At 34.2% G+C, this 70,170-nt stretch overlaps 4 protein-coding genes and 2 pseudogenes across 5 annotated transcripts; 5 read left to right on the plus strand and 1 right to left on the minus strand.

Annotated features, from left to right (window-relative positions):
- Positions 1–17,758: 17,758 nt before the first annotated feature.
- LOC143569141 (putative F-box protein At5g47300) lies at positions 17,759–18,538 on the plus strand. The gene has a single exon (XM_077055126.1). The coding sequence runs from the start codon at positions 17,759–17,761 to the stop codon at positions 18,536–18,538; it is 780 nt and encodes a 259-aa protein (XP_076911241.1).
- A 4,713-nt stretch (positions 18,539–23,251) lies between these two features.
- LOC143569126 (metallothionein-like protein type 2) lies at positions 23,252–24,428 on the plus strand. Its single transcript, XM_077055112.1, has 3 exons — positions 23,252–23,421; positions 23,505–23,579; positions 24,167–24,428. The coding sequence occupies exons 1-3, from the start codon at positions 23,357–23,359 to the stop codon at positions 24,255–24,257; spliced, it is 231 nt and encodes a 76-aa protein (XP_076911227.1). The 5' UTR covers positions 23,252–23,356; the 3' UTR covers positions 24,258–24,428.
- A 1,651-nt stretch (positions 24,429–26,079) lies between these two features.
- On the plus strand, positions 26,080–28,874 carry LOC143569133 (pentatricopeptide repeat-containing protein At1g07590, mitochondrial-like; annotated as a pseudogene). Its single transcript, XR_013141684.1, has 2 exons — positions 26,080–26,525; positions 27,553–28,874. The product of XR_013141684.1 is annotated as a pentatricopeptide repeat-containing protein At1g07590, mitochondrial-like (transcript).
- An 11,745-nt stretch (positions 28,875–40,619) lies between these two features.
- LOC143569135 (putative serine/threonine-protein kinase PBL10) lies at positions 40,620–43,005 on the plus strand. The gene is made up of 6 exons (XM_077055119.1): positions 40,620–40,958; positions 41,311–41,636; positions 41,779–41,914; positions 42,009–42,151; positions 42,242–42,365; positions 42,460–43,005. Exons 1-6 carry the CDS (start codon positions 40,907–40,909, stop codon positions 42,894–42,896), a joined length of 1,218 nt encoding a protein of 405 aa, XP_076911234.1. The 5' UTR covers positions 40,620–40,906; the 3' UTR covers positions 42,897–43,005.
- A 3,754-nt stretch (positions 43,006–46,759) lies between these two features.
- Positions 46,760–49,549, minus strand: LOC143569136 (serine/threonine-protein kinase PCRK1-like). Its single transcript, XM_077055120.1, has 4 exons — positions 49,135–49,549; positions 47,835–48,105; positions 47,571–47,693; positions 46,760–47,500 (listed from the first exon to the last, which is right to left on the minus strand). The coding sequence occupies exons 1-4, from the start codon at positions 49,506–49,508 to the stop codon at positions 46,928–46,930; spliced, it is 1,341 nt and encodes a 446-aa protein (XP_076911235.1). The 5' UTR covers positions 49,509–49,549; the 3' UTR covers positions 46,760–46,927.
- An 18,984-nt stretch (positions 49,550–68,533) lies between these two features.
- LOC143569143 (pentatricopeptide repeat-containing protein At2g22410, mitochondrial-like) lies at positions 68,534–69,607 on the plus strand (annotated as a pseudogene).
- Positions 69,608–70,170: the final 563 nt, after the last annotated feature.

The following is a 70,170-nucleotide window of genomic DNA, read 5'->3' on the forward strand; positions in this document are numbered from 1 at the left end:
CTTATTAAGGAAAGTTTTAATTACGGATTTGTAAATTTGTAAATTTGATATTCCCCCTTCCTATTTGAATTAATTATTGTCTAAATTATGGTCTAAATTTGAATGTAAATTTTATTTAATTAACAATCATTAAGTTTTACTATAATTACGTTAGTTGACCCATTGACCCATTGACCCACTGATTTAATTACAGTCATTTACTTTTAAGAATTAAAATACAAATCCATTGACTTATTATTGTTTAACAATAACAATGAGTTACAAATCCATTGTTGACCCATTCACCCATTCACTTATTATTGTCAACATTGACTCGGAATTACGATTTACTAATTAACAATTAAGTTACATATATATAACTAAATTAGTAACTACTTATTTTCACACCTTATATGAATTACAATACATACTATATAATTAGTAACTTACATTTTTACATTATGTAACATTGCATTTTACAGAACTACCATTACATAAAATTCAAAAATTTAGAAATATATAATTTGTATTTCGAATCTAATTATGTAAGATTGCATATTATTTGAAAATCCATTAATTACGATATCAGTTCTATTCCTGCTTACTATAATTTTTTTGAAAGTTTTTGAAATTTCTTAAATTTATGTTTCTAATCAATTACATTTATACCTTCCTTCTATAATTTTCTCTACCCTAATTCGTTTCATATAAATATGTACATTTGATAGGCTAATTCTTACACCATCAAAGCCTCTTTAGTAAAAACGAGTAGCTTTGTGCCAAGGTTTTTAGTTTTTGTTGTTTATATATCTTCCATTTTCATATTTTATTTTTGAGGCTTAAAAGTGTTATTGTTATTTAATTTTATTTTTTTGTGTTTTTGTTAAATTTTTCTAGCAAGATGGAGCCAACAAATATCACAATGTTGAACCAACTTGATGTTCTTAACAGTGAGTGTATCCTAAAGGTCCGTATTTTGAAAATTTGGCGGCTGAAGGACAACTAAAAGCTCGGGCAAGATTGGTCCATCGAAATGATTGTTTAAGACGAAATGGTATTGTTAACACATTCATTAATTTACTACATTATTCATACAACTTTTTACTAATCTTAATAATAATTAGCAGGGCAACAGAATGAAAGCCTATGTAAGGAAGCCTTGCATTCCTAAACTGATTTAGGTGTTATTTACAATTATTCTCTTAGATATGGTTGATTTAGGTGGTCGTTAGAATTATTGTCTTACATGTTCCGGTTAAATCCACTGTTAGTTCTTGCTAAACCAAAATATGTGTTTTTAATTTTTAATTTAGTATATATAAATTATAAAATTATTATGTAACATTAATTTAATTTTATTCATTTTAGCTTCTGGTGGTCCAAGATTGTGAATTAGCAAATTGTCTCAAATGAGTGTGGATGTTATTGAAAATTTCTACTAATTGTAAACATGTTTTGATTGTTAATATGCGTGGATGTTATAGAAAATTTCTATCAATTTTAAACATGTTTGTCATTATTTTTTTAATGTGCTTTTTACATAAAACCTTTTCCAGCTTTATTACAGAATTACCTTTTAAAATACAAATTAATGACCTCAATTGAAATTTAAATTTCAAATGAAGATAGTCATTTGACTTTTCTTTAAAATCTTACTTAAAATACAAGTCTTTGTTTCTTAAATTTTGCTTAATATTCATGACATAATTAATCAAGATTAAGTACGTATAAAATTAAAGCATTTTTGATGCCTAAAATATGTTCCAGCATTATTACCGAATTCCAGCATTAATGATTTTAAATACATAGCTTGACCAAAATATAAATATTATCTTTGTTGCTTAATTTATTCTTAACTAATAAATAATTAATATTCATAACATATATATTTCCAATTAAATACGGAATTTTACTGATTACGTACTAACAAACTTTTAAAGCTTTCCATATTCTTCAATGTCAACATACTTTCCATTGTTTATATTTGCCCATTTTTAATTACGCATAAATGTTAAAATTAATGTCTAAAAATAAACCCCCAAATTATTAATTTCAATTTTCTATTTGAAATTCAAATTAGAATCATTATTATAACTTACTTTTAATTTTAATGTTACTGAAAATTTAGTAAGCGTTGCTTAAATACGGAATTTGAGATAAATCATTTCGAATTTATATTTAAATTTCAACTTTTAAATAGCCACTATAATTGCTTAATTTATGGTTAATAGTCATAACATATTTAAACCCGATTAAATACGAAATTTTAAAAATTAAATACAAGCTTTTAAAACTTTCCATAGTCTTCAATCTCAACAAACTTTCCATTCTTTTATATTTGACCATTTTTATTATGCCTAAATGTAAAAAATAATGTCTAAACTAACCCCCGATTATAATGCTTCAAAAATAAAAAACCTTTCCATAATATTTTGAAGTTGACTAATTAACCATTTTTTTATATTTTGTAATTATTTTGAAACATGTTGTTTTAATTTTAAAATAATATCAAATTTGTTCGGTATGAATTCGTGTCATCACAAGTTATTTTTAAGATATACTATTTTTTTAACTAAAAAGACATATTCATTTTTCATATACAAATCATTTCGTAACCAAATTTGACAAAATATGAATATTTAAATTAAACCGAAAATGACACACGTTAATATTCAAATTTAATATTCAGATTTAGACAAAAACCGACATCATAATTAATTATATCACATCCTTACAAAGTTTATCTAAATCATCTATAAATAAAAACCGTGTAATAATTTTGTCAAACAACTTCTATTAAAGCGTATGATATGATGACTATCTCTATATAATTCTTATCATAAAATTCATTCTTTCATCCAAGGATGTATATAAAGATTTATGATTTGTTTATAAGCTTGTGAATTGTATTTGTACCTTTATTTCTCTTATTAACAATACACGGAATTTGATTTTGTGGTGATTTTAGTTTTCTTCTTTGCAAGTATAAAAATTACAACACATTTCTTTCTATTTCGATGATTGATTAATAAATAAGACTTTATGACTTCATATATCATGATGTAGTATTTATTGATATATCTTTTTGGCATCATGGTTTAAGTTAGAAAGATGTTTTAAGTTGGCAATTTACTTTGTATGTTATTTTGTTTTACTAAAAACAACATTGTAATACATTCTAATGAATGTAAAATTATTTGTTCTTATAAATATTACACTATCAATTTTTTATTATTATTATTATTATTATCATCATCATCATCAATGTCGCTATATATATTTATATACAATTTTCACGCGTATGATACACTTGTTACTAGCCATTGAAAGATATTGAAATTGTTTATTATTGTTTGAGTCTTCATCTCCAATTCTTCCAACATCATAGAAAGACATTTTTCAATATGTGACAACATTTTTTTTCTAAAAATCATTTTTATACACATAAAATGTATAATAATATCGGTATGAATGTTTTGTTTTAAAATAAATCAAACACCAAGGTTTGGTTTGCAAATTATAATTTATAATTAATAGTATATAAATATATCAAAAACTTATTATAAAAGTCATAAATAAAACTAATTATATAATATAACTCAATTTACATATTACATGTAATATTTTTTACTTTTATTATAACTTTCATCCGTGTGTAACACGAGATTTCATTATTAAACATGTTATTATATTTATTGTATATTTAATTTGGATGATATTGGTTTTTTAAAGTTTCAGGTGATGAAGCAAAATGAGTTTCTTTTGTTAGAATATTTAAAGAAGTTGATGGTGGTTTAATATGAAAGAACATGTTTAGGTCTTTTGCTGATTTTTTTGGGTGGTTTAGTGCACACTAACTTATTGTAACTTTAAACTTTTAATATCTAGACATTGTAAATGGTTAACGTTTTGGTCTGAAAGTTGAAGAAATTTTGTGTTGCTTAATTTGTTGTTTAAATTTATTATGTTTGTTGACATGTTTTTCCACCTGTGTGTAACACGGGTCTACACCCAAACTGGCCCGAAATCAAACGATTTTTACAAAAGAAAAATCGCAAGTCCAAAGACAGGCCAGATATATTGTGTAGGTTTTTCAAATTGAAGCTTGATTCGTTAATGAAAGACTTGAAGGACAGAGCTTTGTTTGGAAAGCTTCAAACAGGTAATTGTGTGGTTTTAGTTCGTTATCATAATTTTTAAAATGTTAATATTCATTACCATTGTCAAAATTATAATGTTAGTATACCATATATCGTTAACATATATTATATTGGTATTCAATAACTTATATAATCTACTACTACTTGTCATGTGCAGTTGTTTACACAACTGAATTTCAGAAACGCGGATTGCCCCACATATATGCCTGTTTTTGCATTCCGATCACAAAATTTATAATCCGCAGAATATATAAAAATTTATCTCAGCCAAAATTCTAGATAAGAATGAAGACCTGGAGTTTTATTCGATTGTAAGCGACCACATGATGCATGGTCCTTGTGGTGTTGCTAACCCTAAATGCTCTTGCATGATCGATAACTCATGTTCTAAAAAATTCCCCAAAAATTTCAGAATGAGACGTCAATTGATTATAATGGGTTTCCTATTTATCGAAGAAGAGATTTGGGTAATGTTGTTGTGAAGTCTGCGGTCAATTTAGACAACAGACATGTTGTTCTATATAACAAGAAATTGTTAAAAAAATATCAGGCCCATATCAATGTTGAATGGTGTAATCAAGAGGGTTCTATAAAGTGTTTGTTTAAGTACATTAATAAAGGCCCGGATCGTGCTACTATATCACTTGTATAAGAAAAGACTGACAATCAAAATGAAGTGGTAGACGAAGCTAAGGCGTTTTATAATTACAGATATCTATCTGCATGTGAGGCTGCATGAAGAATTTTTTCTTTTGACGTCCGTTATAGAGTTCCTTCTGTTACCCGGCTTCCGTTTTATTTACCTGGACAACAAACAGTTGTGTTCGTAGATGATGATGTGGAAGATGTTTTAAACAAGCCGACTGTTGGTTCTTCAAGATTCACTGCTTGGACAGAGTGTAATGAGAAATATGGTCTTGCTCGAACGCTAACTTACATTGAGTTTCCAAAAAAATTTGTTTGTGTAAGGCCCCGTTACCGATAGCCCTACTTTCGTGTTGGATTTACTCATAAACGCAGTTCTAAATATCAGAGTTAATTAAAACATTCGCGGAACATTAAAAACATTCAAACCATTACATTCCATAACCATAATTCTTGTCTTATCGAGCATTCATAGTCATTTAAAAACAAAACATAGTCTTTTAAAATAAAACATCATAGCAAAATCTTCAGATGCCAGCTTCGTCCAACTCTGCCATGTGTCCTCCTCAAGCTACCTGCCTCATTCTACTCACCTGCGTGCATACTAAAAGTCAGCTACGCTGAGTGAGTTCTAGTTAATCACATAATCATACAATACCTTCTTACATTTCATACTTAACCTCTTAACTTTCTTTCGTACACACATAAGTGCATATACTTTCATTCTTACCTTCATACTTTCTTTACATACATAATCATACGTTTTAAAGAGCCTTTCGCCCTATAACCTCACAGATATTATAAGGGCCTGGTCCCTAACATAACAGATATTATAAGGGTCTGGTCCCTAACATCACAGATATTATAAGGGTCTGGTCCCTAACATCACAGATATTATTAGGGTCTGGTCCCTAACATCACAGATATTATTAGGGTCTGGTCCCTAACATCACAGATATTATTAGGGTCTGGTCCCTCTTCGTTACCATACAACCATGCCTTTCCTTCGTTTGTTAACTCTATCGCATTCATACACATAAGCAAATACATTATACTTACCTTATATGTAACACTACAACCTGACAGTACGTGCAATATCCGAAGATCGTTCACGTACTAACAAGCAATCATTCATACATTTCACATCATTCATATAAGGCATACACTTATCACTTAGGATAAGTGTATTAACAAACATATCGAGTATGCACACAGCCCCGAAAACATAACACAGAAGTGGGGCTAGAAACTCACCTCAATGCGGTTGCGTTCACCGTTTACGGTTATTCCCTTCTTGAGCTGTGCACGACTAACTGTATAATAATTACAGTATTAAGTACCGCTCTAGTCATCTCATTGCTACTTAATTAGTCTTACACGTCTAAGCTGTTTTACTTCATTAAATCATTACCTGGTTAGTTAATCGTTACTCATTTACCTTTAAAGGTATCTTTCATAAATTGCCAAACTCCAAGGGCTGTTATGTAATTATATAATTCTTTTCTAAGTCCAGGGACCATTCTGTCTTTATATTAAACTCCTAGTTCGTTACTTTTCCCTTAACGAATTGGGTAGAGAATCACCCTCTGATTCGCTAAGCTCCCATAACGAACTAGCTAACGAATCACCCTCTGATTCGCTAAGCTCTCATAACGAACTAGCTAACGAATCACCCTCTGATTCGCTAAGCTCCCATAACAAACTAGCTAACGAATCACCCTCTGATTCGCTAAGCTCCCATAACGAACTAGCTAACATCACCATCTGCTTCGCTAAGCTCCCATAACGAATTAGCTAACGAATCACCCTATGATTCGCTAAGCTCCCATAACGAACTAGCTAAAGAATCACCCCCTAGTTCTTTAAGTTTCCTTAGCGAACTAGCTAACGAATCACCCTCTAGTTCTCTAAGTTTCCTTAGCGAACTAGCTAACGAATCACCCTCTAGTTCTCTAAGTTTCCTTAGCGAACTAGCTAAAGAATCACCCTCTAGTTCTCTAAGTTTCCTTAGCGAACTAGGGTTAGGTCAGGGAACATTCCTTGACACCTTTATCTTTTCCGGCGCCGCCTTTCCAGCGCCGTCATCGCCGGAAAACCGCGTTTTCGCCTGAAAAACGAGATCTCACTCGTTCTTCCACCGTTTTCATCGTTTTTCGTCCCGTTTGATCCAGATTTGAGCTAGGGTGATCCCTAAACTCATCTTAGGTCCGGTTTATACCCGATTCCACCCGAATCTTGTGATTTAAACGGTTTAACGGTGTCGGCTCGTCGTTACGCGACTATAACTAACGGTTTAGGCTCGTACAATATTAAGCTATCATTACCTCGGGTCGGTGCTCGGTTTCCTTCTTGATTTCGGCTAGAGATAAGGAAGAACTAGAGAGAAATCTTAAGTGTGTGTTTTGGGTGGTGTATGGAATATGTGTGAATGAGGATTAAATGGATATTAAGGGTTTATATATTTATGGATCATGGGCTTAAGCCCATGGTCTTTCCTTCTTTCTTTCCTAACCCAAGTCCATAACCCATATTCATTTACCCAACACTAGCCCAACTCGTATTCTATTTATCTAAACCGGTAACGACCCACTATGAAATAACGAAATTTATTTTTATTATAATAACCGAAAGTAGGATGTTACAGTTTGGAAACAAAATGAACGACATTGGGACCTACATAAACGAGGTTTCTCTATTGGTCGTGTTCATCATGTTCCTCCAGCTTTCAATGAAGCATACTATCTAAGAATTTTGTTAAACAAAGTTAGAGACCCTATGTGCTTTGAAGATGTTCGTACCGTTGATGGTGAAGTGTGTGCTACTTATAGAGATGCTTGTTATAAAAGAGACCTTTTAGACAATGACAACGAGTATATAGAAGCTATCGAAGAAGCAAGTCATACTGCAAGTGGTTATTATTTACGAAGTTTATTTGCTACAATGTTAATCACATATAGTTTATCTAGACCGGATGATGTATGGGAAAAGACTTGGTCGTATTTAATTGATGGCATTCTTTATAAACAACAAAATGAGCAAAAAAATCCAGTTATCAAACAATTAGAATTTCTTATCTTTTTAAATACTTTAAGACATTACCAAATATGTTTAGTTAAAAACTCAGTTTTATTTCGTTGTGATTCGTTATAGATTTGGTGCTTTTAGAGGCACAACTAAAGAACCTCGCGTTACTTGAAATTCAAAACTTCCTACTCCGAAATAATTATACTCTGCGTTATTTTCCTACAATGCCTTTACCTTATGAGGATTCTATCGTTGCATCAACAAATCGTTTTATGAACGAGGAGCTAGCTTATGATACACAAGTCATGACTGATGAGTTTCAACGACTTCTTATTTCATTAACGGCTGAGCAACGAGATGTGTATAATGAAATGATGAAAGCAAATGATCCAAAGAAGGGGGTATTTTCTTTGTGTACGGTTATGGAGGGACGGGGAAAACTTTTTATTTGGAAGACATTATCGGTTTTCATAAGATCTAAAGCTAAAATAGTTTTAAACGCTGCCTCCAGCGGTATATCTTTGTTACTTGAGGGAGGTAGAACCGCTCACTCTAGATTTTTAATTCCTATAAATCTAATTGAGGATTCTACCTGTTCAATAACAAGGAATCCAGATATTTGCAACATAATGAGTAAAACGGATCTGATTATTTAGGACAAGGCTCCTATGATACATAAACATGCTTTTGAAGCCTTGGATAGGACTTTAAAAGATGTTTTAAAAAGTGGTAACCGTAACACTTATGAACATCCATTTATGGGGAAAGGTATTGTTTTTGAGGTGAATTTAGACAAATCCTACTAGTAGTACCAAACGGATCACGTAGTGACATTGTTAATGCTTCACTTAGTTCATCCCACATTTGGTCCAAATGCAAGGTTCTTAGGTTAACAAAAAACATGAGGTTAATGGTCGGATGTCAGGCATCAGATTTGGAAGAGACCAGTAGATTTTGCCGAATGGTTGTTGGAGCTTGGTGAAGGAAAACTTGGCGGTGACAATGACGGTAAAGCCATTATAGATATACCAGATGATATTTTGATCAGTGATTCATCCGATTATTATTGGAAAATTTTAATGATATTTCATCTTTTCAAGAAAGGGTCATACTTGAACCTTTAAATGAGGTTGTCCAAGACATTAATGACAGATTTTTGTATTTGTTTCCTGGAGAAGAAGTTGAACATCTCAGTTCTGATAGTATAGAAAAGTCTGATGGTGTTAGTCCTGGTTTCGATCCAGCATTACACTAACCGAATTTTTTAAATGGTTTAAATATGCCTGGTATGCCTAATTATATATTGGTTCTAAAAGTTGGCGTGCCAATAATATTACTAAGGAATATAGATCAGAAGAACGGTTTATGCAACAAAACCAGATTACAAGTAATTAACTTAGGGAGGTGTTTTATCGAAGTAAAGGTTATTTCAGGTACTAACATTGGGTTTCACACTTATATAACTAGTGGTCTAACTCTTTTAGATAAGAAACTGTCATTTAAATTGAAACGAAGACAGTTTCCTGTTGCGGTTTGTTTTGCAATGACCATTAATAAAAGTCAAGGCCAATCACTAGCAAGAGTTGACATATACTTGAGAGTACCGGTTTTTACACATGGTCAACTATATGTGGCTTTATCACGAGTGAAGAGTAGCGACGATGTTAAAATACTTATATTAAACAAGGAAGATAAGTTACAAATAAAACTACAAATGTGGTTTATAAGGAACTATTTACTAATTTGTAATTGTAAAATGGATGTTATTTTAGTTTAATGTTATGTTTTTACATTATTTATATTTCACTTGATGCTAGAAAAGTGTGTATGTTACATTATTTATATTTTTCCACCTGTGGCGTCCACGGGTCAATAACCTAGTCTTATTAATAGAACCATTCTTATGTTGCGTGATGATACATTCCTATAATATTAATAAGTTTAATATTTTTATTATTTAAGTTTATCATTTATTTAGTTTCCTTATTATAGTCAAATTATGTTTTCTTATTATTTATCATTTTCTATTTTTATGTCTTTGTTTTTCTATATATTGTAATCTCGTTTATAAAAAAAGAAGAATATTTTTTTATTTTGTTCTATTTTTTCTTCTCTTGTATTCTTTGAAAATTGACGGTTGTCTCGAATAAACCGTATCACAGACCTTGGTGATATTCAATTGCAAATATGCATTGCTGCAAGAAGATGAAGGCTGGTGATAAGCTTCCACTTAGTTTAATAGAATCGGAAATACTACCAAGGCTTCCAGCTAAAACCGTTGGTCGTTGCATGAGCGTGTGCAAACAATGGAAGAGGTCGTTTCTATCGACACCTACGTTTGCCAGGATGCATCTCCACCACGTAACCATCAACGACTACAAACTTCTCTAACTCGAGCACGGTGGTTCAAAACCTTACATTGATCCTACTGTTGTGTCTATTGTAGGAAGCTTGGATGGATTGGTATGTTTAGGAATATACAATATCCACTAGTTCCAAGTGGTGCAAAACATTATCGTAGAAGTTTAGTCGTTCTTAATGGATGCATTCACTTGTGTTCATTGATATAATGCAAAATATTTATGTTTCCCGTGTATATTTTATTTAATATTTTAATTGTTTTTGTTCTTTTTTAGTCGAGATTTGTATGCTACTAACGTTTTTATGTTTCGTAGGTTCCGGGATTTGATCGTGATTAAAAAGGGCGAAAAACGAGCTAAAACGAGCCGAAACGGAGATCCGGAACACATCAGGAAGGAACCGAACAGAGAACCGGTCAAACCAGGCCGGTCTGACCGGCCCCCTTAGAACAGCACGCCGCGCCGCGCCTAGGGGAAAGGCAAAAAGCCCTTAGCGCGGCGTCTAGGCACTGCTGATGGGTTTTTAACTCGTTTTTGGTTATTGTCGGGCCTTGTTTTCGCTATTTAAACACCTTTAACTTAAACATGACATAGCCGAAAGCCACCAGCCGATTTTGGGAGTTCTTGAAGCATACTTTTGAGTCTTGTGGTGATTTTGAAGGCACGAGAACAGCCGGTGAAGAGCTTTACGTTCAAGATCGAAGACTAAGGGTTTTATCGCCTTTAATATTTCGTTTCTCATTATTTCACCATGTTTTCAGTTTTATCTGCTTTGTTTGATTTAGATTATATGATGCTAGGATAAACTTCATAAACTACCTAGGTCGTGATGAACCTTTGTTCGGTTTGATTTTGATTGGGATTTCTTTTCGTTATGGATTTTATGTTCTAAGTAAAGTGTTGAGTTTGAATTAATTGATGCGTATGATTGCTTGGTTTTATTTACTTGGATTTATTGTTTCACATTACCCTTGGTGATTGTTTCATAGGATAGGGTTTTGTTAGGTCATTTACTGTGTGTTCTTGACTAGTTTATGATTGATATGCATTAAAATCATAGAAACAATAAAATCAATTAAATAGATAAAAGTGAGCTGCTAGCCTAGAAAGCTGTAAGGTGATAGGTTATCGATAGATCTTTGTTGGTCAGGATTGCTAGATTTAGTTCTTCGTAAGGAATCCGTCTAGGTTTGATTGTCAGCTTAGTCTATTAAGTCAACTGAGTCTTCTTAACTATCTTTGATTTCTGCGCTGTAAGGTAGGATTTCGTCATAAAGATACTCAGACATAAATTATTAAATAACCGTAAGGAAGTTTAATTTATAAACTGGTGAGTCTTAAAACTTGTTAGAAATCCATAGGTGTCTTTTTGAAGGTCAAGGGTCCTGTTCGGGTTTTCTGTCAAGGGTCTATTTTACGATCCCAATTCTATAACTTAAGTTTCCCATTTGATTGATTGTCGTGACATTGGGGATTCTAGCCTATGTAGTTATTTTCATCATCTGAGTTTATCTAAGTGTTTTTTTTTATAGTTTATTAAATTTTATTTAATTAGGGTTAGGTTTAGTTAATTAATAATTAGTTTAAACCCCCTTATAATAATAATCAAATAGCCGTGTCAGTTAGTCGAGTCTAATTAGTTAATTTACGTAATTTAAAGAGTCTCGTGGGTTCGATATCCGGACTTACTTAGCTGTACTAGAGTCGACCAGTTCACTTGCCGGTTAGTAGTTTAGTTAAGTTAAGAGTCTAGAATTATTACTTAGTGTCTAGATTAGTATAATTTTAGTTATTTATTTTATAACTACTTCAAGCACATCATGCATCCTATATAAAAGATAATACGAAACAAGGGGATCTGTGGAGGCTATTGGAAAGTGATCATGATCACGGGTGGGTGAAGGTGGCCGCTTTCTCTGGTGGAAAAGATAATAAGTTGACAAAGCAGTGGATATGCACAGCGAGTATTGGCAATTGGCTTGCCGTTTTGGAGGAAAACAATTCTTTGAATATAGTTTACTATAAAACGATTACAATAAAGTGGCAGGCAAACGGGCAACAAGCTGCGCCGCAACCCCCTCTTTGAAGAAAATGAGTACCGAGGACTTCATAACACGCTGCTGGAATTTTTGTCCTACCAGCTGCTCTTATACAATTGATCGAAGGATGGATATATGTTGAGACTCTTGTATCACCTAATCCGTGATTGATAAATTGTTCCTCTAAAAAGCATGGAATTGAACCTACTCATAAAGTTATAATTAAATGTTTTTCGCATTCAGTTTATATGTTGGTCTACTATTTGTCTAAATATCATTGTCCTCTAATTTTCCCATTTGTTGTCTGCATTTGGACTACCATCCAGCAGTTCAATAGTTGAGTCTGGCTCGAGCACTTTTATTCAGACGTACACTTGGTGGACAGACTCAACTTTTGATGATACCGTATGACTGTTAAGTCGCAACAAAGTTTTCTTGTGCTTTTGTTTCTATGGTATTTTTACGATAAAAAAATGCCCAAATATAAAAACTGGAATTGTGTTATTAAAGCCGTAGACTTTTAGTTCTAATTTATCACCAACAAGTGACATAAAGTGTCAACTTTGGTCACACTTGCCTGCATGAAAACGAAATCTGGTTACTTGAAAACGAAAGTGTTAGCGTCTCAACTCACTTGACCTGTTACCGAACCTGCCCAGTTTGGCGCAACTAATGCTTGTTTTGAAAAGCCATTGACTATGGTTTTTCGTTCTAGAGTGAAACATAACTAATAAAATTAATATGATTATGTTTTCATTAAGTATTATCTTTTTATAAACTAACTAGTTTGATCCTCCCGTGTTACAGGGGTTATTTAAGTTTTTTTTAATCGTTTTGCTATTTTATGATGATTTATTATATTTTTTAACGTAGTTTTGTTCAATTTAATACATATATATTAGTTTGTTATTATATTTTTTAGCTTTTGATTTTTTTCAATTGAGATGTGTAGGTTTTTAAATGAACACAAGCATGTTGTTTTTTAAATGAATAAACATAAACGAACACGAGCATGTTGATTTTTTTAAATGAATAAACATAAATGAACACGAGCATGTTGATTTTTTTTAAATGAATAAACATAAACACAAATATTTGTTCAATGAAAAAGGGACGTTGATGTAGTTGATGACAGTGGGTAGTATCGAAAGTTACCCAGCGATGAAGATGATAGACCAACAACGGAGAACATGCAAAGGAGACAAATTAAATTAGGGTTTGATTATAAAAGCTTTTACCAATAAATGAGATGCTATAACCCATTTGACGGCTATAAGGGTTTGGTAAAATCCATAACCCGTGAAATTTCATCTTTGATGATTAAGAAGTTATTTCACAAATAAATGAGATGTTATAACCCGTTTAAGAGTTATCCAGGTTTGGTGAGACCCATGACCTGCGAAAACTTTTGTTTGATTATGAAATAGTTTCACAAATAAATGAGATGCTATAACACATTTAAAGACTATCCGGGTTTGGTGAGACCCATACCCACGAATTCGGGTCAAATGCACGAGAAGCCTTCATTTATAAATCAAAAAATCTGGTGGCTCTAGAGAATGATGGGGAACAACTTAAGAGCGATACGTAGGATTTCATGGTAGACAATTATATAGATAGTTAGATGTTTGTTATTAAAGAAATAGATTTAATTGAAAAGTACACTTAATTCAATATTTACTAGAGGTATATGAAGTTTGGTGACCATGATCGATAAAAACAAAACTAAGTTTAGATCATAAGCTCGATCTTGTAATTCTCATTAGCTCGAAAATTACAATTCGTAAACTCTTAATGATATAACCCACAAGCTTAGATATATATACTAGTTTAAACATAAAACCTAATTAGACTAGAATACAAACTCCTTATAATACTCAAACACTAATTAGTAAAAACATATTTAAACAATAATTAGTTAATAAATTCCTTGTTGTCCAAGTCATTGGCTCGAATCGTTCACCAAGTAATTTATTTCATGTAAACCAAGTCACGTGCTCAACTTGATAAACAAGACACCAGCTCGTTATAGGCTCAATGAGTTTAACCAGAACATATGTAAAGCTTATTATATGGGAGAGAATAATATCTTTAATTGTTTGCGTGAGCATAGTTGTCCTATTTACATCCTTGAGATTTGTTTCCATATTCTTATCGAATTAACTTAAACAAAAAGTACAAAATTAAAGGCTAAATTCTTAGTTTTACTTTTAGGAGGAAATCATTATTAACTTTTAAGTCCTAATAAAACTCTAGGTTCCTTAATGATATTCAAATGCAAATATGCATCGCTGCAAGAAGACGATGGATGGTGATAAGCTTCCACTTAGTTTAATTGAATCGGATATACTACCAAGGCTTCCGGCTAAGACCGTTGGTCGTTGCATGTGTGTATGCAAACAGATTAGATTCATGGAGAGAGATTGAGGTTCCGGCTGATTTTACCACATGCCGGTCTCTAGCTACTTTCTACGGCCAATGCCTTTATTTCAGGGCAACGACAAAAGACTCGTCCACATATATTAAAATGCATAGTTTGATTATATGTTTTGATGTGAAGACGGAAAAATTTAGGAAAATACAATGTCCACTGGTTCCAAGTGGTGCAAAAGATTATTATAGAAGTTTAGTCATTCTCAGTCGATGCATTCACTTGTGTGTATCTTATACATTCTTATATGCGAAGCAGCACGATATGTGGAGGATGGATGGTGATTGTCAGTGGGTGAAGGTAGTTGCTTTCGATAATGCAAAACATAATAAGTTGACAAGGCAATTTATATGCTCGGCGAGTATTGACAATTGGCTTGTTGTCGCGGAGAAAAACAAAGTCTTTAATAAAATGGATACGGAAGAATCCGCAACACACTGCTGGGATTTGTGTTTATCGAGTTGGGTGCATACATCTGTTCAAACGATATACGTTGAAACTCTTGTATCACCCGATCCATGATTTTGCTTTCCTCTAGTAAGTATGTTTTCATTATCATTATCTTATCATAGGATTCAAACTACTCGTTATGAAAGTTTCTTCGCATTCAGTTTACTAAATGACTCGTTATCTGTTTGTTTTGTAAGTTACAATGTGAGACTTTTGTAACTTAAATTTCAACTGTGTTCACCATTTTTTATCATCACTGCCCTCCAATTGTGTTCTTGCATAGGATCTTCACTTTTGTTTGCATTTGGACTAACATCCAGTAGATCCATAGTTTAGTCCGGGCATTTCATCAAACACAGACTCAACTTTCTGACGATACTGTATGTTAATTAAGCCATCAGGGCCAGCTAAACGAATGTGGAGGCCTAAATCAAAACAAGATTTTTTGGTCTTTTCATGACAATTGTTAAGATATTTTTTTTTGTTGCTTATTACAAGTTTTGAACTCATAACCTATACTTTAGAAACAAACAAGCATACCACCACACCAATACATTACTTTGAAACAAACAATATATATGATGTTTTTTTTGGACTTGGAGACCTTAATTAAGTGTGGACATGATGCTCTAACTTGTTTTCGCTGTCTCACGAGCCGCCCCTGTAAGCCACAACAAAGTTTTCTTATAGTTTCCTAAAAATGCCCAAATAAGATCCGAAGCGTGCCATTAAAGCCGTAGACTTTTAGGTAGTGTTTGGTTTGATGAATTAAAAGGTAGAATGAAATAAATCATTTCAAGGGAATGAATTAGAACATGTTTGGTTATCATGTGCTAATGGAATGGGTTATTCCTTAAGGAATGAAACTTATTCCATTTACAGAATTTTCATTTCTCTAAAAGAGGGTGTTTTTTTTTTCATTCCTTCAAGGAATGGAATGAACTCAATAATAATAATAATAATAATAATAATAATAATAATAATGATCTCTATTATTATTATTATTATATCAATATTGTATTAGAATTATTTATTTAAATTATAATTACTGTATATTATCAATATTATTATACTATATTATTATTTTTTGCATATTATAATATAATTATTATTATATTAAAATCGTTATATTTAAATTTGAGAAGTTAACATTTCACAACATACATGTGTGATTCAACGTTCATATGAGTATGTGTGTTTGGTTAAATAATCTCGGTATAAGACGCATGTCTTAAAGACTAGTTATTATGAATATTCATATTATTATTTAATTAATTATTATTATTTAATAATAATAATAAAAGTAAAGAATCATTTCATTCCTACACGATAACCAAACATGACAATGGAATGTTAATAATTCATTTCATTCCTTAATTTGTGCATTCCATTACCACGTTCATTCTATTCCTTCATTCATTCCATTACTTCATACCAAACATACCCTTAGTTCAACCTATCACCAACAAGTGATTCATAAGTGTCCAACTTTGGCTACACTTACCACTTGCCTGTATAAAAATAAATCTGGTTACTATGTATAACCATAAGGTTCAAATTACAAAATATATATTACTATCCACAAGGCTTTGGGCATTGTGGTGCTGTAAACATCGCGCAAGGGCGGCAGGTTGAAACTTGAACCAGAAGGGGTGATTGCAATACCCGTCATATTGCGTCTTTTCCATAAAGTTGAATAAGGTGTGGTTTAATGTCTCGTGGTTGTCAACTCATACATTGATTATTTAGTGGGTTACAGTTAAAAGAAAAAAACACTAATAGATTAACTATATGTGAATTATATATTATACGCCCCAACCCACGGGCCACGGGCATATCCATGGGTACGAAGGATCCGCATATTTCTTAGAGATTAAACATGTTGTGAGGTGAGACGGTGAGCGCGTTCGGGTCATCATAGCAACGGATCCAGGTTTCTCAGCTACAAGCCCAATAAGCTTCCTTAGTTGCAAGCTAGCCCAAACTCCAAGCCCACCAACAATGTGTGTGTTTTTTTTTGGAATATCGACTTTCTTTTTAATCTCTTATCGTCTGTGGGATTTGAAGCTAGGGTTGAGCAGGAAGCGTTTTTGAACCACCAGAACCGAGGAACCGGAACCGAATCGGTGGTTCAGAACTGCTAATGTGTGTTACCTTATGGTTCTTGGTTCTCAGTATTTTCATTAAGTGGTTCCAGTTCAGTTCCAGGTAATAGTAATACTGATGGTTCTAGACGTGGAATTGAATAACCAAAATATTAAAAAAAACAATTAAATTAAATTATCAATCCTCATTTTTATATGGTAACTTATTGCCCATTAGTCCAAGCCCATCAGCATTTAACTCATGAACAATTAACAATAAGTTTATATCGAAATAATTCAATTAAAAATCAATTTTTAAGATGAAATAACTAAAACTTAGAATTTTATATACTAATAACCTCCTTAAAATCTCTTTGATTCCCAAATTAACGTGTTCTATTTGTTAATTTAATCTCCAAAACAAATTAATAAAATCCCTTCTTAATTTACACACATTGATATTCAAATTAAAATCTACAACACAATTGATTGATACCATATCTAAGGAAGCCCATAAACCCTACAAGCCGTGTAGCTCAGTTGGTTAAGGGGGCGTAAGACTTGGAACAATAAACCCTACAAGAAGATGAAGATGAAGAAGATTGATGAGCTTCCACTTAGTTTTATAGAATGCAACATACTACCAAGGCTTCCGGTTAAGACCGTTGGTCGTTTCATGCGTGTTTGCAAACAATGGAAATCGTTTCTATCGACACCTCTATACGCCAGAATGCGCCTTCACCACGTAACCATCAATGACTATAAACTTCTCGTACTTTACCACCGCCGAGCGGTCATGTTTAGTTTGCTTGATTGGGAACCCAACAAAGATGCTTCAACAAGCATGTGGTCTAACCTTAACCTTGATCCTAGTGTCGTATCTATTTTAGTAAGCTTGGATGGATTGATATGTTTAGCTACAAAAGATGTACCTGCTAAGCTTGTGTTTTGGAATCCATTTACGGGTGCATACAAGAGGTTGTCGGAAACATTTAGGAAAATCGAATATCCACCCGTCCCAAGTGGTTCAAAAGATTACGGTAGAAGTTTAGTGGTTCTTAATGGATGCGTTCACTTGTGCGTATCGTATACAATATCTAATGTGAAGCAAGGGGATCTGTGGAGGATGGAAGGTGATGGTGAATGGGTGAACATGGCTGCTTTCGCGAGTGCAGAACATAACGAATTGACAAGGGATTATATATGCTTGGCAAGTATTGACAATTGGCTTGCTATACTAGAAGAATGTAATTCTTTTAATAAAATGGACACGGACGAGTTCACAACACATTGCTGGGATTTTTGTTCGTCGTATACATCTGATAAAATGATATATGTTGAGAGTGTTGTATCACCAAATCCGTGATTGCTGAATTGCCTGCTTTCCTCTGGTAAACATGTTTTCGTTTATCGTTCTCGTATCTATGGATTTAAACTATTGATTTTTTTTTTGTTACTAACTATTTGTATCTTCGGTCTTGTCTGAATCTGGACTACGATCCAACATATCAATAGTTGAGTCTGACTCGAACATTTTATCAAACGCTCGTTGGACAGACTCAACTTTTTGATGAAACCTTATGATAATCAAGCCGCAACAAAGTTCTCTTACGTGTATGTTTCTATGACGTTTTTAGGATAAAACATGCCCGAATAAGAACCGGAAGCGTGTCATTAAACTTGAAGAATTTTAGTTATAAATTTCTGATTTATCAACAAGTGATATAAAAGTGTCCAACTTTGGCTTGCCTAGTTGCCTGTATGAAAATGAATCTGGTTATTATGTATATCATAAGGTTAAAATTACGAAATATACAATACAAGTAACGAAACAAAGTAATTAAAACATAACCATTTGAGGATAGAAATGATAAATAAAAGTGTTAGCGCCTCAACCCACCTGACCTGTTACCGAACCTACTTATTTTGCTGCATCTAATGCTTGTTTTGAGAACTCTATTGACTATGATCAGTTGTCTTACAGTGAACCATATGTCATGTGGATCGTTAAACTAGAAGGAGCGGTGCCGGTTACAATACTTAGGAGTGTGGGTCCGTGCCCCGTGGTTGTCAAATAATAAAGGTGTAACATAGTAGTAGATTATAGAGTATGTGAGTAGTTGTTAAAAAATAAAACACGGGTAATAAATTAACCACATGTGGATCATATGTTACTTTAACCTGAGAAAATAAATATAAATAGCAAAGAAAAGAAAGCCAAGTGGATTAACGATTATAGTAAGTAGCATGCATTGTATATAAAGCAAACCAAATATAAGATCTTGATCTAAACCGAAGACCAGAGCGATATAGAGTTCGTAAGAGCATCTCAAGCAGGGTCTTGTGCCCCACGTTCGGATTTCTTGACAAGGAACAGACGAGGAGGTCTGCTTCTACAAACCTTCAACACGAACAACCCATCCCCCCCCCCCTTCACACACACACACACACTCTCACTCACATCACACTTTTGGAAGCTTTTTTGTTCATGATCGAATTTCGAACTTGCTTAGTGGGTGAGGCTTTTTGAGACAATTGCTAATTAAAAAATGGTAATCAAAGTAAACTTTGAATCATTATTCCATCTTAGTTGATCGAATTCTATAATCACTCATAAGAATGTTTTATAAAGGAAAGGGATAAAAAGTCAAAAAGAACCTAAAAAATATGTATAATTGCTATTGCCACTAGAAATGGTCGTAATTCATAAGTTTTTGTTAAATTACTAACTCACAAACCCACTACTCCTAGTCCTAAATCTATTCTTTTGTCCACCAATGCATTGTATCATATTCCTTCCTTCCCATGATCTCACGTAATTTAGGCATAGTTTTACAAAATAAGGGGTTGTTTGGTAACGTCTTAATGTTTCTCTTAAGAGGCTACCTCTGAATCGATCAGGCAATTCTCAATGACTTGTTGAGCCTCTTAATGGTTAAATTTCAGAGACTTGTTTGAATGATACAAGGGCTACTAACTTAATTAATCAGACATCTTATTAATTCAGAACTAGAATGCCAAACAACCCCTTAGTTGGGGGGGGGGGGGGGGTTATCCTAACATTAAAAGACAGATGATGTTAAAATTATATTTTTAATACAAGATAAATTAAAAATAATTATAGTATTCATCAGCAACATTGCAATATTGCTCGGAAACAATTTACGAACACACACAATAAAGTTAAACAATAATAATAATAATAATAATAATAATAATAATAACTATTATAAATTTATAATTATCATCTTAGTAATAATAACTCTTTGACCCGATTAACACCATTGGTGATTCAGCCTAGAATAGAAAGTATTATTTAACACCGTTACTTGTATCGTCACTATCATGTATCATAGTCTAACAATAATAACGAATCCATACTTCTATCGTGTAAAATTATCTCTTGTTGATAAGAATTATACTTTTATGTCACTTTTTGTGACGTTACGATCGGACAACTTTTAGAAAATATAAAAAATGAAACTCTTTATTACACTAATGTGAGCCTCCCGATTTAATCAATGTGGGTTTTCCATAATTATAGGTTTTATCTTTCATTGTATTCATATGTGAATTAGGCCTAAAACATTAAAATAGACAATTAATATCTCGTTTTAGAAAGCTAACTTAGTTAATTGTGGTAGTTCTAAACGTTGTTTAAAAAAACTATTTACTCTCTTTATAGGTAACAATGACTATAAAACTTGTAACGATTTACATGTAATAGTCTAACTATTAATTTGAAATTTTATTTGACATAAAATAACACAATTTTTTCAGAAAAAGTGGGTTGTTTGTTTTTGTTTTTCTTCTGTTCTATATTTGTCATGAATAAAGTCCAAATGTTTAAAATTCAATTGGATAAAATGCGAAGAAAAAGTTGGTTGCTTTTTTAAAAAGTAAGTTCGAGTCTCAATGACCATTCTTTTGTTCCAAAAGAGAATAACGCCCATAAACCCACCCATGATGATTGTAAATGTGACAACAAGGCAATGTCAATACAATTGTACCTTATGAATGTTAATATGTACATTGAAATGTTAACTTAATTATTTTTTGTTTGTACATTGGATTGCAAAATCGATTATATGTCATTGCTAACTAGATTGTGACCTATGTGATACCTTTTTTAAACATTTAAAGACAAAAAGGTTTATTTACAAAGTTGTATGTATTATGTATATCAATATTAAGTTTGAAACGAAAATCAACTCAAACTATTGAAATTCAATTTGTGATTGTATTGATCACGTATAGGTTCTCGGGGTTAGTTTGTGATTTTATTGATCACACATAAATAACTCGGTTCCGTATTATGAGAGAGGGATATATTCAATACAAATTAATTTTGAGTAGAGAATTACAAGAATTAGATAAATGTTTTTACATCTCGTTTAGCATATGAGTTATTGGGTTTGGATTAATCATATATGTTTAGTTCACTTTGTAATTGCGTTTATCACACATAAATTATTCACTTTAAAATATTATATGAAAGAAATATGTTTAATAACATCAACTTAAGTAAAAATTATGGTGAGAATCATATAAGCATTTTTACTTCTTGTTTCTAACATGACACATATAATAACTTTTTTAATTGTCTCTCTATTTATTCCTCTCGCCACATGTGATTATCTACCATTTGTTGAGCATAATACCTATGCGATTACAACTTTTTTTTTTATTTTAAACTAAATATTTATTAAACACACTTAATTACACACATAATATATATGTAAATTTATATGGATTTATTAAAGTATTAACTCATAAGACCATGGCGATACTCGCCTCCCATAACCTTGTGGGGCTAATGTGGCTTGCGGCCATGGAACACAATGTCATGTCAACGTTGATGTCATTCATCACTTAATTTATTTGTTTAAATAAATTTTGTTGGTGATTTTCCAGAGAAAAAAAATCCAAACACGTAATTTTGTTTCAACAATTGTGTTTTGGACAACCAACAAACCCACTAAATGGGCTACTAGCAAAATTCATTGCATCTAGATACACTCTCCTTTCAATCCTGGAAAAACCATACATAAGGCCAACGCTCATAACACTCGTCTGAAACCACGACAGTCAGAGCCGGCCCGTGGGCCAGCGAAAACAAGTTAGGGCTTAGGCCCACACCTAATTAAGACCTCAAAGTCTAAAAAAAACATTATCTACAATACTAATAAAAGAAAATGTTAAAGCTTAGATGTCAAGCCTACATTTCTTCTAATTTCTAATCTCTCATCTCATTCATTCAAGCTATTCATGGGTCATGGGTCAACACTATTTTGTCAAGTGGGTTATAACATAATATGATTTTATACATTATTGAATTAAGTTTCATTTTCATACTTGAGGTTTGACCAATTACACAACTTTAATACTTTTTTTAAAATTTTTTGACGTTTCCATTAAAACCATGCTATTTTAGTACTTTTTGTTAACCATTCATTTGTTTTTTTTCATTAAATCTACATTAAATTAATTTATAAGTATTTTGAGAATCACAATTGAAATAAAGAATCTAATTTATTTTTATTATTTGACAAACCGTGTAATACACGGGTTCAAAAGCTAGTATATAGATATATTATAATAGGTAAAGTAAATTAACTGTAGTGTATTAGGTGGTGATAGGCTTGGTTGTTACTAAATTATAAGTCATGAGTTAAAAAATTATGGTAAGCAATTTTTTTTCTTAACAATTTTCATAAAAAGACTCCAACATTTTATTTCGATTTAGGTCTCCATATCTGTTAAGCCGGCCCTGACAAAAGTGCAATAGATAAAACATTTTTAGAGTTTTAAAAATCTAACTAATAAACTCCAATCCACCTACCAAACTAACTAGTCACCAATATAAGCTGATACCGCTGAAGCTAAATAATGACTATAAAAAACAAAAACGTTTGATTTGAAATGTTGCTTTTATGCTAATTTCAAATGTTGATGATTACGAAATGAACGGTTTCATTTAGTTACACAAAATTTGATAGCAATGACAGTCAGAACAATTCCCAATAGATGCAACCACCCTTAGATACATACACGTGTACGGCAGATCATCACAACAAAATATCTATTTATAGCACCACCCGTAGTCCACAATAACACCATCAAGCTTCACTTCAGCAAATTCATTCAAAAACACATCACAAGTCCCTCTTTTAATCCATCAATCATGTCTTGCTGCAGTGGAAAGTGCGGGTGTGGCTCAAGCTGCTCATGCGGCAGCGGCTGCAACGGGTATATTTCGTTCGAGTTTTCGTTTATTTTTGCATACTTTGATTACCTTAACTGTATCGAATTGAATTTGAATGTGTTTGCAGATGCGGAATGTACCCCGATGTTGAGGTTTCAGCCAATGTTGCCGTGATCGTTGACGGAGTTGCCCCCAAACAAATGTAAGTAGGGGTGTTCTTCGGGTTAAAATTTTGAGCATCGGGTTTGAGTCCTAAATGTTATTAAAAAAAGTTATGGGTTCGAGTCCCGGAGCTGAGAAGTAAAAGTGAATTTCACTTGTAGTTATTTTCAATCGATAACGCAAATAACCAAATAATAAATCAACATAATCCATAATCCAAAAGCAAAATCCGTAAACAAATGAATTTTAAAAAGTCCAATGAAAAAAATATATATAAAAAAAAATAGAAATAGTGTTATCAATAATTTCTTGAATTGCGCCCATCCTTTTCACCAAGGAGTTTCACTCTTGAAGTGAAAATATCCCGAATTCGGGTTTTTTGAGTTGACATGAACCTAAAAGTTAGAATCAAGAACCGGCCTGAATTATTATGGTTCAGGCTGTTGCTTTTTCGGATTCGTGTTAGTTTGGGGTCTGGTTTTGTTTAAAAGTGACAGTCCTAGATATATGTAACTTTACAACCATTTATCGTTTAAATTCGTTTGATATGAACCTTGATTTTGCAGTGATTTAATTGAATTTGATGGTTATGGCTTAGGAGTGTGACTTTGATGAATATGTGTGTAGGTATGGTGAGGGTAGCTTTGTTGCTGAGGGTGGAAACTGCAACTGCAAATGTGGTGACAACTGCAAGTGCGGTGACGGCTGCAAGTGTTAAGAATTAAGACGAAATCAGAAGGCCAAACAAGGAGCAGTGTTTGAATTATGTGTTGTGTTTTATGTTTGTGTGTTTGAATAAAAATGGAGCCACATGCAAATTGTGGGTTATCTCCATGATTGTCTAATGTGTTATGAATTATTAATGACACATGCTTTTGTTTGGGTATTATAGCGTAACTTTTATCGTGTTCTTCGTGTTCATTACGATTTCTATGTCAAAAACTGTTGCTAATCCTAGTTGGATTAATTAAAATTACCAGGTTCACTAGATGATTTTATAAATCATAATGAATTATATAGTTATAAGGTTATAAAAAAAAGGTGTAAAACTATATTGTTAGATGGAGCATGAAAGGAAAAAGTGTAGTACTATGACAATAACATGCATATGCTTTTAGCTATGGTGCGCATTTAGGTTCTCATAACATATTGGTGCATTTGGAAAATGCGTAATGACCAAGTCCAATGCAATATCCTAGTAAACGTCACTAAGACAGCGAAGGCTATAAAATCTTTGGGCTGTCGTTGGATAAAAATCGATCCCCATTTCAAAGTTTGTTATAAAAAGATTGGTGTACCTTTTCGTTATAAGCTTGTTGATTGTTTTGTCTCCTAACGCGTTGCTAGCCGTTTTAATGAAATTTGTGCCGCCACCCCCCCCCACCCCCCCCCCCCCAAAAAAAAACTCAATGATCGGCCCACTTGTGCAATCAGGTTTAAACTTCCAAGAAAACTAGTAGGTTCAATCTTAATGAGCCCATCAAATGTTGAACCGATAAGAAACCGGTGTATGGTTTAACCGGCCTTCATCCGGTTTTTCGGTTTGACCGGCCAGGGATGATTTCAAACCATTCTTAATACACCAAGAATCACATACAAACACTTTTTCTATCCATTAATTGAATTAAAAGATTGGCTATCTACGTTTTAATGAGCATATCATTGTATTAACTTTATATATTATATTTTAAGTTAATGCTTGTCCTGTTTGATTTGTTCACATGTAAATGGTTAGGACTATTCGAATTTGAGCATATCAAAACAAAATTATGGGAATTCACACAAAATGTTATGGTTTCAACCATTAGATCATGGGGTGTGTTTATATAAAAATTTTGTGTAAAAGATTTCATGTGGCCATCATATCATTTCCACACACAGTTATTGGGAGTGTGGTTTCACATTTCACACATGTAGAATATTGTAGATATTGGCACATCTTTTTGTTTTTATATTAATTATTAAAAGTAGACATAATAATTGTTTCTCTTGATGACAATAATTTTCTTATGACTAGCGTATCGACACTCACCCCTAACGGGTCGCCCACTAGAGGTGTACAAATCAGTTTTTTTTGTCAAACCAAACCGGTTTGGTTAAACCATGGTCAAAACGGTTTGATTTAGAAACCGGGTTAGGAGCATGAAAGGTCGAACTGGTCCAAATCGATTCGATTCGATTCGATTTAGAACCGGTTTGGTAGTTCAAAAGGGGAACCGGTGGGGTGGGGTGGGTCGGTTTGGGACCCAGTTTGTTGAAACCATTTTGTTTTCAAATGGGTTCGTGTCAGTTTGTAGTAAAACGGTTCCTAACCGTCTTTTTGTACATCTCTAGTCGCCAGGCAACCGGCCAACTCAATGGGTGTCAATGTGAGCTTTTAAAACTTGTTTATTTGCTTATTGAAAAGAAAATTGTACTTGACAAAACTCCTTCAAAAGCCTTAAATTAAAGCTTTTCAAAAATTGGTTTTGCTTATCAAAATAAAAATCAACAAAAAAAAAAAACAATTTTAAAAACTCATCCAAATTGACGGTATATAGATAGCCCATAATTCAAATGGACCATTGGGCCGTCTACTTAATAAATATATTATTCTCACTCTAATAACAAAAACCGGTTTCCACAAGGCATGCAAGCAACTGTCCCCTTATTCGAACACCACTTCTTTCAAGCATTTCGTCGAACACTTGCCACTCACCACATCTTCCATCACAAAACCCATCAATTCTGCACTCAAGCAACTGATACATTCCAATATATTAAACAAGAAGACAAACCCACAACAGACACATCCCAATCAACCACCAACGAAGATAAAGAAGAACCCAAAAGCTTATGTGGAAGGATAGAAAGACTATCCAAAGGAGTACCTGTTGGCTTTGCATTCCAGAGCTGGATGGGCGATGGGTTTCCAATCGACAGAGGAGACATCTTTCACACCATCAATCGTTTACGCAAGCGGAAGCTTAATAAACGTGCACTTGAGGTAATGCACGCAAGGTGTTCGACTAAATGCCTCAATGAATATATTCAAATTTTTTAGCTTATTTTTCTCGTCCAGTTAATCGAATAGCTCCTTACATTCAATACAATATTAGAAGTCTTAGAATTATGTGATAATTCAGACATACATGTTTACAAAATAATAATGATTGAGCTTTACTCTTGTTTGGTACTAACGGGCTCGGTCAGTTTTGGGTCAAACCCGCAAACCTGTTTAACTAAACGGGTCAGGTTCCGGTCAACCCATCGGTTCGTGGGTTGAACCGATAAACCCATTTACTAAGCAGTTAATGTGGAATTTATTGGATATCCGTCAAGGACCGATATTAGAAATATCGGTTATCGCGGTGGAATATCGGTAATTTTAATTTCATATAAAATCCATTTATATAACAATTTAACACTAATAATTCAGTATAATCTCTTACCATTAACAAATTAAGCTTTTGCAACTTGCAAAACACTAATACTAGCAAGTAGGAAGTGATTAAGACTTAAAACACTGATATCGGAAATATTGGTGATATCGTCGGTATTATCGGGACCGGTATTATGTCTGATATTTTGACCAATATTTGTTAAGATAACCGAGATATCACCGATATATACTGCATAGCCCATTTACTTATTTGTTAAAATAGAAAATGTTTTGTATGTAGCAAATTAAATTGGACGGGTATTTTATGTCAAAATTCAAAACTAAAACGGAAATTTACATAATATTTAATAATTAAAATGTAACTGTTTTATAAAAATTTGTGTTTTGTTGTTGTAAAATGTAAATTTCAAGTATTGTGAAAACAATAAAATATAAAAAACTTTCAGGTTAAACGGGTCGTGTTCGGGTTAGCTCATGAATATGCGGGATGTATTCGGGTTCACATGTCTTACATGCTTTTCGGGTTTGGGTTGTGTTCAGGACCCCGAATACTTGTTAAATGCTTATGAATTTTGTAATTTTTGTTTTATTGCTTATGAATTGAGCTTGCATGCTTTTTAATCATATGCAGGTGATGGAATGGGTGATTAGAGAAAGACCATACATGCCAAAGCAACTTGATTACTCATTTTTATTAGAATTCACTGCGAAGCTTCATGGAATCTCGCAAGGTGAAAAACTCTTTTCTCACATCCCTTTACAATTTCAAGATGAATTACTCTACAACAATCTTGTAATCGCGTGTTTAGATAAAAGCATGATAAGATTATCATTAGCTTACATGAAAAAAATGAGAGAACTTGGTTACTCCATTTCATACATGGTGTTTAACCGTTTAATAATCCTGCATTCATCCCCGACCCGAAGAAAACACATCCCCAAAATCCTCAGGCAAATGAGAGCCGATAAAGTGGCCCCACACGTCTCCACGTATAACATTCTGTTGAAAATGGAAGCTAACCAACACAACATTGAAGGACTACTTAAAGTTTTCAGTGACATGAATCGGTCAAATGTTGACCCGAACGAGATAACTTATTGCATACTCGCCACTGCACATGCTGTAGCTAGGTTATACACCGCCTGCGAGACGTATGTCGAGGCTATCGAGAAGTCAATGACTGGGAATAACTGGTCAACGCTAGATATTCTTGTTATATTATACGGGTATTTAAGAAAACCGAAGGACCTTGAAAGAATTTGGAGAATCGTGCAAGAACAACCGCGTGTTAAACCTAAAAGCTATGTTCTTGCAATAGAAGCTTTTGGCAAGATTGGAGATGTAAACCGAGCTGAAGAACTTTGGTCAGAGTTAAAGTCAAAGGAAGAGTTAAAGTCAACCGAGCATTTCAATTCATTGATATCCGTGTATTGTAGACACGGGTTTATTACCAAAGCAACTGGATTGTATAAAGAAATGGAGAAACATGGATGCAAAGCAAATTCTATAACTTTTAGACATCTAGCGGTTGGTTGCTTGAAATCTGGTTTAAAATGGAAACTTTAAAAACATTAGATATGGGCATGGGTTTGACAACGAGCACGAGTGTGAAAAAGTCAACCCCGTGGTTGGAAACGACTTTCTTGTTAGTTGATTTTTTTGCAGAAAGTGGTGATGTGGAGAATGCAGAGAAGTTGTTCGATGATTTGAAGAAAGCAAGTTATGCTAGATATAGTTTTGTTTATAACGCTTTGATCAAGTGTTATCTTAAGGCGAAAGTATATGATCCGAATCTTTTGAAACGAATGATTCTTGGAGGGTCGAGGCCAGATTCTGAAACCTATAGTCTTTTGAAGGTTCTTGAACAATTTCGGTGATGGTTTGTTTAATTAACGAATTTTCTTGAAAACAAGCTTTTATATTTATGTTTCAAGTTGGAAAATCTCCGGTTTGTATTAGCAATATTATAAATTGGTTAACACGAACACAACTTGTATACTAAATGGTTTAATTTAATAAGGTAGCTTTTTGTCGGTTGACACCAGTATTATTATAAACCATGCAAACCCACACACAACACATTTAATAAATTGGTTAACACGAACACAACTTGTATACTAAGTGGTTTAATTTAATAACTCATTTGAAAGTTTTTTAAAAGTTCATATTTATATATTTTAAATAAGTTTCTTAAAAGGTGTTGAAACTTAAAGTTTGAAGTTTTTTTCTCACTCTCTTTAATTTTCTATTTTGATATCTTTATAGCCTCTTAATTTTCAAAAACTTTATTTATGAGTTTAAATTATTCATTCTTCAATAATAACTCATGCCCTTATTTTAATCTCGAACTAAATTTATAAACCAAGTTTGCAATTGGGAACAAAAGATAAAGAAAAATTATTAAAATGACACCCGTTATACAAAAATTGATTAGTTTCAACAGGAATAATTGATTGTTTACTTTGTTATTAAGTCCATATGTATTACTCATATCACAAATGAATATTAAACAGGCTGACATGAAACATGACTCGACCAGACCCTAATTTCAAGTAGTTTCACAGGGGTAAATATACGGGTGTCGGGTTCAGATTAAAGAATCCAAACAAGCAAATCTGTCAACCCAATACTCATAAATCTATCGACTTTGGCTATTGTCAATGTAATCATAACTGTAAAGTGTCAATGTACTATGCTAGCTCAAAAGTCACTGGAAATGGGTGTCAACGACCACTTTTCACAAGCTTTTCTCGTGTCAATAGTTTTGGAAGATATTATACAAACAAGTCCTTTTCTTTTCATTAATGATTTATCGTCCACTAATATGTTAAATAACATAAATATGTAAATGAGTTTCATAGCATGCCATACTAGTTTGGTAAATAGTTTTTAAGGAACACCAAAATGATAAATACTTTTTCCACCAACACTAGTTTGGGGGAAAAAACTCCTAAATTAAAATGAATACTAATAAAATTACATATACAACAAGTTCCAAGTAAAGGAAAATTAAAGGTTGGTCAAGTGTCAACAATCAAATATTTATAACAATACATCATTTGAAACAAATTTTGACGGATTTTATTATACTAAATGGAGCTTACCTAAATATATATATATCAGCACATGACATAATGATCGAGTGGTATGGTGTTTTGTGGTTTTACTTCTTAAAAAATGAAGTGATATGTTTATATCCTTGCGAATACAATACTGGAAAAGTTTAGGTGGAAACATTTGTTAGAAAAAATCAAAATATACAAGAAGTAATAGTTTTAGGCATTTAGCTAAGAAGAATTTCTTGCACGTGATTTTCTGTTTATTTTTGGCAAGTGTTGACCTTAACCTTACATTTTCTTCTTTTTTTGGTTAATTCAAACCTTAATCATTTTATTCGTTTTATGCGTGGCTTAATTTTTTCTTCATTAATAATATTTATTTTTATAACAACTAACACTCTTTGATAGCGTTTGGTATGCATGAATGAGAGACAGAATGGAATAGACTATTATGATGGAAAATAAAAAAAAGTTTTCAATTGGTCAATTGAATGAAATCACTCATTACCATGTCCATTTCATTTAATTCCCTTTAAAACACTCCAAATTCATTCCATCTACCCCTTCTTTTTTTTTATAATTTCATCCCTTTTTCACACAACATTACCTACACCACCCTCCCACCACTACTAGCCATTGCCCTCTCACCACCGCCTCCGCCGCCCACCACGGCCCACCGCCGCCTTTGACGCCCGCCCCCACCACCACCCGCCTCCGCCGCCCACCACCACCAACTACCATAGCCGCCCACCACCAACCATCGACCCTGGCCATCACGACCACCGCTCGCCGCCCGCCGCTTATCACTGCCATTGCCACCATCGACAATCGCTCCCGTCCATCGCCATCGCCACCCGCCTCCCCACCACCTACCACCACCATTACTGCTTCCGCTCACCACCACCATCCCACCGCCACTCACTTCCATTTATATATAATTCCATATTTTTTTAACTTACCAAAAAAATAAAAATTAATAATTCATGTCATTCACACATGATAACCAAGCATGTCAATGGAATGGTAATGATTCATTCCATTACCCCATCCATTATAGTCCCTCGCTTATTCCTTTCAAAACTCATTTCATTAACTCATAACAAACAGACCCTTAATCTTACGAGAGACTAACAAAATTCAATTTTGCAAAACTCGAAATCATGGGCCATACCCTCCTCATGAAGGAAATCATTAGAGGAAACCATTAATGATTAATTATTTATACTTGTCATGTTACATTATTTTACATATTATTACATCATTTTCTTTAATTTAAAAATATACAGTAGAGATGTATGTCTTACAATCAAATAATTACTTGTTTCTTATTTGTTTAAGACATTAGAGTGAAATAGATAGAAAAAAATTAGTTAAAAAAAAAGGAAAAACAATTTTAATTTTTCTAAAAAAAAATTAAAAGAAAAGAGATGGAACTGTATTTTCTTTTAAATTTAACCATATTTCATTAAAAGAAAAGAGACTTTCACACCGTAATTTTGTTGTGGTGTATGTTTTATTTGCTATTACAATTTGATATAAAAGAAAATAATGTTTAAATCTATACTAATTAATAAATAAAGGTTTTCTTACGCCACATTACCTCTTTTTAGCTCATCATTCTCTTAAATTCCCGTCTCCCACCACATTCCTTTTACAAACCCCATAAGAAAACATCTATTTATAAATAGTATATTTTGGATTTAAAATTTGAAACCAATTATTTAATTGTTGATTATTGATAAATGTATTAGTGAAATAAACTGTAAAAGTAATTAAAAAGTTATAAATTTACAGATTGGTTACATATAAAATATAGTTGTTAATTGTCATATGCAATTAGTGTAACTTAAATCGTTTATTATTATTATTATTTCATAGAATATGGTAGTAGCAGGTAGTGTAAATTGAACTAATTTTTTATTAAATGCAAAAATATGTATAGCTAAAGATATGATATCTAACCTATTTAAATCTATCTTTTTATGCAAACAATTATCACATAGTATTTTTATTATCAACATGAATGATTAAAATCACTCATCAATAAATGCAAATATATTACAACTATTTGGGTGATCATGAACCACAAATTGATGATATCTAATTTATACAGGGAGAGATTGGCATTACCATATCTCCAACACTTGGAGATAAAAATAAAAAGGAGATAGTGATCTGGTAGATACCTTACTATGGCTTTCCCCACTTCTGAAAATCACTTAATCTTCATGTTGACTATTTTTATTATCTTATCATTCTACACCTTAGTTATAGTCAACTAATTTAAACATTCAATGTAGCTTATATATTTAAGCATACAATACTGTTAGAACGCATCAATGTTGATATGAAGCGTAACCTTTAAGATGTAACCAACATCGATGACTCATTTGCTCTATCGTCAACTTCATAAACGAAGATTCACTCAAAGGATGTGTTCGATGCAACTTGAATTAACAAATGGTTGATTCAAAAAACGGTGAAGTAAAGGTTTTTTAATCGTTACAAACAATTTCCTTTTTTATTATCCTTTTTCACTGTTTGCTCATATTATGTTTCTTTACAAAAATTTTATGCATACGCATTTAAGGATTTTGAATAATAAAAAAACGTTATTCAAATATATATTAAAATTTTAAACTTTAGATATCTTAAATTTTGGATTAGTATATGCACATGCTATAATTTATTTTTCGGATTTTTTTAACGGTGACTTTCATTTTTGTGTTTAAGCCACTACACTCTCTAAAAATGAACATAACCCAACATAAATTAATTAAAATAGGTTCAAATATATTATTAATTTTTTACGATAAATAAACTAAAATCCAAAAAAATGCATTTACAATATTAGAAACGAAAAATTTAAACAACCCCGTAATAAGGGGTTTTTATTGATGTAAGAAATCTATAATATATATAAATGAAACCTTAAAAAGCTCTTCGGTGCCTTTTACATTCTCTCAAGCTAAGAGATTGCATATTTGTAAATAGATTATTCTCATGCATTTGACCAGAATTCACGGGTATGAGTATCACCAAACTCAGATATTACTTATACGGGTTATAACAACTCATTAAATTAAAAATTAATCTCATCAAATATTTGATACGAAAATCCTATAAAATAGGGATTTATAAATTAATATATGATTTCTTTAAAAAAAAGATATATATTATTTATAATTTAAAAAAATTAAAGTAAAAAGATAGGCGGGTCATGGGTCTCACCAAACTTAAATAGCTTTTAAACCGGGTTGTAACATTTATTTTTTTTTGTGAAACCCTTTCATCATCAAAAGTATATTATTAACTTATGTACAATAAATAAAATTAAAATAAAAAAATATATAAATATTATAAACAAATAATGTAAAACAACCCCCGTAATACAGGGATAAAAGCGATATTATATAAACATAGGATTTCTATCTTATGATATTTGTCGATTTATGATCAATATAGATATTTGTCAATTTACGATCAATATAGAAGTCAAAAATTTATTTATTTAATTGTAATGTATGTTAATACCTTTAATTAATAACCAGGTTAATTTTTCATGATATTTTGATATTGATATTTTAAATGTTTTGAACTTACAAAATAAAATTTGTTTTAACCCATATTGTACACGGGTACTTAACCTAGTAAAAAAATAAAAAACTAAATGAGTTGATTGCAAGCTGGACTACAAGAGGACATGGTACAATTTTCTGTACGGACTGGGAGGTTATTCTCTTTGGGAGATGCGTTTAGGACTTTGAGTTTATAGTCATGACTCATCATTCATGTGTTCCCATCCTAGATCTCATATTGTTGAGTCATTTGAGGGTAATCAAATATTTGTTAGGTTATAAACGAACTAAACATTTAACAAAAGTTTTGTGAACTATTTTGCAGAAAGGTCAGAGCTCCCTTTCATTCAATTGTGTTTGTGGATGATCGGTAATTTGTTCATTTATATTAATGTTTTCTTCTGAAAATATCAGTAATTTTTTTTTATTAAAAAACAGGTTAGAAAGGCTTTTTTGTAATATTTTACATGTAATTTGTGGATGATTTCCTGATATCAAGATTTGCGATGAAAATGTATTAGAAATTGGAATGTATACAAGGAAGGTAATTGCGGTATGGGATAAGGTTTAAGATTAGTTTTAGACATTTGTTGTGGGTATGTGATGTTTATGAGAGTTGGTGGCATACCACTTTACCGACCCATATGACCCACTAGTTTGATTCTCCCGTGTTACGAGAGTTTATTTAAGTGTTTGTTTTTAATCGTTTTGCTATTTTATGATGATTTATTTAATTTTTAACGTAGTTTGTTTTTAATTTAATACATATATATTAGTTTGTTATTATATTTTTTTTGCATTTGACAATTTTCAATTGAGTTGTGTAGGTTTTTTAGATTTTTAACGAACAAAAATACACTAACAAGAACATGTTGATTTTTGTAAATGAACAAACATAAACACAAATATTTGTCTAATGAAAAATGGGACGTTGATGTAGTTGACGATGGAGGGTAGTATCGGAAGTTAATCGGCGATGGAGATGATAGACCATCAATGGAGAACATGTAAAGAAGATAAATTAAATTAGGGCTTGAGAATGAAAGTATTTACCAATAGATAAGATATTATAACCCATTTGAGAGCTATTAAAGTTTGGTAAGACCCATATCCCGTGGAAATTACTCTTTGATGATTAAGGGGTTATTTCACAAAAAAATGAGATATTATAACTCGTTTAAGGGTTATCCGGGTTTGGTGAGACCCATGACTCGCGAAAATTATCGTTTGATTATGAAAGAGTTTCACAAATAAATGAGATGTTATAACCCATTTAAAGACTATTTGGGTTTGGTAAGACTCATACCCGCGATTTCGGGTCAAATGCATGAGAAGTCTCCATTTAGAAATTAAACAATCTAGTGGCTCTAGAGAATGGGGTGGGGGACAACTGAGAATGACACATATGATTTCATGGTAGACAATTATATAGATAATTAGATTTGATTAAAATTATACTTTAAACCCATTAATTTATCCAAAATCCCAAAAACAATCCCAAATTTGCATATGTAGTTCATAATCTTTAATGGAGTATTGTGAGTTCTAACCCCATTATCCCCTTAGTTATGTCCCTGCTAAGTACTAACCCATTAACCCAAACACACAATGATTCTCGTATTTCATTATTAGAATTTGACAAATTAAGTAGATTATGTCAACGATTACTAACCACAAGTCCACAAGCTTCTCTTCACTTGATGATGATTGTACACTTTCGTTTCTCTTCATTTGTTTCTTGTCATTCAACATTTTACACAATTTCAACATAACCCACACACTTATTTAAAAGACTATAAAATTCAAAGCATAAACTTATTTTTTTGTATCCAAAAATGAGATGATACACAATTGAACTTTAGCAAACCAAATTTCTACTAAGATAACACATACCGTTGCGTATTTCATTATTACATTAACAAATAAATTGTGTTTTATTGAATACTAGCTAGATGTGAATTGCGTATTTCATTTATGGTGTTTTATTGTACCTGGTTCATAAAAAAAAATCTTTTGATGGTTCTTTAAACATCTTACTAGTTAAGTTTCAAAAAAGATATTGAATGATTCAAATGCTATTTTTTAATTAGGGGGTGTTTGAGATTTCTTATTTTTATATCCTTATAACTTATTGACTTTTGTAAGTTAAAATAGTGTTTAGATAATGTGACTTTTTTAAGTTTTTAAAGAAGAAAAAAAAAGAGTTTTGATAAGTTAGGATATTATAACTTATCAAAAACTCCTTAATAAGTCAAAAGAAAGTGTAAATAAGGAATTCCAAACATGGCCTTAGTCAGATATCTTAATAATTCAGTCAAAGATTGTCAAACAACAATTTACAACGCCTTACCGATTCAGTATTAGCTCTTTAGTGATATTGTGCAACAGTAATGGGCAGCGGCGGACCTACTAAGGAGCCCTCGGGTGCACGGGCACCTAATGGTTATTGAAAATTTCGTTGAGACGATATAGAAAAAATTTTAGAGAGCCCATAAGAGTTTTAGAGGTGAACTTTTATTAACAAGTTAAGTGTTGGTCTAGTGGTAAAACATCATTTCTAAAGCTTCATTTGTCCATCTGTTCTAAAAGAACTTGGGTTCGAATCTCCGTTGTAACGTTTTTCTTTCACGTTTTTTTTTTCTTTCTTACTTTTACTATGGTTTTATCCTTAAAAAAATACACATCTACTCATTCATCAACCTCTTTTCTTCAAGCCTTCCCTAAAATCTTACCATCATCCTCTACTTCCATCCTCTGTCACCATAAATCCGGCGACCATCCGCGTATCATCTGTTCATCTCCGCGTAGCATGTGAAGACGGATTTGCGTAATCGGATGAGTGATGATTATATGAACGATTCTTGCATTTGTTATATTGAAAGAGACCTTCTTGCCAATGTTTCGGTCAAAGATGTAATGGATCGCTTTCAAAAGATGAAACTCGTCATGAACAACTTTAAAATTTGTAACGTTTCTTATTTTCATTTCATTTCTAGTGACATTGTAATTTGATTGTCTATTTTCTTGTTATATTTTGTTATGTTATCGTATTGTATTATGTTTTATATCTTGATTCGACCAGACGGGACCAGAAGTTTTATTAGTCAGTTTTGAGAAATTTGAAAACCGAAAAAAGGTGAGCCCGTTAAGGAAAATTCTTGAGTCCGCCACTGATAATGGGTTGGATTTGTAACATTCTAAGAAATTTATTAAAACAGGCTCTATTGATAAGTGTCCTTTTTCTGCTTATTATTTTTTAAAATATTAATATTAGAGAAAACATAAGAGATGTTATTGTTATGTTTCGGTATAAAATAATTGTGTGTGTATTTGTAAATAATTTAAAATGTGTAGCAGGGTGAGGTGGCATAGTTAGGCGTATGTACGCACCGTAAATCTCGCCAATTGATTTGACCTTTTCATTTCATTTGCCAAACCTTAAACTTAAACTCATACACGTCTTCTAGAAAACCAACTCCACGTTTTCGGCTTTCATGTTTTCCAGTTCCCGACAAGTCTTGCTTTTACCTCCGTACATTGTAACATTTACAAACTTGAAAATTAACTGTTGAAAGTTGAAACAAACCATTTTGTACAACTTCACATTTCACCCATCGTTTACGTTGGAAGCTGTCGCAACATGTAGTTCAGTCATGAGTTAATCGTATAGACAAATGGATCAACAAATTTTGAGTAAACCGTGAAGGCGGAAGCAGGCCCGGCCCTACGGTATTATTGTACATTTTCAGTTAACAGTAATTGAAATTCAAAAGACATATTTAATTAAGTTATTATTTTAATTTCTACCTTTTTACTCGAGATTTTATTAATCATCAACTTCTAGCAACAAGCTAGACATGAAAAAAACAAATATCAATTCCATTTACAGTCTAATAAAATTACATCAGTTAAGCAGAACGCTAGTAGACATTTTAATAACGGTTAGTAACCCTTAGAATCCCAACGTCTTTATTTTGTTAACAAATTTATATGGACAAATAGATTCAACTGTCTATCTAAACAACCCGTGACAAAACCAATTTAATTTGCCTTTTTGTTTTGGACGGAAAATCTACGCTAGCTCTACTTCTTTCACTATTTCGGACTAATATACCTTGTGCCAAGATTTGAAACGAAGATCTTACATGCATATAGAAAACAAGAGTCTGTATCAAATGGGCTAGTTATATAATTTGCTTATTTGACCGCTTTACTTATATAGTTATACTTTAGTATAAAAGGGTAACTCAATATAATTACACTAAATATTACTATTTTATATTTCATTTTCATTTAAGTAATAACTCTTTAGCAATGTGTCGACTCCAAAGGGGCAGGGGTATGTCTTTAGCAGGTTAGGGTTTGCAATTCAGAAAGGGGTGGCGGCGCAGCTTGTTGCCCGCCTACCTGCTATATTGATGTAATATCTATGTTTCATCAGTAGAAATAAATAAAATGTGGCATATTGCCATAGTGTGTGACAACAAAAAAAAAAAAAAAAAAAAAAAAAAATTTAAGTAATCATTTTTATATATTTATCATTATACTTTTTATCTTTTTTACTGAAAATCACTTTCTATAAATATTAAAAAAAGTTTATACGGTGTAACTAGTATATTTTCAGATTTAATTTTCCCATATAATATGTTATCCTCGTTTACTCACAATCTCTTCCATTAACATTCTATAATTTACAAAATCTTTTCACAAAATATGTGCAACAGGATGTGAATACTTTCAAGATCCTAAGACAAACCATTTCATATTTGGGGCACCTAAGTAACCGGTTACATAATAAAGTCCTACATGCAATGATTTGACTTTTTGAATGCTACATATTATGAGGCATTCATGCGGTATTTGTTGGTGTTTGACTTGAAGTGCGCATGACCACCGCCTGAACCATATTGTTATTTGTGCATTTTAACATTTTCTACTATTTAACCATAAATTATAATTTAGCTAAGTTAATGTAGATATTGTTAGTAAATCTTGTGTAAGTATGAGTGGTTAAATGTCGTACTTACAAGATCTAAGTATTTTAAGTTAGTCTATTTGTGAGCATTATTTATCATAACAATTAACACGGAGATTCGTGATCAAGTATTTATATATCTTGTAGCTTTTCTTAACGGTGACAAATACATTAATTAAGATTTTAAAAAATCACAAAACACTAGTATTACAACGGGTGCTGCTAAACGTACCCCATCCCCATCTATTTTTACTAAACATACCCCCTCCCTTAGGTTTTACATTAATACGATTTTGTTGTTTTTTTGTCATCTTGTTATCTTTTATTATCATTATTATTTTTATAAAAGCATTTTTATTCTATTTTTATTTAACAACTTTTTTTTCTATTTATCTTTTTATGTAAAACATATTTTTTCTTACTTCAAAAAATGTTTTTTTTTTTCAGATCTTATAAACATTTTTTTCTTGTTTTAAAAAAATGTTTTTTTTTTCAATACTTGTTTTAATCTTTTTGAAGTGCGTTCATTTTAAATTAGAGAGTTTACATTCTTTTATAAAAAATCATATTAACTTTTATTAATAAAAATGTTAAATAACATACAACTTGATAAACAAATTTGACTCTTTTCTCAAGTAACATTAACTCATGTATCTAAACCTAACAAAAAAAATAAAATTGTTTTGAATACATTTTATAAAGAAAATAAAAAACTATTTAGAGAAAACATACAAAACTTTTTAATACATGTAAAAAAAATAAACAAACTTTTAATAAGATCTTAATGAAATAAAATAATAAAACCAATAACAAAAATATATAAAAAAACTGTAAAACATAAATAAAAACTTAATGGTTTTATATTTGATATATTGAGATAATTATAAAATAAAATAAGAGAGACTATAATGTCAATTACAAATGTTAAGGGGAAATGAAAGTTCAAGGAGGGTGTATGGTTAGCAAGGGAGAGAGATACATTTAGCCTGACCCATTACAATATCAAAGATAGAGGAAGGAGGGGGGGGGGGGGGGCGTAGAATAAAAAATTCCAAAAAATAACTATTTCATAGTTCTCCTTTTAATATATAAAATTTGTTCCAAGTATAATAAATATGAACTATATTTTAACATCTCTTTTTCTAAACATATTTGGCATTTCTCTTAATGCTAATTCGATCTTCTAAAAATAACCAAAAATAATAAGGTAGCGGTTGGTATTCAGAAATGGAGGGCGGAATGAAATGATCCACTGTGAGGGAATGAAGAAAAGTATGTTTGGTTAATCAAAGGAATGGAATGACCCATTACCTAGTTCATTACATTCCCTCTAAAACACCTCAATTTCATTTCATCCATACCCCATGTTTTTTTTCATTCCTTCCCTCTTTCACCCTACATCACCTCCACCATCCTCCTACCATCACCCCCACCACCATCAACATTAACACCCACCACCGCCACTGCAACCAACCACCATCACAGCTGCTCACCGCCACCACCACCGTTATCGCCACCACCAACCATTGCCATTAGTGCCTACCACCCACCACCGCCACCCGCCCGCCGCCACTATCGACCGTCGCCCCTGCCCTTCACCCCTATTAGCCGCCCACTCCCACCACCGCTACCCGCCACCACCCACCCCAACACCACCACCAACCACCATTATCTCTCATCGCTCACCACCCACCCCACCACCACCACCATCACCGCCCACCAATGCCACGACCGCCACCTACCTCCTACCACCACCGCCACTCACTACCGTATTAATTTTAATTTTTCTTTTTTCCTACATAGTAAATTACGCAAAGTAATCATTTCATTTCCATGTGGTAACAAAACATCCATTGAAATTGTAATAACTTATTTCATTCCTTTGTTTATTCCATTACCACGTTCATTCCATTCAATTGTTCATTCCATTACTTCATATCAAATAGACCTACTTTCAAAGTGCTTGTAAAAATGTTTATTTCAACATAAAAAAAAATAATATATTTTCATCCACACCTTCAAAAATACTTGCGAGGAAACAAAACAAAGTAACAAAATACAGTTATTTAAAACATAAAACGAAACTACTAGATGAGTCAGTCAGCCAGTCAGTGTTTGAAACCAAACCAAACTAGATTACTAGAAAGAAGTGTGAACAAGCCACCCACCGGCCACCGGCTAAAACCAACCTTATTATTCCTACATAGTATTTAGCACCAAATCGAGTCCAACCCACCATTAATATCACCACCCTTCATCTCAAACGACACCCGTCACCACCACCCTGCTCAAACCACTCACCGTCCACCACTGCTTGTTATATAATTTAACCTTCTTCATCTTGTTGAATCCAAATAATATTATTCATTTCAATGGGTATTTGTTTGAGTGCTAGAATCAAAGCTGAAAGCCCCTATCACACAGGTACTGATTGTCGTACAGTACTGGTACCGGTTTTAGTTTTTTATGTTTTTGGTACCGGTACAGTTCAGTTTCAGTATTTTCAATGGTATGTGGTGCCGGTACCGGTACAATATATTATTCACTCGGTATGGTACCAGTACTGATATGTTGATATGTTGGTTGGTAATTAGTTAGTGATCTAATTTTCTTATTTTGGGAATCTATGTTTTATTTATATTCTCCATGATTAGAATCTAAAATTAGGTTTACTTGGGATTTGAATTAATTTGTGAGAATATTCTGAAATCAGAATAAAGTTATTTAATTTTATATTATTATTGTGTTAATAATAATAATATTAATAATAATTCAGGGGCGAGTTCAAGATCTGCAAGTACAGATGACAACAATAATAATGGAAACTCAAGTGGTAGCAAGGGCTCGTGGCTCCCACCGGTTCCGAGAAGTGAAGGTGAAATTTTGCAAGCTTGTAATTTGAAGAGTTTTAATTATTCGGATCTTCGAATGGCTACTAGGAACTTTCGACCCGATAGTGTGTTGGGTGAAGGCGGGTTCGGGTCGGTTTATAAAGGGTGGATCGATGAACATTCGTTCACGGCTTCGAAACCCGGGACTGGAGTCGTTGTTGCGGTTAAACGACTTAGTGCCGAAAGCTATCAAGGTCATCGAGAATGGCTGGTAAGCAGTTAAACCGAATTCTAACAATTTGGATACTGAAAACCGAATTGGTTATTCGGGTGATAAGAATTTTGTTTAGTATTATTTGGGTGTCGGTTCAGTTTAATTGGTTTATAATGAAAATTGTGTTTGGTTATTGTAGGCGGAAGTGAACTATTTAGGGCAATTTTCGCACCCGAATCTGGTGAATTTGATTGGATATTGTTTGGAGGACGAACATCGGCTTTTGGTTTATGAGTTCATGCCTAGAGGCAGTTTGGAGAATCATTTGTTTAGGAGTAAGTCATGTTTTCTTTTAAGTGTTGATGATTTCATACATTTTAAAATCAAATGTTAAATATGGTTAATGTTTTCTTGGACATTTTTTTATAGGAGGATCTCATTTTCAAATGCTTTCGTGGAGTCTTCGATTAAAAGTCGTTCTGGGAGCGGCTAAAGGACTAGCTTTTCTACATAGTGCCGAAACCAGAGTGATTTATCGAGATTTTAAAACTTCTAATGTTTTACTTGATTCGGTATGTGATGCACTATGATATAATAATATGTACTATAAAATTTAAAAAAATTAAATAGGTTAATCATCCAATAATTATTCTTTTAAGTAGGATTATAATGCTAAACTCTCGGATTTTGGGTTAGCTAAAGATGGGCCCACCGGTGACAAAAGCCATGTCTCCACTCGTGTGATGGGGACCTACGGTTATGCCGCCCCTGAATATTTAGCTACAGGTAGATTAACACAAATGAGTAATGTCTTTTTCTACCAACTTATTTTTTGTTTATTTTCAAGTTATAACAAATCGTTTATATTTGGTTATTATAGGTCATTTGTCTACTAAAAGTGACGTGTACAGTTTTGGAGTGGTCCTTATAGAAATGTTATCAGGCCGAAGAGCCATAGACAAAAATCGGCCCCCGGGTGAACAAAAGTTAGTCGAGTGGGCCAAACCGTACCTACCCCACAAACGAAAACTTTTTCGGGTTCTTGATAACCGTCTGGAGGGTCAGTACACTTTAGACGGCACCCTTGCCACGGCTAACCTAGCCCTAAGGTGTGTTTCAACGGACCCGCGGTTCAGACCAAGCATGGCGGATGTGGTTAAAGAACTAGAGTTACTTCAAGATCCAAAGAGAATGACAAGGTTACGAAGACATTCCGCCAACGAGGCACAAACGAGGCGGCTTGTTTCTCAAGACAGGGTTGCTAGCGGTCGTTCTGCAGCCTACCCGCGGCCTTCGGTTTCTGCCGTTTATAGTTAATGAGTGCAAGAACTAGAACTGAATAATAGTTGTATAGTTTGTTTTGGGTTAAATCTTATTTGAGTTTGTATGTACACAAGGATTATGAAAATATATAAAACTTGAATTTGAATGACCACATCCTATTTTTTAATTTTCAATATTTTTATTTTATTTGTAAAGAAAGGACATTTGTATCTGTTTTTTTTTTTGTTTTTTCATCCATCAACATGTCTCATAACTTAAAATAATATTAAATGATACATGAGGTTGTTTTCAATAATACCTTTGTGAGACTTTAAAGGCATTAGGCATGCATACGTCATGTATACGTAGACGAAATCAGCTAAAGTAGTAAAGCGTGTAAACACTGTTTCATAGAAATTATTTTATTTGGAATTTCTTTCATACATAATGCACTTTTTTTTTTCATTTCTACTTGAAATAAATAATTTTAATAAGATCAAATAAAAACTCAAAATTAAGATTTAATTGTTATGCGCATAAGAAACCTTTCAAAATTATTAGTGTTGATAAACTTATATCAAAACATAGGCGATAATTAAATACCAACAAATTATTTCCCAAAATTTACTTTTCACATAAAATTTCATTTATATTATATTTTGCTTTGTAATATTTTTTAACAACGTTTAGACTATCCCAATACCTGAGTGAGTCTCTCTAAGATGGTATGTCAATCGTCCATACTATATTCGACGCTCCATGTCTAATTAACCCAGGTACACCACTGTCAAAAAGGAAATCCGTCACCGTGTGAACCCCCCCCCCCCCCAATTGAGTATGGTTTCAAATGTGAGACTATAAGTAGGGATGGCAAGAAAGCCCGTGCCCGACGGGTATACCCAAAACCCGAAATAAATGGGACAGGTATACCCGAAACCTGATGTGTATGGACCGGGTATGGGATTAGGATTTAAAAATTTTCACGGGTACGGCCCGGGTATGGGATTAGATGATATCCGGCCCGATTACCCGAAAACACGTACCCGAACCATATACCCGAATTATATACCCGCGAAATTCTTTGTATTTCAGAGGTTGTGAAGCATATATATAAAAAAAGTATATACAAATTATATGATATTATTTATTTATTGTCATGCTTACATATATGGAGTGCATTATATTTAAATTTGTAATAATTGTTGTATGAATAAGATGTATAAAATATATATAATGAATAAAAAAATGTACTTGAAAGTCCCAACGGGTATACCCGATACCCGCGGATATGCCCGATACCCGACGGGTAATTACCCCACAAATACCCGACGGGTAATGGGCCGGGTATGGACACGATTTTACAAACGGGTATGGGCATTGGATTACCGATACCCGGCCCGAACCCGGCCTGTTGTCATCCCTAACTATAAGATCTCAAGTCTTATCCACCAGAAGGTCAATTGCTCGTTTTATAATATTGAATACAACTTTTCAAGTTCATGATTCTTGTGACTGAAAAGAAACCTTCATGCGTAGAGTAAAACAGAAAAAACATCTTAGAGATATTTATCTAAAATACGATGATTTGTGATATAAATGAACTTTAACAATAGTTTTAAAATGCCAATACCGGTTACTTTCAGTTTTTGTTAGAAATAATTCTTTTATAAAACTCTATAATTCAATATGTCATTCAAAATCATAATATCACATAAGTTATATACATTTAATATATTTTTTATGGGTGTAAAAGTAGGTGTATTATCATTTGATGATGTTGAGTTCATATATAAATGCGATGTGGATAAAAGATTAAAAATGTTTAGAAGGTAACATAGAATGCTTTATGGGTGCTGGTAGGTTTATGATAATGAGCCAACTTTGAAAGTTGTCCCACTACCCACTCACACTTACATATTGACTTTGTGGCTTTGTGCTATCTATCTCACTTTTTGAAACTTTATTCCAGATTACACCTACTTATGAGTTATGACCCATTCAGTTGTATATAATCATCTACTAAACTATTAATAATTGTATATTTTTTTGTTAGTTAACTATGACTGTCCATTGTAGGGAACAGTGTAGAGTATAATTGAAGGCCTATAGTCAAGATTAGATATGTTATCTTATTCATTAGGTATATTGGCATCTCTAGACCCTCATTGGTTTAAATTAATAAAATGCATGGTCATGCTCAAAGGATGTTTGACTGAACACTTTTAATCTTGATTGAATAATAGAATGGTTGGACAGTATATAGAATAATAATCCATGGCTCATGTTCAATAAAATGTGTACCACATAAAGAATGAGGTTACCGATTTTTACCATGTATTATTTTGTTTGATGGATGTGTATCTAAACACTTGGTTGTAGTTGATGACTTAAGTCTTAAAATAGTAAGAACAATGAGATACTGCTATATATTCTAGATTTTTACATTCTTTAAAATGATGTATGTTGTATGTTGCACAAGTGAGAGAATGTTTCATCAAAATATCAAGACGGAACATATAGCAATGTCAATTTGGTATATGATCCTAATGAGTCACAAGGTAAGCAATTTATTAAGTATGCATTAAAATACAATTTGAATGGAAACCCTATCAAAATGCATTAAAATACGATTTGAATGAAAGTACCCTATTAAAATTATATATGTATTACTATCTGATGAAATAATGAATGCGAATAATATAAATTATTATTATTATTATTATTTAGTGCAATAATAATATTTAATAAGAGAGGGTTATTCTAAAAATAAGTAATTTTCTAAGAAAACTAAGAATAAATTATAGCCATTGGATCATGTTAATCAATGGTTGAGATATAAAATTACCCATAACCGACATATTTTCCTAGAATTATTCTTTCATCATTATAACCGACATAGTTTCCTAAATTATTTTTTCAGCATCATATATAATGTTAAATGTCAAAATTTTGTTGGTTCTTACCATTACTAGGAAACTGGTTATTCTTATTTGAACTCTTTTCATATTTGATATTAAGTATAAATATAGATTTATATCTTATTACAATATGTTTTATATTAAATGTTCATGTATTAATCCAATTTGTTAATCAACCTTGGCAGAGTGGTAAAGGTTTTTACTTTTGGGAGTGAAGACCAAGACCAGGATTTAAAACCTGGTATGAAAGAAAATTTTCTTGAAGTAATTTAGGAGTAGATGGGCGTGTATAGCTAATAAGTACAAAATAATAGCTCCAGTTTAATGGTCAATTGAATTGAAACTAAGTACAAGACCAAATGCATAAAATAGAAGTCATATCAACTTTTAGACATTTTGGTGAAGTCCTTCCAATGTGGTGGTGAGGCCTCTTGTGGGGGTAAAGGAGCTCCTTTTATCCAAATTTTAAAATCTCTAGCATACATTGTCCAAGACAAGATTGATAAGTTGTGTACAATCCTGCTTCTAATTGGTAATTGGAGATTACATTTGACACCCCAACATTTATCATTTCCTTAGTACTCATGGACATTCTGTCAATCACTCAATCATGTGAGCAAACATGACTATATACGCCCCCCCCCCCCCCCCCCTCAATCAAGAACCCAATTTAAGAGTAACCTCAAATCTCTAACTTTTTTTTTCCGACTTTCACAGTTAAGTTAACTCACTGCGCGAACACGTCGCGCCCCACCACCCCACTCAGGCCAACTATGTTGACATGATCGGGATCCACGCTGGCATCCGAGTTTGGTTTGGCGTTCCCGGTAAAACCCAGTTGGCTCACCTCGCCCGAAGGCACGACAAGTTTTAATGCTCTGGTAAAATCCTGTCGGAATCAGGATTCAAGGTTAAAACTATATTCAGAATTGGACTTAAATTATTCAAGGCTAGATCTAAATTTAAATAACCAGGCTAAAACAATATTGAGTATTGGGCTTCTTTTCTATTCTAACACAACATTCACACATTTTTCAGAAATAATGGAACCACTTGGAAGTTGCCCACCACAGTTTTATGAAGTAGACAAACACAACTAGAATAGAATAAAAACAAATGTGATACAATACAAAAGGCCCGAGCCGAGCCGAACCAAACCAATTATTTTCAGTGACTCCCGTGTGTCCAATACCGCCAATCCAATCTCCCACACGACCGGTTTCTCAAACTAACCAATTCTTTAAACTCAAAAACCCGCCTCATATAGTTACCCCCACCACAACCCTCTTCTTTCACCAAATCGATTTGGCCCGGCCCGTCTTCATTCTCGTCCACAACCTGCGTTTCAGTTTCAGTTTGGGTTTCGGGCTCTTGCTGACATGGCAACATATCATCAATAATGTTCCCTAACATCACGACCACTTCACTCATTTTGGGCCGAGATTTAGGATTCTTAGTAAGACATTTATTTGCTAGAGATGCAAGTTTATGGGACGATTTAATCGAGTAATCTCCTTCGAGGCGCGGGTCAATAATAAGGTGAAACTTTTTTGAATCTGAAATGTAAGGTTTTACCCATTCCAAAAGTTTTTGTTCGTTTCGAGGTAAGTTTCGTTCCACCGCTCGCCTACCCGTGATAAGCTCGTATAGGACCACACCGAAGCTCCAAACATCACTTTTGGATGTTAATCGACCCGTTTGCACATATTCGGGAGCTGCATAACCGACCGTCCCAACGACCTTTGAAAATATAAAATAATCATTATTTCCAAAAACGTTAGTGTGCGTGTGTTTAGAGAAATGAGCTTACGACTGTGGAAACGTGGGTCAGTCCAGCCGCAGGCCCCTGTCTGGCCAATCCGAAGTCCGAGAGCTTCGGAGTAAAATCTTCGTCCAGAAGAATATTTGACGTTTTAAAATCTCGAAATATTAACTGTAAAGAAATATAATAACCAAAATTCAGAACAATTAAAACTTTGTAAGGTATTGTGCATTATTGATCACCCGAAATGAGAAAAACTAATCAAATAATATCTTCTAATTATGGTAACGATATGATGATAAAAACATAAACCTGAAAGTCCATTTCTTCATGTAGGTAAGCTAGACCACGAGCCGCGCCTTCAGCAATTTTTAAACGTGTCAACCAAGAAAGAGGCGATTTACCACGACCTAATAAATGATTTTCCAAACTTTTATTGGTCATAAGTTCATAAACTAAAAGCCTTTGAATCCCTCTTTCATCATCTTCTGCACAATATCCAACTAACTTCACAAGATTCGGATGGTTTACCACTCCCAGAAAGTTAACCTCATTGATCCATTCCTTATGCCCCTGAAAACTAAAACATATAGAATACATAAGATGAATTACAAATTTGCATTTTTGTTTCAAATCAACAATATTATATTATTAGTTACAGTTTATTGTAATATCTAGGGCTGTAACCGAATCGAACAAGGCCTTGTTCATGTTCGTCATTTAAGCTTTTATCGTACAAGCGAACGGTTCACGAACATCTAAGCAGACGAAATTTCTTGTTCATGTTCGGGTTCGTTCATTAAGGAAATGAATTTATTCGTGAACGGCTCACGAACAAAAATGAACACAAACAACTATTTATTTGATTTGGCTAACTGAGAATTAGTGTCAATGGTTCGGTCCGGCTACCAAGTTTTTGTTGGAATTTTTCTAACATTCATATTCATATGTTAATTTACATATAAATTAATCACATAATACTCAGTTACTCATATATTTTTGTTTCATAGTTTTTAGTTCTACTTAAATATATATGACAAAATTAATAAAGTCATTAAAAAATATATAAAACCTTTTAACGAACAAATGTGAACAAACAAACACCTTATCGAACATTCACCAAAGAAAATCGAACAAACATTGCCTTTGTTCATGTCCGTTCAGGCGTTCATTTAGTTAATCAAACAAAACTCCTTGTTCATCTTTGTTCATTTACTAATCGAACAAACATAGTTAATTGAAATGATTAAATTCGGTTTCCTATGTAATTATCATTATTGTATCTATATTTACAGTTGATCAATAATCTTAATTTAATTTAAAACCCTAATATAAAAAAACTGATAATAATAATAATAATAATTTGAGGAAAATTAACATACAAATTAAATTAACGTGCTAATTGTGTGAATCAAGTAGTGTAATTATATATACGAGTAGTCTAATTATGTAATTATATCATAGTGTAATTACCTTACACTATAATTACGCTATGTTGTATATATAATTACACTACTTGATTCGCACATTTAGCGCGTTAATTTAATTTGTATTCGATCCAAACCCTAATAATAATAATAATAATATAAACAAATGGGAAAAGTAAGTTAATGCCTGGAAGCCATTGCGATCCAATTGCTTAATAGCCACATCCAAATACTCATCACCATCATCACCTCCAACTTTAATTACTCCTCTATACACACAACCAAATCCACCTTCACCGATCATAAGCGTCCGATTAAACCCTTTAGTCGCCAATTTCAGCTCCGAGAACTTAAAAACCCTAAGCTCATTCCCACGCCGCTGAGTTAATACCTCCATAAACCCCGCCGAGTCGGTACAGTCCGAGTCGAACTCGGAGCGGCGAGTGGTGTCGACGCTGCTGGATGCGACGCTGAGAGACCGGGCCCACGAGACCCTAGCGGAGGAGCGTGAAACGACGGCGTTTTCATCGTCGGATTTAGTGAAGTGGAAACAACTCATTGGTTCATGCCAAGTGATGAAATTATGAAAACGACGTCGTGGTGGTAGTGTTAGTTGTCTTGTTGCCTGGAGAGAGAGATACCGATGGATAGATAGATGGAGATATTAATTACAAATATTTGAATGTTTGTTAATTATATAAGTTAAGTGGGGAGCCTTCAAAGTGGAACTATATATGTGAAATTCGAATCTAATAATATTTTATTTTATTCCATCATTGTCACAAGGGTGGCTTCATATTTGGCTATTTGCTGGAGTTGCACGTATCAGGAAATCATTGAAAATATAAGTTAGTGAGCAGGGGAGGAATCGAGGGTGTGCGAGCCGTACCATCAGCCGTGACATATAAGGTTCGGGGGCACAAACCTTACATATTACATATATATGTTTTTTGGTGTTAAAAATAAGGTTTGTTGTAATGGTTAATGAGATAATTACATGATCAGAATGGTTTCTGTTTATAATAAATCAGTCGATAAAAGTTTTGTCCATGTACAATAGCGAATAAAAATTTTCATTAAGGCCAACAAGCCTTTTTATATTGGCTCGGCCGAGGTATTTAAATTCTCGAAGACGGCCCTGTTTGTGAGTGTGTGTTTTACGGTTTAATGCTGAATTAATAAGAGGTATCAGTTAGTGGGTAGTATTTGAATCATTAAACATGTCTATAAAATCTAATTATTAAGAGACTATATGGGACATTAATAGTGTAACCAAACGTATTTTACCTCTGACCGATTCAAAGATAATTTCTTAATGTTATTAAGATGTTACTAAACAGCTCCTTAGTCTGATTTAAGAGGCTTAGATTTTCTAACACTTTTACACCCTGCATATAATATGTATTTGTGTGAATCCTCAGAAGGGCTAAAGTGAACTTGCACTAATTTTGACGTCATTTTACTAATCTCGTGAAAATAACGTTAAAAGTGGCGGAAGATTAATCAGACATCATGTGGTGACGTTGATAGCTGAAAGACAAGGGTACATGTACCAATCGGTCGATGTCTCGATGGTTAAGTGTTATATGTCTTATGTCCAAGGTTTGTTGCAATGCTACTATCGACCCGGGGGTCTCACCGAAAATAACATCTTTGTTCCTACGGGGTATGAGTAAGGTTGTCTACATTTACCATCTTCAGACTCTACCATAGTTTTGCTATTGGTAGGATTTACTGAGTACGATAACGATAATGAGATTTTATAACACTTAAGACGACCCTTTCATGTCTATATGTGGTTTTATATGATTTTATATATGTTTTTTCTTCCACCACCTATTTTGTTATTTGGTTTCCTTCTATTTCTAAATCTTTAGTTATGATTGTTTGTATGTTTTGGGTTTTTTATGTCAGGTTAATTTATGAAAGCATTTCCTCTATCCTTAGGAGTTAGAGGTAAGATTTGTCTACGTATCACTATTCTCAGACCCTACCAGTAGCTATACTATTCGTTAAATTACTGAGTATGGTTATTGTATACTAATTCAAATATTGGAATCCATGTATACTAATGTGTTATAGTTAAGGGTGTTCAAGAAAACTGAAATCCAAAACTATAATCGAATACTTAGGTTATCAAAATACTATAACCGGTAAGTTTTGGTTAAATCGGTTAACCACTAAAGCAAAACTTTTGACAAGGCTAAATTTTTTGAACTTTTGTCTAGGGGTGTGTATTGGTCGATTTAGTTGAGCCCAACATTGATTTAATAAAATAACTTCAAATAGAACTAAAGCATCAATTAAGATAATGCCAGGATCTAAAATCTTCATACTAATCTAAAATAGCCAAATGGAATCAACTGCCATTTGATTAGATCAAAGGTTGAAAATGTCAATTATATGGAGGATAGGATGAATGAATAAAAACAAACTAGTGTTGGTTGATGAGTGAAAGAAACCTTTAAGCTAGTTTTATGTTTGGCATATTAACGTGGCCAAACAATAAAAATAGCAACTCATGTGTTTTGATTTTTGGAGCTACTTTCAACTGCTTCATCTTGCCAAATGCCAAATACATGAACCCCACAATCAGGAGGTTGATTCTACAATATTAGACGACAGTATAAGTCTCATGATAAAGATAGCATTATATGCAAGATCACAACTAACAATGATTTCACTAATACAACTAGGAGACAAGAATCTCTTTAAGTATTTTATAGATCATACAAGAAAAAAAAAACATTTCCTTTTTTTGGAGTTAACCTATATATTAGATTAAAATTATCCCTAACTATTTAATGTGAATATATATAAAAAAATACATATATATTTGGTGTAAATATGTGAAATATAGTTCAAATGAATAGAAATATAGTCATATGAGATGCCACATGTTTAGAAAAATGACACATGGAGAAGAGTCAGAAAGAGGGGCATGCACCCACGAGGTGCGTACCGGCTATAAAAACGGTCACGCATGGTGTGTGGGGACGTAGCCATTGACCCTTGTCTTTCATTTGGATTCTTGGATAACAACAAATTTAACACTAAATGTTTTGCTTAATTATGATTTTTATAACTTTAAGTGTCAAGTGTCAAAATGATCCAATTAGATTTGTTGCTCACAATTATTTCTATTATTCATTAAACTACAAAGTGATTTGTGGGGGTTCATTGATTCTGTATGGATTAGAAATACTCAAGATCTTATTGTTATAGTTTAAACCCTTTTTATTTTCATTCATTTTAGTGGTTATGAAATATTTAATTAGATGTCACAAATACTTATCCTTCTATGTGAAGTTATAGCCTAGTAGTTGAGCCACATTACCAAAGGGCATTAGGTTTAGCGGTATTAGAATTTAGAAAGACATATTTCTCCTTAAATGATGAGTGTTCAAGTCTCGCGATGAACAAACAAGTTTAGATTTTGGAATATGGTTAGAGACTTAGTGAGTAATCGTTCTTGAAATGTGAGCCACGCTAAATTTCACACTTTATCCTTTAGTCCATATTTTAACTCCGCAGCCATGCATGCGCGCCCGCGGAAACCACCACGTGAGTTCGAAAGACGACTCCATGCTTTTGGTTTTACGTAGAAGACTCCAACGCCATGTATGCGCACGCAACCCTCTACCATGCTTGTGCGCAACTCGCCGCCATGCATGCGCGCTCAACTCTCCGCCATGCATGCGCGCTCAACTTTCAGCCGCCATGCATGCGCGCCCGCGGATCACCACTCCGCCGCCATGCATATGCGACCTTGGGTCACCATTCCGCCGCCATGCACGCGCGCCCACGGATCCTCACTCCGCAGCCATGCATGCGCGCTCGCGGAAACCACCATGTGAGTTCGAAAGACGACTCCATGCTTTTGGTTTTACGTAGAAGACTCCAACGCCATGCATGTGCACGCAACCCTCTACCATGCTTGTGCGCAACTCGCCGCCATGCATGCGCGCTCAACTCTTCGCCATGCATGCGCATTCAACTCTCCGCCATGCATGCGCGCTCAACTTTCAGCCGCTATGCATGCGCGCCCGCGGATCACCACTCCGTCGCCATGCATACGCGACCTTGGATCACCGCTCCCCCGCCATGCATGCGCACTACCAAGGATCAAGATTCCGCTGCCATGCATACGCGCCATCGGAGATCAAGTCTCCACTTCCATGCATGCACACCGTTAAGGATCACCCACCACCTCCGCCGAGGAGCCGCGCCTCTAACTTGTTAGATCCACGGAGTCCGCTTGTCTGCACCGCGCTTGATAAAAAGCAAATTTTACAAAGTATAAAATGTCCAAGAAAGTTTATACACGTGCGAAGGAAAAACCCGTTTATAACCGCAATCCGGGTATCAACACCTGCGGGTTGGCAACGCCACCCACGGATCATAGCCGCGATCCGCGTATCAACACCTGCGGGTTGGCAATGCCATCAACACCTGCGGGAAGAGAAGTTAACCTCGGACCCCGGCAGGTTAAGTTATTGATGGCGTGTTAATCACTCATGGCGGGACCCCCTCGTTTCGCATGCAAGCTCTGATAGATCAACACAATATTCACCAACAATCACGGTAATCCAAAGCATCTGGTGGACCGCCTCGGGCTCCCGCGAGCTACGTGCAAAACTTTCGGCGAATGAATTCCACCACTATGGCTTCCGCAGACCACATGAAAGCTCCGAGTAAAACTAGGGCGGGTCGATTCCACCTCCCGCAGGCATTATGCGTGCTCCATACTCCCTCTAGTAGACCAACTCCACCACCAGTCACATGTGAGTAGACGTGCTAAAAGCCGTCCGTGGCAGGTCATATACGCGGACTGCAAGACGTGACAGCCGCTCCCGCGGGTGACATAAGCGCTCAGATATTCCAGCCCCGACACAGTGCCACCATGAAACACTAACGGCGTGTCATCTGGGCACTCACGAGAATCAACCGGCAACCATAAAGAGCCGCATGCGCACTCCCACAAGTTAACTTCAGCCATCATGGATGTATCGCGGGTCATTTCTGGCTCCCGCAGATCACGAGAGAGTTCCATAGCGGGTTGATTCGCGCCATTCCGCGTCCGTAAACAACTTTTGCGGGTTACTACCGGGGCTCGTCACGCTTCCGCATGGATGAAATTCACTCTACCACCATCATCGGGGACTGAAGAAGCGATCTGGATGTCTTTCGTATGATGAATGAAGGTGTTTTCTTGATGTATGAGTATATAGGATTTGCATGAAATGGCACAAAAAGTGCTTATATTAATGCAAAATATATGGATATGCGCCAAACTTAAAGGTTGGGAATCCTAATAAACCCGCCCGGCTATGCGTCGAATATTAGGTTGGACACACCTCATAATTCGCCTAAGGATGGAAGACATCCGAATAAATATATAGGTTGGGAATCCTAATAAACCCGCTCGGCTACGCGCCGAATATTAGGTTGGGCACACCTCATAATTCGCCTAAGGATGGAAGACATCCGAATATATAGGTTGGGAATCCTAATAAACCCGCTCGGCTACGCGCCGAATATTAGGTTGGGCACACCTCATAATTCACCTAAGGATGGAAGACATCCGAATATAAAGGTTGGGAATCCTAATAAACCCGCTCGGCTATGCGTCGAATATTAGGTTGGGCACACCTCATAATTCGCCTAAGGATGGAAGACATCCGAATATATAGGTTGGGAATCCTAATAAACCCGCTCGGCTACGCGCCGAATATTAGGTTGGGCACACCTCATAATTCGCCTAAGGATGAAAGACATCCGAATATATAGGTTGGGAATCCTTATAAACCCATACGGCCATGCGCCAAACTTAAAGGTTGGGAATTTTCATAAACCCATAAGGCCACGCGCCAAACATAAAGGTCGGGAGCCTAATAATATCCCACATGGCCACGCGCCAAACATAAAGGTCGGGAGCCTAATAATATCCCACATGGCCACGCGCCAAACATAAAGGTCGGGAGCCTAATAATATCCCACATGGCCACGCGCCAAACATATAGGTCGGGAGCCTAATAATATCCCAAACGGCCACGCGCCAACGTAGGTTGGGCACACCTCATAATTGGCCCGAGGATGGGAACCTTGTAATACATCCACTTTTAGTTGATATGTTTTTGCAGGTTCGGCTACGAGTCGCACAAGCACCTATGACATTATTATTATTATCTGGCCGTTTGTGCCTCCATTATTATTTTGAAGACAAGCCGGGATAGTCATCCTGCGTGGAAGAGGCCCTTGTGGGCCAGTCATTGTCATCATATTATAGCTCATAAGCCGCAACTCGCGCATGCTTCATTATTTTATAGCTCGCCCCGCGCCACTATTATTATGATGCGTGCTATATCTTATTCATGCCAGTGCACCATTATTATCATAAGGATCACAACATGTCACCATCATGGAGAAAACCTCTCAAAACTCAAAGACAATAAAGACAAGGCCGAAGAAAGGGGAAAAAACCGCCTCATATCCTAACGCACCTTATGAAGTCCAGCGCTCCACCTAAACGCTTGCACGCATAGGAGCAGCACTGGACTTGGGGGGCTTGTAGGGGTATGGTACTAAACCCGGCTTACGACCTTAATTTATTATGTTTGGCTTATTTTATTATATGGACTAATAAAATATTATTGGACTGAGGGGGTTTTGTGGAGGTAACCCTAACTGGGCTAGGCCCATTAGGGTACCATGATGGTGGCCATGAGGCTCCCTATATAAGGAGGTCTCCATCTCCTTATTAATGGCGGTTCTCAATAAGAGCCACCACCATAACCATTTTTGTGTCTGTAAACAAGAGATCCTCGAGATTTCTTAGCAGTCACCTTCACACCCCCAAAAACCATTGCAAGTCTGAGCGGAGGAGAGCGAAATTTGGTTACATCATCCCGTAGAAGACGATCCGAGATTTGGTTAGATCTCAAGCTACCGGAGAAGAAGATCGAGTCGTGGTTCGTTCATCTCGAAGACCGGGGAACATCGTCATGGATCAGGTCAGATTCATTTCATGTTTCTTCAACCTCCTACAAAAATAATAATACAAAAGCACATTATAGTTGAAGTATAATTAGTGGTACGGTGTTTGCTTCTCAAAAAATTACATAGGTTTAAATTTTTAAAAGTGAGTAGTATTTGTGTGTAAAAAGTTATTGAAATGAAGGTGTACTATGCTATACGCCAGTTGGGTAGTTGACCAGTGATAAAAGCTTATGCTACTTATTTTTTTTTTGCAATGCGCTAGTTTAAAAAATAGTGTAATTTACGAGTAGTGTAGTTTGCTGTTAAAAAAAGTAAAAATGTAAAATGTGACTATGTGAGTATACCCATTGTGCCCGAGGCATCGCTGCCGCCATAGAATGTGGCATGGGCACTTTGCCAAGAGCCGCCGGCATAGTTTCCGGGGAGTCTAGCGTCGGCGTCGGAGAGGAGTGAGATGATGGTTAGAAGAAAGCCGACTAGAATGCCCATTTTGGTCTTATGGGAGATTATTATTAGAGTAAGTAATGTGAGGGTGTGGAAAAATGCAGGTTGTTGTAGTGGTATTTATGGAGGGAACCGTGGGCAGTGTCAGAATGTGATTTATTATTTTTTTAAAATTTTGTTTTCAAAATTTTCTTCTGTATCAGTTGTTGACGTATTGTCAAGTATTCACACCCTAAAAAAACTGCCACCGGTTATTTGTCGGGTTTGGCTTCAGGTCAAGGTTCGAGAATTTCATTGATTCTTATATGATTTGATAATTTATTATTCAACTTGGCCACAGTTCATGTGGGCTTTTAATACGTTTAAAATTTAAATTATAGGATTTATAATCTTTCGTCTAAATGTGTATATGCATAATCTTTCACCTAAATGATTAGTCTATCGGTTGTTAAGCGTTCTTTGAGTTCAACAACGGGATTAACCAGAGATGGCCCTTTTCTAACTTTAAAATAAACAGTCAATTAGATCACTGACAGACATTTACTCACTTGTTTAAATGATTGTATTTATTTATTTGTTTAATTAAACGTTTATGTTCTCTTAGGCATTTCATATTGTACCTTTAGGTTTGTTTGTTGACATGAAGTTTTATAAAAAAAGAAAAAAAGAAAAATACCAAACTCAGTATATTCGTTTTAAAGGGGAAAAGGCCATATAATGTTTGTCTAGGAGATTTGGTCCCCGCTTCAGGCGTGAAACCCACGTGTTTTGGTGCTCGCTATAGCAAATGAAATAAAAACTAGTGTTAAATTTTTGAAGGAGGATTAATCTAGTCGTCTAAGCCAGCTAATCCCTATCTATCGTATCCGGTTAACCCTAAATGTATTGTTTTGATTGTCATTTTCATTAACCTCATTACACATTTGAATTTTGTTGTGCATGACTAAATCCTATTTGTCTTCTCAGGTGTATAATTTTATTTTTTATTATTTTCTAAAATTTGATGGTCAAAAAGCCTATTTTGATAATTTCCTTTTTCTTAAGCATTCAATCAGTTTCATGCGACAAAACATCCGTACTATTTCAGATGCTGTCGGTACAACAATTCATCACAAATTCCTGGTCGGCTTAACATAGGAAAGTTACCGCCAAAATTTACACCTTGCTTAAGTATAGCCACCTCTAGTGTATAAAATCCAAAGACATGTACTTTCGCCAAAATGTTACCGAAACTTTGTCTTCGGCACCGGTAGTCATTTTTTGCGAATTTCGATGCTGGTACTTTCGGTACTAGTACCGAGCTCATTTCTAAATAGACGTAGACCGATTATATTAATTTATTATAGATGTTCTTTCCAAATCGTCTCTTTTGATTTTAGTTCAAATTTAGTTGGTTTGACTCATTGGAATATAAGATTTGCATATTTGCATGTAAGCTAAGCTTGTTGAAAAAAAAATTACATTAACCTAGTTAATGGAAAACAAGAGTAAAGTTCATGATTTTAGTAATGATAATGCTCTTACAATTCCAATCTTAATGTAGATCTTTATCTTAACAACATTGTTTAAAACATTCTCAATCTATAATAAAGGTACCAACCAACCTCAATAATATTATCTTATAGCTAATGAAAGAGACTTAAGCAAGTATAAAGTACCAAAAACAAATTGAGTATAGTGTCGCACTCTCCCATATAATTATTATTTATTTGTATAAAAGAGAAGTTTTGTGCCGCAAACCAAATAGCAGCATCAAACTTGTCCATACCATTTTGATTTTTTTATAGAATAGATAACATAACGAACGTAACAAGAATCGTCCTAACGTCAATTTTTGTTTACGTAACGGAAACAGATTGAATTCGTGTAAACTCACTGCATCCACATCCTGGACTGAAATGTTAGGGTTTGATGCCATTTGGTTTTTTTTGTTTTAGTTTTGGTACCATAACGAACGTAACGAAAACCGACCGAATGCCAATTTTATTTTTTATTTTTTTGTTTTAGTTTGGTATCGTAACGGACGAGAAAGAAACCGACCAAATTCGTGTAAAGTCACCGCCTTTTGTTTTAGTTCTAGTACCATCGTAACGAAAACCGACCGACTGCCATTTTTGTTTTAGTTATGGTATTGTAAGAAAACGACTGAATTCACGTCGACTTATCATCTCAACGCTCGAGACCGACGACGCCTGAGTTTTACCACAACCCAGATTGTACCGACCTGTCCGGCGGCTCAACGCGCCAGGTAAATGGAAATTCCTAGTTATACATAGGTATTAACTTTTTTTTAACGTCAACAAATAAACCAATATCATCTGGGATAACCGTAAAATACGACTCCATACGCCCGTAATCGCAAACAACTTTCACGAAAAACCTATCGTTCGAAGATCCGCTATGATGAAACCCAGTTAAAATCATATTCAAACTTAAGACTTTAGTTTCAAATATAACTAGAATACTAGTGATAACTTGTCTCTATTTTTTAATTAAAAAGTTAAAACATATTACTAGTTACCTTTAGCAATAATCATTAAATATAATAATAAAATTTTAAAAATGTAGGTAAAGAGACGGGACCGTGGACCCTTCATAACCGTGATCACCGGCTGCTTTATGCGCTACTCCTCGATAACACGTATGACAAGGAGACATCACTCTCGAGCCTCACGCGTCACTTCCACTTTTTCCTTTTTTTTAATTAATTGTTTGTTCTTCACTCTACCAAAAACAACTTTTTCACATTGAACCTTAAATATATGCCACATACAAATATGTACCCTCCTATGTTTTAGTTTCTTTCTTGTAGTCACAACTTTGTTTGTGAAAACATAAGTAAGGTGTGAAGTAGGATATTAATTCGAAATTGATTCAAAGATTACAAATATTGACACAAACACAACAAACTTTATAATATACTTAGCGGTAGGTAAGCTAGATGCATGGATATTGAAAGTATCAATTTGAAAAACATCAAAATGGTCCAGGTTAAAACATTTACGACTGGTATGATTTTTGATTTGGACGAGTTATTTAAGGAAAAAATATATATCAAAATGAATTCATGTGCTATATTTGTTTTCACAATTGCTAGCGGTGATGATGAATAGTTGTGGAAACGTTGATAGTAGCAATAATAAAAGTGACGAAATGGAGGTGGTGGCTTGAAGTGACAGTGTTATTGGTTACAACGTTGGATTGTGGCAGTGGGTGGTTTTGGCTCATAAGGACCAGGGTTGGTGATTGTTAGCAAGTTTCATAACACCAACCTATTTTAATGCATTTTAGAATTCAATTAGAGTCGTTTCAATCCATTTACCAAACACAATTTACTATATCAATTGAATTTTTAAAGAACGAGTATGATTGTCACGTGTAGGCATCTACTATATCTGATAAATGACTTTCTTCCATATCACAAAGGTGTGGTTCGTAGTTTGCCATAATTTATTGTCACTAAATAACAGGTGATCTAAGAAGTTATGAAATATTGGTTTTAAAACACTTAACTGTCTCTAAAGGTATTGTAAATACATCAACACATTAATTGTTAACAGACATATTTATCTTTTTATCATCTATTATTACTAACACAAAATTAAAGGCCACCGAGAGGGATGGGCCGAAGGCCCGAAACATACAAAGAAACAAAATGGAGTACAAAAAATCGAACGTATCCAACAAGCATTCTAAATCTATGATCATATTTCTCTTTAGAATTGAAAGATTTCTTCCTCCAACTTTAGGAATAAGATCTCGATAAGTCTCGATTCATCAAGGCCACATGGGAATCTAGTCGATTCTTTATGTCTCAAGATAGAAAAAAACATAGGAACAAATCTTGAATAACGAGCTTATCAAACCTAACATATAAGTTATTCTCGTAAATCCAAAAAGGCCAAGGATCATAGAAATTGTCATCTTGCGTTTGATGAATATTAGCCAATATATTTGTTTTGTTCACTTATAGAAAAAAAAAGTGTAAACCTCAAAGTGTGAACTTTAAAAAATTAAGGGTGTGTTTTATAAATCTCTTTGGTGCCATCATGTCATATACATTGGTACTACTCACCGAATAAGTTTTTGCCCTAAGCTTTTTTTTTTTTTTTTTTTTGAATGTTTAAGCTTGCCTCCTACTATTTACAATAAACCGTCATTACCAGGGATCGAACCCTGGACCTCTCACCCAAAGACCTAAGCCTTTACCATCCCACCAAAGTGGAGATGGCCCTAAGCTTTTGCTTCTTGACAACAAGCATACATCCAAGAAGCTATAAACAAATAAATACATATTGATATTAACTTTAACATTTGGTAGGTCTTAAAATATACAAGTAAAATCATAATAACTACCAATGCTATGAGATTGGTTTGCAATGATTGTTGTTTAAACAAGGCATGGAGAACCAACTACCCTCATATAAATGATATCAACTACCCTCATATAAATGATATGATCTTTGTTCTTAAGGCATTGCTGTGAATTTACCTTCCTGCCCTTCCTATAAATGAGGAACATTTTTATAATCCTGAAATGATGGCCTTTGGTCTCTCATGCTACAAGGAGTTGAATGTCTTCACACTCTTGCTTCAAATTAAATGCTGAGTTAATTATTAGTATCCTACACCAATAAAAGAAGATGAGAATGTGAACATGCATGCAATGAAGGTGATTTTAGCCCCCCCCCCCCCTCGAGCCAAAATTGTTAGGCAAGAAAATATTTCGAAAATAAAATCAATTTAATTGTTTGTATGTGTAGGTAAAAGGAAGTGTTACTGTTTTTTCTATACAGGGAAACTTTTTTATTTTCTATTGGTTTATTAAGTAGTCTTTTTCCTAAAATAATAATATATAATGTCAATTTTCGTTTATAACTTTTGCTGACTACAACTACAGAGTCTTGTATTGAAAGCGAAAGTTCACGTATTAGAGCATTCCCAATTATCTAGCCTATTTTGTAAAGTTGTCAAACTCATATAATTTATGGTAAATGTGAGAAAGCCATCAAAATCACATCTCCAATCCATTCCCTATTATATGGATGAGTTATATGGCAACCAAAGTAAAACCTAAATATAAGGTCTCATTTTTTATCCATTATCAACTATCTCACAATCACCATCACCATATACAATATAATAAGACAAAACGGAAAAAAAATAATTAAAAAAATTGTGGATATAAATAGGAAAATAGAATGTGAAAGACTTTTTAAAAATAATATATAAATTTATGAAATAATGTTTTTTTTAGGCTAAATTATAGAAAAAATTATATTTAATGTGCTGAGAATGCTGTTAGCTAGTAACTATGTATTCACTTAAAGTAATTAAGTTTTTATGTTTTTTAAAGTTACTCCCATTTTCATATATTCCAATCTTGTAAAATTTTATATAGATGTTTAAAATTATTTTAAAAAGCTACTTAAACGAAACATATATGAGTCCTAGTAGTACGTAGTTGTTTTCAGCTTAACTTGAAGTATAGGATAACAGAGAATAAAAAAAACTCAATCATTATAATTGTTCTATTTATTATTTAAGTAAGTGAAAAAACAATCATTAATAGTAACGACACTTAAAGAAATTAAATATGACATGAATGAGTCACCGTGGTTTCATGGACTCAAACCAACCCTTCATGAAACCATATGGACTCATTCGTCTCATCTTAACTTTAAGGTGCTCAAATGTGACCCACTCAGAAACACATGACGCAAATTGGAATTCCCTCTATTTTTCATTTGTCTCTCTTGATTTTAAAAACGAATTATAAAAATGTTCATAATATTAAAACGCCTAAATGTTGAGTGATTTTAAGTGATTTACATCCAGCTCGAGTATTATGAGGCTCGGGCTCGCTTTGTTACTTACACCCATACGAATATATGATTGATTGATATAATGTTTTGTATGCATTGTGTGAAACCGTAAAGACATTCTTAAACGTAATATTTAATATCATTTATTAACGTTCATTTAATATGTTGACTAAATTATACGAGATTTGCGGCTTACAGTCCGCATGTGTGTTGAATAATTCATATATTTCGTTGAATATCATTGATTTCAAAATTAGAAACCCTACAGGAAATTTTCAAGTAAACGTTAACAATATTATATTTTCCTTTTGAATGGCAGAACGTTTAGTAGCAATAAGCTAGAATGTAACATACACTTCCAAAACATTGTAACATAACTTACTGATATTTAAATTACATTAATTTTGACCATTATAAGGTTTGAACCTTGAATATGGATACCGTCTTGTTGTTGAAGACGTTTTCATTTCTATCACCCAAGAGCGTTGTAAAAAAATCGCATTTTTCTAGTTTCTAAATAGTAAATACAATATATGATATCATGATACCACTATTATATCATTCTCATCCTTGGTCCCCATAATGACTTATCAATAACAAGCATAATGCAATTTAAATTCTCGCGTTCATAATCTAAACTCTAAATACATAAGAAAATCCAAAATGATCGTTGAAATCATCACACGTCACTTCGGAATCCCGGTTGTATCCAACAATGGAGATCCAATAACTCCTTATTTGGGGAGAGAAGAACATAATGATAGGGGGCGATAATTCCTTTAAATGACATGAAATATGGGTAAACTTGTAAATTTTAAATAGTAAAATAGTCTAGGGGTTAAAGGCATTGTGCTTCATGTTATCTTCATTTCACACAATCACACACCTAGAACCTCTTACCTAACCTGTATCTTTAATTCTTTATCATGTTGCCAAAAAAATGATCAAAATCATGGCTTGCAAGTTGCAATAAATTCTTTGTATAATTGTATCCAATTTTACTTTCATGGGCCAATTCACTTGTAATCCATAATTGCTCTAATCAACTGATCAAATTAGTGCTTAAACTTACTATCCAGGCCAACCCATCAACATTACCACGGCCCAATTACTGGCCTAATCAATCATTATCAATTAATCACCAAACGGTGGTATTTGATAATAATAATAATAATAATAATAATAATAATAATAATAATAATAATAATAATAAACACGTACTAGCAAGAACCTAGACAAGCTAAAACATAAAATTTACAAGACTAGAAGAAAGTTTTTCAACCGCTCTATCCGAGAGATTTTACACTTCTTCCTACTTGAATACCAAAAAAAGAGAGAAATAAACATAATCAAATAACAACTTTGTCTTCAAACGATTCTTAAAAAAAAAAAAAATAACTATGTCATTCAGAAGATTCCAAATTGACTACCTTGCTTTTCCCCATTTAATTTAATTATTATCATTTCATGACGTCCATGCAATAGCTTGTTTTTAGCTTTGATTTAGTTAAGAGTGATATCACCTGACCTAAAATAACTTCTAATGCATTACATATCAAGTATTAAAGTAAAGTCGTGCTTATATTTCAATGCATACAAAAGTAAAAGATCTGCGCGAATTCTTAAGCTTTACAAATGTGTTGTTTTCATGAAAAAGGTTTGCGCAGCCTCTTTTGTCTGCACTGTGCAGATCACACGTAGACATTGTCATCTGCAGACTGTTTGTTTTCTCGAATACGTTTCATTAAACAACGTATGCGCAAGCTCTTCTTGGTGCAGACTTGGCTCATCCAATTCTGAGATCTTATAAGGTCTGTAAAAGGTTAAAACACCACACCCTACCAACACCCACTGTCCATCATCACCACCACCCACTGTTCACCACCACCATCGTCCGCAACGAACACCGCCATCCACTGTTCGCCACCCCACCGCCATCATCCACCACCACCGCCTTCTATTACCACCATCGCCTTCTACCACCACTACCAGGGCCGTCCCCCATAATACAAAAAAAAAAACTTGGGGCCCGGGACAAAAAATAAAAGGCCTTAAAATGCAAAGTCAAAAACTCTTATATATTTTAGACAAATGTGATAATAATAATAATATTTAATTAAACAAAAATAATTTTAGTAAAATGATCTAACTAAAACACTTAAACAGATCCGGTGCTCCCCAAGCATTTTTTAAATGATCCATGATCTCTAGAACATGGTTCTAAATAATAATAATCGTCAATCTGTTAAGTCTTTCTTGAAACATTGTTGATCGCCCGCTACCCTAAAAACATATGTATATTCACATTTTTTTCTATTTGGGCTTACTTAACTCTTCTTCTATTTTACTATTTTTACATTTCTAACTAAAGAATAAATATTTTGCTTTAAGGGGATAATATCTTAAATAAAATTTATTAACATAAAAAGTCTAATGAATTAACTAATGGTATACTAATTAATAGAATTAATTTAATAAATTAATAGAATTAATTAATCAATATTAAAAACACAGATACCTAAAAACTCAAACACTAAAAGCACATGGGGAAGCGGCGTTTGATTGACCAATCCGATTATTATTTATTATTAATGTTAATTTTAATTGTAAATTGATGGGAAGTGATGGGCCTGGTCTAAATAAAACACTCATATATATATATAACAATATGTTTTTTACCTATGGGCCCTTAGGAGGAGTGGGTCTTGGGCTTGAGCCCTCCCTGCCCTCCTCCTGGGCCAGGCCTGACCACCACCACCGTCCATCACCACCACCACCCACAACCACTATCATGATCTAGCACCACCATCACTCACTACCAAAGTTCATACACCACAATCAATTTATTTTAGTAAGTTATAGTCGTTAACATTTATTTTAGCAATCTACTTATTTGTTCTCACCATATTACAAATGGTCATGTATGTTTATGCTAAAGAAATAATGTTATGAGATTTGACAAGAATGAACTTAGAATTATATGATTGGAAATTTAGTCTTTAAAATAGGATGAACTGGGCTTGGGTTTTGCTGACATCTAATAATCTTTTTGAACATACTATTTCACTCTAAAGCAAGTTTCTTTGTATTTTCACCTTTGTTGTATATTTTTATATGTTAGCAAAAGAAATAATAAATATAAAGAAGAATTGTTCTCAACTTTCACAATTCATCTTCAATATTCTTTTAAGCACAATATCTATCAAATAACATTCTTTATGCGAAGTACGGAACAAGTGATTTTAAAATATATTATTGTGGTTTTATAAATATTATTTCAGTGTTGTTTGACTATTGTTTAAATTTTGATGTTGAATGACTTTTTTTATTTATATTTAAGCTTATTTAAAAAGTTACTGTTTGATTTTAGTAGTTTGCAGACGCTAAAAAACAAACGGTTTTATTTTTACAGACTGCAAATGTTTGGCCCACCTCTTCTGCTACACAAATACATACAGATGTGGTCTATAGACCGCATACATGTGACCTCTTAGAAAACAAATAGCACCTAACATATATAGAGACACTACATTGTCATATTATTAAAAATTATAAGAACATAAATTCATACACTTAACAGTCTAAAGAATTATGGTCTTTCACTTTTTTCTCGTGCTCCACTTCGAGTAACAAAGCAACCATACCATACAAACATCGACTTTTATTCCCAGTTTCCCGCTCACGCAAGCAAGTATGCCAGCGTGGTGGAAATATATGTGTAAGTCAACCTGCTTATGTGAGTGAGAATACATGTTAATGTGTGCATGGCTGCTTACTACTTGCTTTGTTACCCGGAGTGGACTCACACTCTATACCATAGAGGTTGAGGTACACAATGGGACGGGAATTGGATCAATGAAATCTCTCTTTGGCAAACATTTGGCATTTGCTACAACAACATTAATGCGGTTGTACAAGACAAGACAAGTAGTAAAACTATAAAAGTATTGCACGCATTGACATCTGGCAATCTCTTAGGGGGTGTTTGGTAGAGGGATTTGATTGGGGAGAAATGGAATTAGAAATATTTCTTTTGTTTGTTTTCCACTTTTCATTTCTATTTCTCTGTCTATTTCTCTAAAACTAGAGAATTCCATTTCTCTTTAAAACAAAGAGAAATCCATTTCTCAGCAGCCTCCTCATAGCATGTCACCACCTCGTCTCCGGCCACCACCCCGTCTCCGGCCGCCACCTCGTCTCCAAGTCTGCAACCGCCACCTCGTCTCCAAGTCTGCAACCACCACCTCGTCTCCGCCGTTCGCAGTGGTGAACACAGAGATGGTAACCGGTTGTAGGTTGCAGGTGGTACGGGTGAACGGAGATTAGGGTTTCAAGTGGTGGTTCGTGGTAGGTTAGGGTTTTCAGATGGTCGGGTGATTGTGGTCGCAGGTGGGTGACAGTGGTGGTGGAAATCGGCGGTGGTCGCAGGTGGCTTCTGCTTATCATCATCATCATCGCCACCACAACCACCACCACAAAATCTCCAAAGAGGCAGTGATGACAGATCCGAGCCTCCTTTTTCTATATCTTATGTTCCAAAAATTTGAATCTTTTTAATTTCTTGTGTACTGTGGTTGAAGAAGGGGATTTGGTGGCGGCAGCCGGTGGTGGTGGGCTGTGGTTGAAGAAAGGGTTGTGGTGGTGGTGCTGGTGGCGTGGGGCTGGTTGTGGTGGTGGTGCTGTGGTGGTGGTGCTGGTGGTGGTGGGGCTGTGGTGGTGGGGCTGCGGTGGTGAGTGGTGTCAGGTTGGGTGGAGGTGGGGTTGGGTATGGTAGAGTTCTCTGTTTATTTTCTTGTGTACCAAACAAGAGAAATGATTCTCATTCTCCATACCAATTCTCTTTCTCTACAATTCCATTTCCATTTCTATTTTCTCTCATTTTCCATTCTCCGTACCAAACACCCCTTAGTGTGAAATTAGAGAGATCTCATTCTAAGTATGAATATAGTGAAAGAATCAACTCATTTTCAAACATAAAGCATTTATTTCACAATTAATAAGGGAATAAATATAGAAGTGACGTATAAATCTTGAAGAAACCAATTAACGCGAAATTAAATGAAAATGGACTATATTTAAAAACTTTTCCAAAATTAAGAAATTAATAATGAAAAAAAAATACTAGCTTTGGAAAATAATATTCGTAAGTGTAAAAAGGGAACCCAAAAGAGTGTTTTTACAAAATGTATTATTTATTAATCGGTTTGTTTTTTTAAATTATTTACTGAAATGGTTAGTTTTTTGTTTATTTTAAAATGATTTAAGATCTCTTCGTTTTGTTAGATTGCAGTTTGTTACGTTAACCAACTCGGCATCTTAACACATGTTCTCAAATTCGTCTAGAAAAGTTCTACGTAACTTATCATTGTCCTACCCCATTGTGTCATAACCTTTATTTTTTCAAATGACCTTTTGAGTCCGCAGTAGACCATTAGGCCTACTAATTGTCAATACCCGAGTTCAAACACCGAGAAGGAATTTTAAACGTTCACTTTGACACTCAAGAGATTCGAACCCAAAACCACCTCAGGAGGAAACTCTAAGGGAAAATTCAGGCCAGAGGCCTAATGACTTGTATCATACCTTACCATGCTTATAAGCTTTATAAGACATTATATGGACTTAAACAAGCACATAAACTCGTAAAGATATGTTGTTTGGTAATTGAATCGAGTGTGCAATAGAAAAAGATACTTATCTAGTAAATGAAAACAATGTAGTTGTATTTTGCAATCCGAACTAAGTGTTCATTAATGTCGCTTGATATTTGGAACAAATATGCGTTGAAAAAAGCTTGATATCTAAACATGTGTACACACACGCAACTTGATAATGGGAATAAGCGCGTTATAAAAAGTTTGTCATTTTAAACATATGTCCATCCATTCCGTTTGGTAATCGGAGCAAACGTACATCGTAAAGTATTTAGTAACTGAGGCCAATGCTCATCCACAACACCCGGTAAACACACCTAATAAAACCTTGTAATTTGAACAAACGTGTCACACACACACACATTATTAGGCCACACACCTCGTATTTATTTTGCCGCGCACCACATCTTTTTCTGATTCCATGTCATATCATTATTACTGAGTCGCGCTACATTATCATTTGTCTACGCACCATACATCTTGTTTTCCATTTTTTGTGCTACTAAGTGTCACGGGTATTTTTCTATTAACTAACGAGTATCTCTCGTATGAACATAATATAACATAACATAAGTACATAACATAACAAAGCAATGTTAAGATTTATTTAAGGTATCAACCAATAGTGTCCGTTTTACCGCTCAAAGCTTAGGAATCAATGGATGGGTTTCCTTGGTGGAATGACAGAAACCCAACAAAAGCAAATTGCTTTAACTCATTTAAAAACCCCTCGATCAATCAAATCCATCAAACACCTTCGGTCCATCCACGTTATCCTTCTCCGAACATGTCTTCACCGGAGCAGTTACGCCGTCGGAAACTTCGTCACCTGCTGTGCGAATTTTGGCCTTATGAACTATGCACTCCAACTGTTCGACCAAATGCCTGAACCAAATTCATTCGTTTGGAACACCATGATTAGAGGATTTCAACAAAACCACCAACCCAGACACGCTTTGAACCTTTTTGGTCGAATGCGGACTGAACCCGTTAACCTGGATCGTTTTACGTACCCGTTTGTCGTTCGGGCTTGTACCGAGCTGATGGAGGATGTTAGAGCTAAATGCATACATGGGTTATTGTTTAAATCCGGGCTCGAGTTAGATACTTTTATCGGTACGAGTTTGATCGAATTCTACGGGGCGTTTGGTGATACGAATGCAGCGCATCGTGTGTTTGATGAAATGCCGATGAAAGATAAGGTTGCGTGGACGGTTTTGTTGTCTTCGTGTGTCGATAAATGCAGCGACTTGCAGGCTGCGCGTAAAATGTTTGATGAAATGCCGGGTAAAGATCTTGTGGTGTGGAACATTATGATCTTTTAGTATATCAAAGCCGGTGATGTTCAGAACGCGTATGACCTTTTCACGTTAGCTCCCGTTAAGGATTTGTTAATGTATAATACGGTATTAGGTGGATACGCGAGACATGGTGAAGTGGGCACGATGATTAAGTTTTTCGATGATATGCCCGCGAAAGATTTGGCATCGTGGAACACGATCATTGGTGGGTTAGTCCGTGACAACCGAGTCCAAGAAGCCATGAACCGGTTCTACCAAATGTTGAGTGAGAACATACACCCGAATGACATAACATTGGTTAGCCTTTTGTCTGCGTGTGCTCAAGTTGGTGCTTTGGATACAGGCAGATGGCTACATACGTACATCGATTGGAACAATTACGGTTCTAACGTTGTTGTCGGGACGAGCTTATTGGATATGTATTTGAAGAGGTAGGTCCCAGCAGAGCCCAGTTGGACCCGCAAGACTCACCTTGAAGAGGGACGTCTGCGCAGAGACCAACTGGTTCCGCAGGACCCACCATGCTCAGAGAGATGAAGACCTTACGCGCAGTACGACCAGCTGTTCCCGCAGGAAAAGCCTCCCAATGGTGAAGTAGCCCGCCTGTTCCCGCAGCTGCGGATACAAGCCATCAGGGAAGGCTACCCGCACTAACAGCAAGGCTACACGCGCAAGGCACTAACTCTCAAATAATTCAGTAATGTCACCTGAAGAAGGAATGAGCAAGCCGGGAATACTCCCGCCCAAAGCCGGGAATACTCCCGCCCAAATGAGCCAGTCCGTACGCTACTGGAGGATCTTTTGTACTGTACCTGCCAAGGTATGGACAAAAGATCTGACCAAAGCAGCGACAGCTCACTGACAACAGTACGACGAGGAGCACGCTCTAGTACTTAATGTCACTATCAGCCGCTGCCTACTCACCAACCCCTGTCGTGGCACGTGCATAGCCTGCAGTTGGTGGAAAAAGAATAGTACACAGCCGGCCTTGTCACTAT

Source organism: Bidens hawaiensis, unplaced genomic scaffold (genome assembly GCF_021521415.1).
Source record: "Bidens hawaiensis isolate Kalapana, Puna unplaced genomic scaffold, B.hawaiensis_p1.1 tig00024338_1, whole genome shotgun sequence".
Classification (NCBI taxonomy): Eukaryota; Viridiplantae; Streptophyta; class Magnoliopsida; order Asterales; family Asteraceae; genus Bidens; species Bidens hawaiensis.

What these genes read in the sequence shown, in the direction of transcription:
- LOC143569135 (XM_077055119.1), top strand. Translation starts at nt 40,907, where the DNA reads ATGGGTATTTGTTTGAGTGCTAGAATCAAAGCTGAAAGCCCCTATCAC. An exon ending in AAGGTCATCGAGAATGGCTG is followed by an intron (nt 41,637 to 41,778) that starts GTAAGCAGTTAA and finishes TGGTTATTGTAG; the next exon opens with GCGGAAGTGAACTATTTAGG. An exon ending in CCCTGAATATTTAGCTACAG is followed by an intron (nt 42,366 to 42,459) that starts GTAGATTAACAC and finishes TGGTTATTATAG; the next exon opens with GTCATTTGTCTACTAAAAGT.
- LOC143569141 (XM_077055126.1), top strand. Translation starts at nt 17,759, where the DNA reads ATGAAGATGAAGAAGATTGATGAGCTTCCACTTAGTTTTATAGAATGC.
- LOC143569136 (XM_077055120.1), bottom strand. Translation starts at nt 49,508, where the DNA reads ATGAGTTGTTTCCACTTCACTAAATCCGACGATGAAAACGCCGTCGTT. An exon ending in GATCGCAATGGCTTCCAGGC is followed by an intron (nt 48,106 to 49,134) that starts ATTAACTTACTT and finishes TTCTATATGTTT; the next exon opens with TAGTTTTCAGGGGCATAAGG. An exon ending in TGACCCACGTTTCCACAGTC is followed by an intron (nt 47,501 to 47,570) that starts GTAAGCTCATTT and finishes ATATTTTCAAAG; the next exon opens with GTCGTTGGGACGGTCGGTTA.
- LOC143569126 (XM_077055112.1), top strand. Translation starts at nt 23,357, where the DNA reads ATGTCTTGCTGCAGTGGAAAGTGCGGGTGTGGCTCAAGCTGCTCATGC. An exon ending in TGCGGCAGCGGCTGCAACGG is followed by an intron (nt 23,422 to 23,504) that starts GTATATTTCGTT and finishes ATGTGTTTGCAG; the next exon opens with ATGCGGAATGTACCCCGATG. An exon ending in GGAGTTGCCCCCAAACAAAT is followed by an intron (nt 23,580 to 24,166) that starts GTAAGTAGGGGT and finishes ATATGTGTGTAG; the next exon opens with GTATGGTGAGGGTAGCTTTG.